Source organism: Chelonoidis abingdonii, chromosome 11 (genome assembly GCF_003597395.2).
Source record: "Chelonoidis abingdonii isolate Lonesome George chromosome 11, CheloAbing_2.0, whole genome shotgun sequence".
Lineage (NCBI taxonomy): Eukaryota > Metazoa > Chordata > Testudines > Testudinidae > Chelonoidis > Chelonoidis abingdonii.
In genome coordinates, this window is record NC_133779.1 from 15,902,742 (window position 1) to 15,965,249 (window position 62,508).

General features: G+C 61.2%; 5 protein-coding genes across 11 annotated transcripts in view; 2 read left to right on the top strand and 3 right to left on the bottom strand.

Annotated features, from left to right (window-relative positions):
- The first annotated feature begins 2,051 nt into the window (after window positions 1-2,051).
- Window positions 2,052-16,901, top strand: LOC116834911 (BAR/IMD domain-containing adapter protein 2-like). Of its 3 annotated transcripts, none has more exons than XM_032797331.2 (14): window positions 2,052-2,160; window positions 5,290-5,365; window positions 5,835-5,921; window positions 7,016-7,077; window positions 7,355-7,426; window positions 7,937-8,074; window positions 9,645-9,797; window positions 10,687-10,899; window positions 11,267-11,504; window positions 14,312-14,495; window positions 15,229-15,300; window positions 15,592-15,766; window positions 16,362-16,405; window positions 16,617-16,901. In XM_032797331.2, the coding sequence occupies exons 1-14, from the start codon at window positions 2,113-2,115 to the stop codon at window positions 16,687-16,689; spliced, it is 1,635 nt and encodes a 544-aa protein (XP_032653222.1). In that variant the 5' UTR covers window positions 2,052-2,112; the 3' UTR covers window positions 16,690-16,901. The 3 variants fall into 3 exon arrangements, with proteins under 3 accessions (XP_032653222.1, XP_032653224.1, XP_032653223.1); XM_032797332.2 differs by lacking the exon at window positions 2,052-2,160 and adding an exon at window positions 4,611-4,852; XM_032797333.2 differs by lacking the exon at window positions 10,687-10,899.
- A 5,747-nt stretch (window positions 16,902-22,648) lies between these two features.
- LMTK3 (lemur tyrosine kinase 3) lies at window positions 22,649-41,315 on the bottom strand. The gene is made up of 15 exons (XM_075071267.1): window positions 40,613-41,315; window positions 38,453-38,586; window positions 38,078-38,228; window positions 34,983-35,059; window positions 34,642-34,760; window positions 33,646-33,733; window positions 32,798-32,946; window positions 32,314-32,398; window positions 31,870-31,991; window positions 31,307-31,456; window positions 27,391-29,807; window positions 24,427-24,512; window positions 23,879-23,993; window positions 23,277-23,510; window positions 22,649-22,802 (listed from the first exon to the last, which is right to left on the bottom strand). Exons 1-15 carry the CDS (start codon window positions 40,698-40,700, stop codon window positions 22,786-22,788), a joined length of 4,032 nt encoding a protein of 1,343 aa, XP_074927368.1. The 5' UTR covers window positions 40,701-41,315; the 3' UTR covers window positions 22,649-22,785.
- A 7,334-nt stretch (window positions 41,316-48,649) lies between these two features.
- Window positions 48,650-50,972, top strand: RPS9 (ribosomal protein S9). Of its 2 annotated transcripts, XM_032797340.2 has the most exons (4): window positions 48,650-48,796; window positions 49,309-49,431; window positions 49,594-49,780; window positions 50,724-50,972. In XM_032797340.2, the coding sequence occupies exons 1-4, from the start codon at window positions 48,700-48,702 to the stop codon at window positions 50,899-50,901; spliced, it is 585 nt and encodes a 194-aa protein (XP_032653231.1). In that variant the 5' UTR covers window positions 48,650-48,699; the 3' UTR covers window positions 50,902-50,972. The 2 variants fall into 2 exon arrangements, with proteins under 2 accessions (XP_032653231.1, XP_074926824.1); XM_075070723.1 differs by lacking the exon at window positions 49,309-49,431.
- Window positions 50,973-52,748: 1,776 nt separating this feature from the next.
- On the bottom strand, window positions 52,749-57,772 carry LOC116834914 (suppressor of cytokine signaling 3-like). 4 transcript variants are annotated; one of them, XM_032797337.2, is made up of 3 exons: window positions 57,418-57,772; window positions 55,967-56,004; window positions 52,749-54,256 (listed from the first exon to the last, which is right to left on the bottom strand). In XM_032797337.2, exon 3 carries the CDS (start codon window positions 54,174-54,176, stop codon window positions 53,550-53,552), a length of 627 nt encoding a protein of 208 aa, XP_032653228.1. In that variant the 5' UTR covers window positions 54,177-54,256; window positions 55,967-56,004; window positions 57,418-57,772; the 3' UTR covers window positions 52,749-53,549. The 4 variants fall into 4 exon arrangements, with proteins under 4 accessions (XP_032653228.1, XP_074926826.1, XP_032653226.1 ...); XM_075070725.1 differs by having other exon boundaries at window positions 55,899-56,004; XM_032797335.2 differs by having other exon boundaries at window positions 57,355-57,772.
- A 4,011-nt stretch (window positions 57,773-61,783) lies between these two features.
- The window catches only part of LOC116834899 (alpha-1B-glycoprotein-like), a 110,440-nt gene continuing 109,715 nt past the window's right edge, over window positions 61,784-62,508 (bottom strand). Inside the window, exon 12 of the mRNA XM_075071268.1 lies at window positions 61,784-61,791. Within this exon, the coding sequence (XP_074927369.1) occupies window positions 61,784-61,791 (8 nt within the window). The remainder of the gene's footprint in view (window positions 61,792-62,508) is intronic.

A 62,508-nucleotide genomic window follows, 5' to 3' on the forward strand; every position in this document is an offset into this window, starting at 1 on the left:
TGAGCCCCCCCCACGCCGCCCCCTGCAGCCTTGCGCCCCTCGTTGAGCCCCCAGCCTGCCCCCTGCAGCACAGCGCCCCCCAGCGAGCCCCCTCCATGCCTCCTGCAGCCCTGTGCCCCCTGCAGCTCAGCGCCTCCCCTGAGCCTCTGCCCTGCTCCCCACAGCCCAGCGCCCCCCGTTGAGCCCCCATCCTGCCCCTGCCGAGCCCAGCACCCCTGCTGAGCCCCCAGTCTGCCCCCTGCAGCACAGCGCCCCTGCTGAGCCTCCGCTCCGCTCCTCGCAGCCCAGTGCCCCTCAGAGTCCCGCACCCCACCCCCTGCACTCAGCCCCCCGCCGAGCCCCTGCTCCCTGCAGCTTTGTGCCCCCGCTGAACCCCTCACTCTACTCCCTGCAGCCTAGCGCCCCCCACTGAGCTCCCTGCAGCCCAGCGCCCCCCACTGAGCCCCTCACTCTGTCCCCTGCAGCCCAGCGCCCCCCAGAATCCCGCACCCTACCCCCTGCAGCTCAGCCCCCGCCGAGCCCCTGCTCCCTGCAGCTTTGTGCCCCCACTGAGCCCCTCACTCTACCCCCTGCAGCCCACAGCGCCCCTGCTGAGCCTCCGCTCCGCTCCTCGCAGCCCAGTGCCCCTCAGAATCCCGCACCCCACCCCCTGCAGCTCAGCCCCCGCCGAGCCCCTGCTCCCTGCAGCTTTGTGCCCCCATTGAGTCCCTCACTCTACCCCCTGCAGCCGCGCCCCCCACTGAGCCCCCAATTCTGCTGCCTGCAGTCCAGCGCCCCATAGCGACATGATGGGGCATTAGGGCAGCCCTGACCGCTGGGGAGCTGCAGTGGCAGGGGGCGGGCAGCAGGGAGCAGTCTGACCCCGGGCTCGGGGCTGAGCCAGGGACGAGCCAAATCCGGCTGCGACATTGCTGGGGCGGGGCCGATGCTGGCCGCGGTCCCATGGGAACAGGGAGCCCGGAGCACCATGGACGTGCCTGGGAGCCCAGCCAGTCCGGGGGGGGTGGGGGGGGGGGGGGCGTGGCGGCCCCATCTCACATTCCCAGCCAGCGAATAGCTCACGGGTGCAAAGTCCAGGGCAGGTGGAGTGGGAACTTGCCCCGTCCCCACTGCCCATGGGTCTGCCCAGCGCTGCAGAGGGGCGTTCTCACAGCGAGCAGGGCCTGGAGGTGCCGTTAGATGGGACAGAGTGAGTGGAGAGGGCACTGCCCAGGGCCTTGTCCTGTCTAATCTCACGTCCCCCAAGGGCCGGGTCTCCACAGCCCAGATCTCACTGGGGCGGGGAAGCTGATCTTGCTGGTTAGCCCATTTCTCCTTCCTCTTTCCACCCCCTCCCTCCCCCTGGCTACACCCCTGGAGCCCCTCAGCGGTCCTCCTCCATCCTTGCTCCTTTCAAACACACGGATGCTCCTCTGTCCTCTGCCGTCGCTTGGCCAAGAGAGACTCACTCAGCAGTTCCACCCGCCCTCGCAGGCCCCCAGTTCTCAGCTCCAGCCATTGCAGGACGGAGGGGCCTGGCCCGGAGTCAGGGCAGCTGTGATGCCTTCCTGTCTGCTCCGCGTCACACTCGGCTCAGCCTGCCCCAAACCACAGCCACGTGGCCGCCAGTTAACCAGGACACAAGGACTCCCTCTGCCCTGGCCAGGGGATGGGGCAGGCTGGAATCAGTAACCTACAAGTGACAGGGCACTGACCCCAGTCCCCTTGCCTCCCACCCCTACAGCCCAACATTGGCAAGAGGGGCCCGAGCCCCCCGGCCTGCGAAGGGCTGAGGCAGGAGGTGACTGAGCAGAAGCAGACGAGAGCTGACGCTCTGGGTTCTGTAGAAAGGGCTCTGGACACAGCCTGAGAAAGCCCAGGTGCCTCACGCCAGGTGGGATGAGAACCTGGCCAGACCAGAACAGAATGAACTTTCGGACACCAGAAGCGGAGAAGAGCGGGTGGATTTTATTGTACTTCCCTTCCAGGAACTCCATTTCCCAGGGTCGTGACGGATTCTCCNCTCTGCTGGTGCTGCCCACCCCGCCCTCCGCCCCTTCCCGCTCCCCCCCCCTCAGGTCCCTGCCTCGGGGCTTGCTGCCTTCCAGCTCCCGGCCGGTCCCCGGCGGCAGCATGTCCCGCTCCGACGAGGTCAACCGGCTCACGGAGAGTGTCTATAGGGTGAGCCCCTTCGGCTCCCCCTCCCCGCCGGTCCCTTCCCTGCTGCCCCCGCCAGCCTCCCCACACCCGCCGGTCCCTCCCGTCCCTTCCCCGCTCCCCTTCCCTGCTCTCCTTCGCCAGCCCCCGCCCCCCTCCGCCGGCTCCTCTCACTTGATCCCCCGCCTGATTCTCTGCGCCCCCCTTACCTGCACAATTATTCTGCTACCTGACCCCGGCTGCGCTTCCTCACCGGACTCCTTCCATCTCTCTCGCCAGGAGCTTTTCTAGATCCCCCCTCCCAACCCCCCCGGAGCCCCGAGCCCCTTTGTTAGTCTGGCAGGGAAGCGTTTGGGGAATTGTTTTGGGGAGGGAGGGAGGGGTGATGGTGGAGGGTGCATGTGTGGAGGTAGATGGAGGGGGGTGGGTCTAGATTCCGTTGTCCCCCGTTTGCTCTGTCCCACCTGTGGGTGGGGGTTGGGGTGCTGGAGGCCCTGCTGCTCACTGGGTCCTGGGGATGGGTCAGTTGCAGGGTCTGGTCCCCTCGGCTTCTGGCCCTTTCTGGGGCTATAGGCCTTAACCCCAGCCCACGGGGCAGCCTTGAGGGTGTGGGGTCAATCTGGAGTCACCCCTGATTGCAACGGGGCCAGGTTCTGATCCCAGCTCCCCCTTAGTGTCAATCTGGAGTCACCCTTGTTTGCAGCGGGGCTGGGCTCTGATCTCAGCACCCGCTGGGTTCAATCCAGAGTCACCCCTGATTGCAGCGGCAGGTTCTGACCTCAGCACCCCAGCTCCACCCAGAGGCTGTTCACCGTGGAGATCAGGATTCCCCCTGAGGTTTGGACCCATTCCTGCTTGGCAGGGAATGAAGGGGGAAAAATGAACCCCCAAATGCTGGGGCGAGGGAGGGGGTCGGGGGGATGGTCTCCTGCCCATGTCACTGGTGGGTTCATTTGGTGTCCACGGGGAGCATCAGGTGCTGGGGTCTCAGCTCACTTCTATCCATCCATCCATCCTCCCACACATCCCTCCATCCCTGTCTGCACCTCTCCATCCCCAATCTAATCGCTCTATCCTCCCCCCAGTTATGCCAGGGACCCCTCCTTCCATCCCCCTCCATGCAGCCCCCACTCTGGGATCCCACCCAAGATGGGATGGGATCCCCCCCAAAGGGCTGTGGTGCCGAGCACTAGGGGGGCCTGCACCTTGTGTGGATTCTCCCCCCCCCCCCCGAGTCCTGCCAGCCCCTATCCCAGCTGACCAGGAGCCTGGGGGATTAGATTTGGGGCGGGTGGGCAGGGCACTGCAATTTCTCTCTGGAATCAGATTCTTTTAAAAGGCTAATTCGTTCCCGGGGAAACAGCCTGTGGGAGCCCAGAGAAATTGGGCTGGGCTCCAGACTCCTCTCGGATCCGCCCCCCCAGGGCCTGGGGGCCAGAGAACAGCCCCTGCTCAGCCCCCCCCGGCTACACCCCTCTGGTTCCACTGTTTCCGTGAGGCGGATCAGTCCATCTGTCTGTCCTCACCCCTGCATCTACATGTCTAGCGATAGCTACATGTCCCAGCTTGTTATTGTAGGGCCTACGCAGGCTGCTTTGCCATTGTAGGGTTGCTTGGGAACCCAGGAGTCCTGGCTCCCGGCTCCCAGCCCCCACCCCAAATCACTATACTCCCTTCCCCTCCCAGAGCCAGGGAGAGAACCCAGGAGTCCTGGCTCCCAGCCCCCCTGCTCTAACCCACCAGCCTCCACTGCCTTCCCAGAGCCAGGGAGAGAACCCAGGAGTCCTGGCTCCCCTCCCCCACGGGGACAATGTCTTTGCACCCGACCCGCTGTCCCTAAAGCCATCGGGCTGAGCCGACTGATCCGGGCTGAGCCGTCGCTGGACTCCCGAGTGCCGGGCAGGGAAGGGCTGGCAGCCGGCCGCAGCCCAGCGCCCAGGGGCCTTCGCTCCAGCCAGTCGCCCTCCTGCTGGGGCAGCCGGGCCGGGCCTGGCGCTGATACGCCCTCAGCCGGCCCCATCTGTCACCTGCCGGGGATTAGGGGCGCCAGAGTCCCGGGGCTCAGTATGGTGTCTGTCCCTCCCTCCTCCGTCTGTCCTCCCCCTCCCCATCATCTGTCCATCCATCTTCACACCCACCCCTCTATCCATCTGTCTCCCCATCCATCCTTCCATCCACCCCTCTATCCATCCGTTCGTTCACCCCCCACCCCTCTATCCATCTGTCCATCACCCCTCTATCCATCGGTCTGTCCACCCCCCCACCCCTGTCATCTGTCCATCCATCTTCACACCCACCCCTCTATCCTTCCGTTCACCCCTCTATCCATCCGTACGTCCACTCCCCGACTCCGGCCTCCATCCGTCTGTCCACCCCAACCCCTCTAGCCATCCCTCGCCCCACACCTCCTCATTTGTCTCTGTCCGTCTATCCACCCTTCTGTCCATCCCCGTACATGCTCTTCCGTCTGTCCGTCCATCCATCCCCATTCCCATCCACCCCTCGCCACACACTCCCTGAATCCGTCCCTCACCCCCTCTCCTAGCACCCCAGATGCCCCTTCAAGTGTCGCTTTGCTTAGAAATAAAATATCTTGGTATCCTTCAACGTAAATCTTCCAACACAAGGAGCCTGGTGGCACTTTAAAGACTAAGAGATTTATTTGGGCATAAGCTTTCGTGTGTGAAAAACCCACTTCTTCCGCTGCAAATGTAATGTAAATCCTGCCACCCCCCCACCCAGGATACTCAGCCTCCGCGCCCCAACCCAGAGGGGCTGCATCCCAGCACTGGCCAATGAGTTCCTGTATAGCCAGCCACCTGCGCCCCACCCCAGAGGGGCCATGTCCCAGTGCTGGGTCAGGGATCCCCTTATACCCAGCCCCACCCTAGAGGGGCTGCATTCCAGTGCTGGGCAAGGGGTCCCCATATACCCAGCCCCTGCACCCCACCCCAGAGGGGCCGTGTCCCAGAGCCGGGCGAGGGGCCTCATATACCCAGCCCCCGTGCCCCAATCCAGAGGGGCTGTGTCCCAGTGCTGGGCGAGAGGCCTCATATACCCAGCCCCTGCACCCCACCCCAGAGGGGCCGTGTCCCAGCGCCGGGTGACAGCACAAGCACTGTGGAGCTGTGATCACCCCCCTGTTTGGTGCAGGTGATTCTGGACCAGTTCAACCCCGGCCTGAAGAGTTTTGTCACGATGGGGAAGAGTTACCAACGAGCGCTCTCAGGTAAACTGCAATTTCCCCATGGACCCCCAGCCCATCCCTGGCCCTGGGGCTGGATGGGAGCCAGCACCCCCTAAAGGGGAAAGACCCCGCTCCGCATTCCCCACCCCCTGAGCCAGCCAGTCCCTGCCCCGAGGCCAGATGGGAGCCAGCGCCCCTAGAGGGGAAAGACCCCGCGCCCCATTCCCCCCGCCCCCGAGCCAGCCAGTCCCTGCCCCGAGGCTGGATGGGAGCCAGTGCCCCCCCAGAGGGGACAGGCCCCGTGCCCCATTCCCCGCCCCCTTGAGCCAACCAGTCCCTGCCCTGAGGCCGGATGGGAGCTGGCGCCCCCCAGAGGGGACAGGCCCCAGGCCCCATTCCCCGCCCCCCTGAGCCAGCCAGTCCCTGCCCCGAGGCTGGATGGAAGCTGGCGCTCCCCAGAGGGGATAGACCCCGTGTCAATCTCTCCATCAGCTGCTCTCTCTCCCGGCAGGGGTGACCGTAGCGGCCAAGGGTTATTTCGACGCCCTGGTGAAGCTGGGAGAATTGGCTAGCGACAGCCAAGGGTCCAAGGAGCTGGGTAGGTGATGCCTGGGACAGAGGCTGGGTGGGGGGAGGGGGCTGGGCCATCTGCTCCAGGTCAGATCCACAGGCCCATCTACTCCGGTATCCTGCCTCCTACCTACCCGCCTGGATCAGCACTATGGGCCCAGTGCCCCTGGCGTCCCACCCCACCCCCTAGGTCTGCATGCTGGGGCTTCCTGCTGCAGGAAAATGCTGTTTTCCTGCTGGAAACCAAGATTTCCTCCGGTCTCCACTCCCCCGTCCGGGGCTGGGCCGGCCTTGCAGACTGTGTGGAGGTGGGGGAGTGTGTCTGTGTCCTGAGAATTCCCCCCCCACCCCCCCTGCCACTACCATAGCTCAAGGTCCAGCCATCACCCTTCGCCCCTACCCCCAGGTTCCAGTTTTAACCCTTTATGGCCTGGGGGGCCAGCTCTCCCACACACTCTGCTGCCAGGGCCCAAATTTCCCCTCCCCCAGGGTGTGACCTGCCTAGGGGGAGGGAAGGAGGAGTTGAGAGGCTGGAGGGGGGGCTCAAAGAGGTGGTGGAGGTGGAGTGAGGGGGGCTGAAGGGGGGATTGTGTCTCTCTGCCTCTGGGGGATGTGGCCATGGTGCACACTGGGGTGTGTGTCGTGCATGGGGGGGGGGTGCATGCAGGGGTACGTGGGGCTGGTGATCAGTGTGTGAACGGGGGTGGGGGGGTGTAGCAGGTGGCGAGCATCTGGGAATTTGGAGAGGGGATTGTGCGAGAGCAAATTGTGGCAGGTGTGCGCAGGTTGAGGGAGGAGTGTGTGTGGGTGTGTGCAGATGGTGGGAGCCGGGAGGCGGGTGTGTGCAGATGGGCAGAGTGCGAGTTGTAGGGCAGTGTGGGGGTGACCGGCTGTGGAGCGGGGGAGCCGGCCCTGCTCGCCAAGGCTAATGTGATAGTGCCGGGCGTTTGCGGGGGATGTGTATTAACGGGTGGGGGGCCCTGCTCACACGCGTGTGGGAAAGGTGAGCCAGGCCCTGGGTGAGGGGGGCAGATGGGACCAGGCCCTTTTGCCCCACAGGAGATTATGGGATGGATTAACACCCCCCCCCACACACACACCTGTCATTTCCCCATCCCCCAGGGGACGCCCTGTTCCAGATGGCTGAGGTGCATCGCCAGATCCAGGTGCAGCTGGAGGAAACGGTGAGTATCCCCCCTCCCCCATATCACGTTATCCCTCCCCCCACCTCCCCAAAGCCCTGGGGTGCCTCCCACCCGCCCTCGCTGCCTTCTCAGCCACCCCCACGAGACTCCCCCCTGCACCCAGAACTACTCATTCACGGAGAACAGTTGGAGGGGAGGGGGGATACCGGGGATTGGGGTGACATGAAGGGGGGATATCATGGGGAAGATGTAAGGGGGGGAGGGGATCCCTTGTTCGCTGTCCCCCTCTCACCCCTCCACTCTGTCCCCCCCGCAGCTGAAGCTTTTCCACTCGGAGCTGCTGGCCCAGCTGGAGCAGAAACTGGAGCTGGATGTCAAGTACCTGATGGTGAGAGCCCCCCATGTGGTTCCCCCCGGTCCGGTGCCTGCTGCCCCTGCACCCAGCCCAGCGCCCCTGACTCCCCACAGCTTGGTGCCTGCCCCCCTGTGCCCCCATCCACCCAGCCCCCCGATGTACCCCCCCATTTCCCCCTTTCCAATTTCCCACCCCTACCAAAGGCTTTGGCCCATTGTGGCTGTGAAAGGCCTTTGCCATCTCCCTGCCTCAATTTCTCCAGTTGCACCATTCATAAGTTTCAGATTAGGGTCCCTGTCACACTGGGTGTTGCGTGCGCACACACACACACATACACACACACCGCAACTGAGATGTGTGGGGGGGGTGTCCCCATCACACTGCATAGAACCCCCTCTGACTGAGATCTGGGGGGGTCCCTGTCATACTGGACGCTGCACAGACCAAGCTGGCCCTGCTTAGGGTCCTGGGGAGTCATATTCGCTCTCCCCCCAGCCCCAGCCCCGGGGCAAGCTGACCCCCCTGCTCTCCGGCGCCCCTCAGGCCACCCTGAAGAAGTACCAGAGTGAGCACCGGGCCAAGGCAGAGGCCATTGAGAAGTGCCAGGCCGAGCTAAAGAAACTGCGCAAGAAATGCCAGAGCAGCAAGAACCCCCAGAAATACGGGGATCGCGAGGTGCAGGTGAGCTGGGGATTGGGACTGGGGGGGGACCATGAGGTGCCGGGGGGTGGGGACTAAGAGGTGCTGGGAAGGGTAAATCCGGTGGAGAGCCCTTAATCTGGGAGCAAGGTCTGGAATAGGGGTCTGCCCCACAGGGCCGAGATCCTCCCCTTCCCCCCACATGTTGACATTCCTGCCCAGTCCCACGCTCGCACACACGGCGCGCTCGGCACAGGCTAGACCGCAGTGGAGCTGCCCTGAACACGCCTGCACATGAGCCCGATGTGCTAAAACATGGGGAAACGCTAACACGCATGGCACACACGGTGTCCCAGGGCTGGAACGGGGTAGACGTGTAATGTACACGCCAATGCGCAGTAATACGTGACAGACACCCACACCCACAGGCAGGCACATGCGTGGGCACACAGGCACAGGGAAAAGCCTCTGTATCTCCAGGGCTGTCCGACCGGGGGGGGTGGGGGGTGGCAGAAAGGACCCCAGGCCACAACCCCCCCCAGCCCCCCAAGGGGCCCCTGGCAGCGAGGGGCAGAGCTTGGGAAAACAATGGGATCGGCCAGGCTCCCGCAGGAGACACAGAGCTGTCACGTCCGGCCGGAAGCCGCAGCAGGATGTCAGTGCCAGAGGCTGGGGGAGGCCGGGGCAGGTTGGGAGCTCCCCCACCCCGCTCCCTGCAGCGCCCCCGGCGGCCAGAGGTGGGCGCTGCTGTCTTGGGAACGGTGGCTCGGGTCGCAGGCGGGATCGGGGCCCTGTGGGGCTCGCAGCTCCGAAGGGTTTTAACATTCTTTGGCCAGCTGGTGCCTGGGACCCTAATCTCCATAAGGGGCTTTGAATGGATGTACTGGGAGGGGGGCATACACTGGGGGGGCACCCACGCTGGGTGCAGGGGGAGACAAAATTGTGGGATGCAGAGTGGAATAGTTTCTGGCAGGTGTCTCATGCCACCCCCGCCAGGTAGTTCTCTGCCCCCTTGCCTCTGCTCAATGGGTCTCCCCCCTGCATTCACTCCCCTCCCCCCTCATTAGCATGTCAGGCACCTGCTCCTTCCCCCCCCCCCACTCCCTGCCTTGGCTCTGGAAGGCCCCCCTTTGTCGGCACCCATTGCCTGGGGAACCATTACTTAGGGGTCACGGCCCCCATTCTACAGACTGCCAGAGGGAGTGGGGGGAAGTGGGGCGGGCAAGGGGGGGATGGTGGTAACCCTTCTCCCCACCAGGGCCTGCTATGGGGAGGGGGGCAGGGGACTGTGGGGGGGGTGTTAACCCTTCCCCCACCAAATCCAATGTGGAGTGTCAGGGTCTGATATGGGGATGTTATTTGGGGTCCAGTGTGGAGTGTCAGGGTCTGATATGGGGGTGTTATTTGGGGTCCAGTGTGGGACATCACGGTCTGATGTGGGGGGCTATTTGGGGTTTAATATGAGGTGTCAGACCAATATGGGGAGGATTATCTGATGCAGGGTTGATATCTAGGCCCAGTTCTGAAGTGGTGAGGTCTGATATTGGGGTGATTCGTGCCCCCCATGCTCTGATGCCCCCTTGGACTCTTTTCTGCGCCCCCCTCCCCCCAGTACGTAGAGGTGATGAGTGCCAAGCAGAGCGAGCTGGACCGCTTTGTGGCGGAGGGATACAAGGCTGCTCTGACCGAGGAGCGCCGCCGGTACTCGTTCCTGGTGGATCGCCAGTGCGCTGTGTCCAAGCACTTCAGTGCCTACCATGCCAAGGTGAGCTGCCCGCCCCGTATCCCTCCGCCCCCGTGGGATCCCTCCATCCCCTGGGGGGGCATGCACACCCCGTATCCCTCCGCTGCCGAGGGGCCACGTAGACCTTGTATCCTTCCACGTGCTGGGGAGGGGGGGGGGGCACACCCCGTATCCTTCCACTCCATATCCCTCCGCTCCCGAGGGGCCACGTACACCCCGTATCCCTCCACCCCGTATCCTTCCACCTGCTGGTGAGGAGGCATGCACACCCCGTATCCCTCCGCCCCGTATTCCTCCACCTGCTGGGGAGGGGTTGCACACCCCGTATCCTTCCACCCCATATCCCTCTGCCCCCATGGGATCCCTCCATCCCCTGGGGAGGGGCCATGTACACGCCGTATCCCTCCGCCCCGTATCCTTCCACTGGTGGGGAGGGGGCCGCACGCCCCATATTCTTCCACCCTGTATCCTTCCACTTCATATCCCTCTGCCCTGTATCCTTCCACTGCTGGGGAGGGGGCCGCATGCCCCATATCCTTCCGCCCCATAGCCTTCCACCTCGTATCCTTCCACTGCTGGGTAGAAGTCACGCACTCCCCGTATCCTTCCATCCTGTATCCCGCCACCCCCGCAAAGAATCCCCTAGGGGGACGTCACCTGCACCCTTCCACCTTGTGCGCCCTACCACCACTGGGGGGGGCAGTGCGGACGAGCCCCCAGAGGGCAGCACAGGCCCCATGTTAGGGGATGTGGGGGAGTGGTGTAGTTCCTATGGGGCCCTGGTTGGGGGTCACGCTGTGGACTGGGTGTGGGGGAAGTGGGAGCCCCGTGGAGGGTGGGGGCTCCCCTGGCTGGGCATGTGGGGCAGCGTAGGGCCTCCCCTCACCCATCTCTGCCCCCCGGCCCGCAGGTGAAGGAGCTGCTGGGGGCCAAGCTGCCCGGCTGGCAGCAGTCCTGCGTCCAGCCCACCCGCCTGCCCGACCGCGCTCTGGCCCTGGTGAAGCAGACGGCCAACAGCCCTGCCGCGTCCGCCATCTCTGACCCGCTGCCTGCCCCCCAGCCCCTGGAGGTGCCCCCCGAGCTGGCCCCCCTGCTGGGGGGCGGGGGGCTGGCCCTCAACCATGTACGTCTTTCCCCTGGGGGATGGGGAGGGGCGCCATTGCCTGGCGGGGAGAGACCTGGACTCCTGGGTCCCCTTCCCAACAGAGATGGTGACTTGGGCACTACGGGAGAGGGGTAGGGTCCCCCTGGCAGTGACCTGGCTTCCTGGGTCCTCATCCCCAGCTAGGATGGTGACCTGGACTCCTGGGTCCATTTTCCAAGGGCAGAGCCCCTGGGACGGCGACTTGGACACCTGGGTCCATTTTCCAAGGGCAGAGCCCCTGGGAGGGTGACTCGGACTTCTGGGTCCTCAAACCCAGCTGGGAGGGCGACCCTGATCCCCAGTGAGCAGAGCCCCGCCCCTCTGCCCCCCATCTCTCCCTCCGCAGCGCGTCTCATTGCAGGAAGCGACTCCGCTCCCCAACGGCGACTCTCACCGCACCCGGGGCTCCCGTGACCTGGGGCACCCACCCGCCAGCGAGCCCCTCACCGTCCCGCTAGGCCTGCCGGCCCCACAGCCTGCACCAGCCACCCAGACCCTGCCGCCACCCAGGGCCAGCGACGGCTACTCCTGTACCCTGCCCATCCCCCGCAAAGCCTCCGCGGAGACCCGCCTTGCCACACTCAGTAAGTGGCCACCGGTGCCCCTCACTCCCGACCCACAGCCCCCTGCCAGCCCAGCCCCCTCAGTCCTGCCAGCGCCCCTCACTCCCGACCCGCAGCCCCCTGTTAGCCCAGCCCTGGGCTCCCCCCTGCCCTGCCGGTGCCCCTCACTCCTGACCCACAGCCCCCTGCCAGCCCAGCCCCCTCAGTCCTGCCAGCGCCTCTCACTCCCAACCCGCAGCCCCTGTCAGCCGAGCCCTGGGCTCCCCCCTGCCCTGCCGGTGCTCCTCACTCCTGACCCACAGCCCCTGCCAGCCCAGCCCAGCCCCCTCAGCTCTGCCAGTGTCCCTCACTCCCAACTCGCAGCCCCTGCCAGCCCAGCCCAGCCCCCTCAGCTCTGCCGGTGCCCCTCACTCCCGACCCGCAGCCCCCTGCTAGCCCAGCCCTGGGCTCCCCCCAGTTCTGCCAGTGCCCCTCACTCCCGACCCGCAGCCCCTGGCCAGTCCAGCCCTGCTCCCCACCAGCAGCCCTGCCGGTGCCCCTCACTCCCGACCTGCAGCCCCCTGTACCCCAGCGCCCCTCCCCCCCTGTGCCAGTGCCCCTCACTCCCGACCCGCAGCCCCCTGAGCTAGCCTGGCCCTGGGCTCCCCCCAGCTCTGCCAGTGCCCCTCACTCCCGACCCGCAGCCCCTGCTAGCCCAGCCCTGGCTCCCCCTCAGCTCCTGCCTCAGTGCCCCTCACTCCGGACCCACAGCCCCCTGCTAGCCCAGCCCTGGGCTCCCCCCAGCTCTGCCAGTGCCCCTCACTCCGACCCGCAGCCCCTGCTAGCTCCCCTGGGCTCCCCCCAGCTTCTGCCAGTGCCCCTCACTCCCGACCCGCAGCCCCTGCCAGTCCCAGCCCTGCTCCCCCAGCCCTGCCAGTGCCCCTCACTCCCGACCGCAGCCCCTGCTAGCCCAGCCCTGCTCCCCACCAGCCCTGCCAGTGCCCCTCACTTCCCGACCCGCAGCCCCCTGTTACCCCAGCCCTGGCCTCCCAGCCTGCCCGTGCCCCTCACTCCCGACCCGCAGCCCCCTGCTAGCTCTGGCCCTAGGCTCCCCCAGCTCTGCCAGTGCCCCTCACTCCCGACTCGCAGCCCCCTGCTAGCCCAGCCTGGGCCTGCCCCTCACTCCTGGAAACCGCAGCCCCTCACTCCCCCTGCTCCGCAGTGCCCTGCACTCCCAGCCCAGCCCCTGCGGCTCCCCCCACCCCAGCCTCTGCCAGTGCCCCTCACTCCGGACCCGCAGCCCCCTGCTCGCCCGGCCACTCGTCCCCCACCTGCCCTGCCCCTCACTCCTGACTCGCAGCCCTGCTAGCCCTGGCCCTGGCTCCCCCTGCCCTGCCCCTCAACGCTTCGGATCTCGCAGCCCCCTGCTTAGCCTGGCCCTGGGATCCCCCCTGCCCTGCCCCACACTCCCTGGACTCGCAGCCCCCTGCTATGCCTGGCCCTGGGCTTCTCCCCTGCCCGGCCCCTTCACTCCCGACTCGCAGCCCACTGCTAGCCTGGCCATGGGCTCCCCCTGCCCTGCCCCTCCCTCCCAGACTACGCAGACCCCTGCATAAGCCCGGCCCTGGGCTCCCCCATGCCCTGCCCCTCACTCGCCGAACTCGCCAGCCCCCTGCTAGCGCCGGCCCTGGCTCCCCCCTGCCCTGCGCCCTCACTCCCGATCTCGCAGCTCCCCTGCTAGCCCGGTCCTGCGGCTCCGCCCCTGCCTGTGCGCGCTTCACTCTCGACTCGCAGCCCCTGCTGAGCCTGGCCCTGGATCCCCCCTGCCCTGCCCCTCGATACTTCCCACGACTCTTCAGCCTCCCTGCTACTCTGGCCGCTGGGCTCTCCCCCTGCCCTGCCCTCACTCCCGACTCGCCACCCCCCTGCTAGCCTGGCCCTGGTCTCCCCCCTCCCTGCCCCTCACTCCCCGACTCGCAGCCCTCGCTGCCTAGCCCGGCCTCGGGCTCGCCCCTGCCTGCCGCTCTCAACTCCCGACTTGCAGCCCCGCTGCTAGCCCGCCCTGGCTCCCCCCAGCCCTGCCCCCTCAACTCAGCCGACTCGCAAGCCCCCTGCTAGCGCGCGCCTCTGGCTCTCTCGCGCTGCCTCTCCCCTGCCCTGCCCCTCACTCCCGACTCGCAGCCCCCTGCTAGCCTGGCCCTGGGCTCCCCCCTGCCCTGCCCCTCACTCCCGACTCGCAGCCCCCTGCTAGCCTGGCCCTGGGCTCTCCCCTGCCCTGCCCCTCACTCCCGACTCGCAGCCCCCTGCTAGCTCCCACACGTTTGCTGCTGCAGCTGAGCCTGACTGGCTTGTCCCACGTGTGACCCCAGATGGGGGCGTCCCAGCCACCACTAGTTTCCAGCCTCCCTGGCACATGATGCAGGCTCTTTGGGAGAGTTGTTGGGGGGGAGGGTGACCCCATTCTGGGGGGAAGCTGCCCCCCCACCCCCCGCCAGGTCTGGGCGATTTGCCTGGCCTAAGCCAATTAAGAGTCCAGCGCTGAGCAGCTTGTTCTGATTCCGTATCCTGGACTGACCCGGCCGGGGCTGGGGCAGGACTGGGGGTGGGGGTGGGGCTCTGCGGGTTCCTGGCCAGTCACTCAGATCTCTCTCCCCACCATCCAGTTTTTATCTCTACCCGTTTCCCCTCCTCTGAGCTCCCCCGGGTCCCCTCGTGTGTTCCCCTGGGACACCCCGAAGCCCCCCCGCTGCCCTCCTCCTCTAAGACCCCCCTACATATCCTCTGTGTGCCCAGCGCCAGGAAGCGGGGGGAAATCCCCAGCCTGACCCCCCCTACTCTCCCCCCCCCAGCAGAGAACAGGACCCTGCCGCGGGTCGGGGCGCTGGCCGAGCGGCGCCGGGTGCAGGCTGTGTTCTCCCACACGGCCGGCGAGAGCAGCACCCTGCTCAACTTCCAGGAGGGTGACGTCATCGCGCTGCTGGTGGCCGAGGCGCGGGACGGCTGGCACTACGGGGAGAACGAGGCCACGCACATGTGAGCACCCCCGCCCGCCCGCGCTAACCACTAGCCCCCGCACAGCCGGGAGAGAACCCAGGAGTCCTGCCTCCCGCCCCCACCCCCTCCTCTCCTCTCCTCTCCACCCCTCCCACAGCCCAGGAGAGAACCCAGGAGTCCTGGCTCACCCCCTTCCCTCCCATCCCACAGCCCGGGAGAGAACCCAGGAGTCCTGGCTCCCCTCCCCTCCCATCCCACAGCCCGGGAGAGAACCTAGGAGTCCTGGCTCACCCCCTTCCCTCCCATCCCACAGCTGGGGAGAGAATCCAGGAGTCCTGGCTCACCCCCTTCCCTCCCATCCCACAGCCGGGGAGAGAATCCAGGAGTCCTGGCTTCCCCCATAGCTCCCACTCCACAGCCAGGGAGAGAACTGAGGAGTCCTGCCTCCCACCCCACTTCCTCTCCTCTTCACCCCTTCCACAGCCCGGGAGAGAACTCAGGAGTCCTGACTTTCCCCCTCCCCTCCCTTCCCACAGCTGGGGAGAGAACCCAGGAGTCCTGGCTCCCAGCCCCACCTCCCTCACTAGACTCCCCTCCCCTCTCAGAGCCAGGGATGATGGATCCGGGCTTCTGAGTTCCAAGTCCCTGGTCCGGATCTGGGTCCCGGTGGGGCCCTCGCTGGGCTCTGCGGGGCTGTGACCTCAGCCACTCTCTGGGGGGAGGGTCCAGGTGTGTCTCCATCCTGCCTGAGCTCTGCTCCCCCCACCCCCAGGAAAGGCTGGTTTCCCTTCTCGTACACCCGACCTGTCCCCCCTGCCGAGACCCCCGAGAAACCCCACGGCAGGTGAGCTGGGGGCTGGGCGTGCCATGAGGTGGGCAGGGAGAGGGGGAATAGGGGGTGACAGCTGGAGGAGTGGGGGCTGGGGGCTTGGAGAGGATGGGGGGCCAGGCAAGTGGTATTTGAGTGGGGGAAGCGGGTGGGGGATGGGAGAAGGTAAGGGAGGGGGCAGAGCGGGATAGAGGAGGTGGTGCTGAGCTGGTGGCAGGATGCGGGGCACAGAGAGGGGGAGATTGGGGCTGGAGTGGGGAGAGTATGGGGGAGGCTTGTTTTAACCCTGTCTCTCCCCCACCCCAGTTTTCCCCTGAGCAAACTGAACAGCAGCAGCACGGGGACCCTGGACAAAGCGGGGTGCGTGGCTCCCAGCCCGGAAGGGGGCCGCGGGGGGGCCACCTTGCGCTACGCCCCCTCCCCCCGCTCCAGCACCTTCCGCCAGCGCCCCTATAGCATGATGAACCCTGACCTGTCCCAGGTGAGTTGGGGGAGGAGCTTGCAGGCGAGCGCCACCCGCTGGCCACTGGCTGGATCCTGGGGTCCCTCGGCTCCTCTTGGGGCGCAGCTCCTCCCCTGCTCTTTCCTCCTGAGGCCTGGAGCCTGCTGCCCAGCCCTGAGTGTGCCCCAACCCTCAAGACTCCCCAGCCACCCCCCGGCCCCCAGCCACGCCTCCAGGGTGCCAGCCCAGCTGGGGGGTGCAGGGGCAGTAGCTCCCCGTAGCCTTGGAAGCTGTTCCATTGCAATGACCAGGCACTTCACGTTGATGACCCTCCGTTGGTGGCGCTTTGCCTGCCCGCCCCCGGAGTGCCAGGCTGGCCAGGGGCACAGGGGGCCGGCAGCATGGCACGGAGACCAGGAGCGAATTGGTCAGTTGTCTAGTACCCCCAAACTACCACCAAGAGGGCCCCACTAAAGAACCCCACACCCCGTCCTCCTGCAATCCGTGCCACCTGGGGCCAAGTGTGGGCATTGCAGGGCCAGCCTGCTGAACACCACGTGCCCCACCCCCTGTGCCCCCCCACTCTCCCCGTCTCACTCTCCGGCTAATGCGATTCTCTCCTTCCTCTTCCCAGTTAGCGAACGAATTTGGGAGCCCCCAGAACTCCTCCCCGTCCAGGTGAGAACAGCGAGGTCCGCGCCCCCCACCCCGGGGCTCCAACCCTAGGATTCTCCCTCCTCCCCCTCGATGGCCCAAGTGCCAGGATTCACCCCCTCCAGCCCCCCACCCATCAGGATAACCTCCTACCCGGGCACTGGCACCCAGATTTATGTCCCCCCCCAGCTCCCACTGAGGCCCCATGACCCATGCCCTCTCTCCCCCCCGCCAGGTCTAACCCCTTCGCTCACGTCAGGCTGAAGCGGACGGTGACCAACGACCGCTCGGCCCCGCTGATCCAGTGAGACCCCGAGGGCGCCCGCCGATCGCCCCCGGGGGGAGAGATGCCAGGAGCCCCCTGCTCGGAAAGGACTGGGGAGCTGGCGTGGGCCTCCCCCCCATGCAGCCCGCGGCTCCCTCTAGTGGCGGCTTTGCAGAAGAGCATCCCAACAGCGGGTCTTGGGCTGTATCGGGCAGCGGGAGGGATTGGGGTTCGAATCCCACCGGCAATGTCTGGAAGCGGTGGGGGGAGCAGGAATGGAAGTGGGCCCTAGGGAGCCAGAGTGTGGGGGGATGGGGGAAGGGAGGGAGAGGGAGAGACTGCCTCCCGAGATAGAAGTGCCTCCCGAGGGCTCTGCCCACCCTAAAGCAACCCCTTCTTTGGGTTATGTGTGTATCTGTCCGTCCCCCCTTGCACCGCTCTGTCATCCCCCTACACACATCCATCTCCTCTGCACTCCTCTGTCTGCCCCCCATGCCCCCCCATCCATCTGTCCTCCTGTGCACACATCCGTCCCCTGCCCAACCCTCTATCCATCGGTCCCAGCTCCCCCGGGGGGCTGCTGCGCCCGAGCTTTTCACCAGTCCTTCGGCGGAGCCCGTCAGTGCCAGGCCCTGCATCCTTTCCCCCTGGGCTCCAGCTCCCCTGCTTCCCCCCGGGAACTCTGCCCAGCCGACCAGCCAAAGCCAGCCACCTGGGGGAGCCCCTCATCCCCTGCAGGGCCCCCGGCAGCGCTGCCCGGATGTGGGGAGCCCCGAGGTTCACCACCCACCGCCACCTCGGCCCATTGTCCCTGCTGGGTTCCTGGCTGGAGCGTCCCCTCCTTAGGGGGGTTAATTGCCCCGCGACAGGTGGCAGGTGGCTAACGGGAGGCCGAGGTTTTAAGCCCGGCTTCAGTGCCGGGCCAAGGGGGTGAAACTCGAGGGCAGAGCAGAAGGCGCCCAGAGGTGGGTGGGGAAGGGAAATCCTGTCTCGCCCACCGACGTGTGGCCACGGGGGTGTGTGGGTCTAGCATCCTTGAACAAGGCTCTGAAGCAAAGCAGGCTGGGCCCAGAGCGAAGCGGGTGGTTAAAAGACAGGCATTTTTCAGTCCGGAGAGCGATAGATGGGGGGTGCCCCAGGGCCTGGGCTGTGCAGTGGACTCAGAAAAGCAGACGGGGCGAACACTGAGGAAACACTTGCAGACGAGACAAACTGACTCTGGATCGTTAAGTCCAAAGTGCCCGGCGAAGAGCCCCCCAAAAGATCTCCCAGAACAGGGCGACTGGGCCGTGAAACACGGGGTTGAGAAACGTGATGCTGAAAACCGTCCTCCCAGCTGTACCTACGCCAGGAGGGGATCGAGATTAGCCCCCGAGACAGAGATGGCAGAGTCAGGATCATTCGCTGCAAACGTCAGGGAAAGGGAGGTGAGGAAACGGGGAGAGAATCGGACAGACGCCCTAGTGCCGCCCTATAAACTCAGGGCGCAGCCACCCCTTGAATACGGCGGGCGGTTTGGGTCGCCCCAGCTCCAAACTGATCTGTTCGCGTCGGGAAAAGTGTGGAGAAGGTCAGAGAAACGATGCGGAGGTGGAACAGCTTCCGGCTGAGGAGAGAGGAAAAGGCCGGGCACCGTTCAGAGAGGGCGAAGGGGGATGTGAGAGGGCTGTGAAATCGGGACGGGGATGGAGACGGGGAAGTGCTATTTACCCCTTCACATGAGGTGAGAACCAGGGTTTAGCTGATGAAATGAACAAGCAGCAGGTTGAAAACAAAGCGACGGCAGCACTGTCAACCTGGGGAACTCCCTGCCAGGGGATGCCAGGAAGGGCGAAAGTCAGACGGGGTTCGAGAGTGGGTCCAGCGCTGGTGGTCATGGGGGCAACCCAGGCTCTGGGTGTCCCTAAACCTCTACCTGCCCAAAGCCAGAAGCAGCCGGTGGGGTGTTCACGCAACAGTCGCCCTGTTCGGTTCATTCTCCGTGATGCAATGGGCGCCAGCCACTGGAGGCAACAAGCCACTGGGCCGGCGACTGTTCTTCCCGGGTCCTCGGGGGCTCGTTGGCTGTGTGGTTCCTCTGTCAATTGGGATCATTTCCAACTGCCCCTTTAACTTCCCATTCATCCCCCCCCCACGGTCCATGGTCTCACCCCCATGGCACCAGCTCTGTCCCGAGAGCGGCTTTGTAACCATTCGGCCCCCATGGGAGAGCTGCACAAAACAGAGGGAAACTGAGGCAAACACGGGCCTCAAAAATATTACAGCAAATTTCAAGCTCCTCATGCCATCCGTCAATAGAATTCTAGGTATGTGTCCATCCGTCCCCCCCACACCCTCTCTGTCTATCTATCCATCCCCCAAGCCCTGTATCTATCCACCCATCTCCCCCCAACCACCTTTTATCTACCCATCCATCCATCCATCCCCCAAGCCCTGTATCTATCCATCAAACTTCCCCCACCTCTATCCATCCATCCCTCCATCTCCCAAGCCCTGTATCTATCCCTCCATCTTCCCCCCACCTCTATCCATCCATCCCCCCAAGCCCTGTATCTATTCAACTTCCCCCCATCCCCTCTATCCATCCATCTTCCCCCCCAAACCCTGTATCTATCCAACTTCCTCCCACCGTCTCCATCTACCCATCCATCCCTCCCCCAAGCCCTGTATCTATCCCTCCATCTTCCCCCCAAGCCCTGTATCTGTCCAATTTCCCCCCACCTCTACCCATCCATCCATCCCCCAAACCCTGTATATATCCATCAAACTTCCCCCACCTCTATCCATCCATCTATCCATCCATCCCCCAAACCCTGTATCTATCCAACTTCCCCCCACCCCCTCTATCCATCCATCCATCCATCTTCCCCCCCAAACCCTGTATCTATCCAACTTCCTCCCACCATCTCTATCTACCCATCCATCTGTCCCCCAAGCCCTGTATCTATCCCTCCATCTTCCCCCCAAGGCCTGTATGTATCCATCCAACTTTCCCCCACCGTCTATCTAGCCATCCATCCCCCAAGCCCTGTATCTATCCACCCATCTCCCCCCAACTGCCTCGTATCTACCCATCCATCCATCCATCCATCCCCCAAGCCCTGTATCTATCCATCAAACTTCCCACACCTCCTCTATCCATCCATCCATCCCCCAAACCCTGTATCTATCCCTCCATCTTCTCCCGCACTTCTATCCATCTCCCCCCCCACTGCCTCCATCCATCCATCCCCCAAGCCCTGTATCTATCCAACTTTCTCCCACCGCCTCTATCCCTCCATCTTCCCCCCAAGCTGTGTATCTATCCATCTGTCCATCCCCTGCCTCTTGTCTATCCATGTCCCCTCCACACCGCCTCTATCCATCCATCTCTCCACACCGCCTCTATCTATCCATCCATCCCCCCACCCCTGTATCCATCCATCCATCCATCCCTTCTTCCACACCCCTCTCTCCATGCCTCCCAGCACACCCCAAATAGCTCTCGGTCTGTCCCCCACCCATGGCTCTGTCCATTTTCTGTGTCCACCTCCCCCCACCCCCCGCCTTTTTGCTCTATGTCCAGCCCTCTCCTGCTGACACAAGTTGCCTGCTGTGGGAACAACCCAGGACACCCTGAAAAGTGCCTTGTCTGTTTCCAGACCCACAGCTGGGCTACCGGAGGGGGGGGGGAGGTGCTGAGCCCTATAACCCCTCTCCCCCCACCAAACTATGGCTGGAGGATGCTGTATTTAGAACTGCATCAAACAGAACCATGGATGCCTGCCCCCCGAGGGGAGCGCAGTGCCCCCTGCTGGGCATATGGGGGGAAGCAGCACCAGGGGGGGCGTGTGGGCTCTGTTACAGTCTTGATGTGACTATGGGAATTACACCTAGACTGATACTAAACCATGTGTGTCCAGCTGTCTGTGGCGCCCCCTGCTGGAGGGGACAGGGCCTGTGCTGTGTGTGTCCCTGGCGCCCCCTGCTGGAAGGGCCGGGCCCTGCGCTGTGTGTGTGTGTCCCTGGCGCCCCTTGCTGGAGGGGAGAGGCCCTGCGCTGTGTGTGTCCCTGGTGCTCCCTGCTGGAGGGGCCTGGCCTTGTGCTCTGTGTGTGTGTGTGTGTCCGTCCGTCCCTGGTGCCCCCTGCTGGAGGGGCTGGGCCCTGTGCTCTGTGTGTGTGTCCGTCCCTGGCGGCCCCTGCTGGAGGGGCCGGTGTGTGTGTGTGTCTCTCTCTCTCCCTGGTGCCCCCTGCTGGAGGGGCTGGGCCCTGCGCTGTGTGTCCCCCTGGTGCCCCCTGCTGGAGGGGACAGGCCCACGCTGTGGGTGGGTGCAGAGGGCACTGGGAAAAGCCCTTCTGTAGCTTGGACAATGCAGCCTCTGACCCCATTATTAATAAAGTTTAATTTAAATCCCTCTCTGAGGCCTCACTGAACTGGGGGGGGGGCAGCCCTGCACTCCCCCCCCGCTGGCTGGGAGCAGAACTGCCCCACATGGGGGGCCCAGCTCATTCCTTTTACCTGCTCTGTTTGTCCAGCCATCTTCCTCCACATGCATCCCTCCAGCCATCCCCCAATGTACCCCAAACCTCCCCCTACGTACCCACTCCATCCCGCTATCCCATACAGTGCAGCACTTCACCCCTCCATCTATCAGCCCACATCCTTCTCCCCCACCACACCTCGCTCCCCCAAACCCCACTGCCATCCATGTGTCCAGCCTCCCCGACGCCTCGCGGGCAGCAGACACTTGGGGGTTAATAGTCACTCTTTTTTAATCTTTGTTCATTTTGGCAAATCAGGAGCAGGCCAAAGGCGGCACCAGGCGAGACACCAGGCGTCTCCTCGTGCCCACGTATTTACAGACCTGGCCTTGTTTGGCAGCTGCCTGGTGTGTTGGTTCTTGGGAGGCAGGTAGATCCCCCCTTAATGACAAACTGAGCTGGGAGGGTGCCAGTGAAATCCAGGCCCACTTCTGACACAGGCTAGATAGGACTGGGTGAGGGGGCCGGACACCAGGGTAGAGGGACCCATGGGTCTGATCCAGGAGAAAAGGGGCAGGATACTGGGTAGCTGGTGCCCCCTAGTAGGGAAAGGCCCCATGTCCCATTCCCTGCCCCCCTGAGCCAGCCAGTCCCTCAACCTGGGGCAGATGGGAGCTGGTGGCCCCTAGAGCGGAAAGACCCCAGGCCCCCTTCCCTAAGCCTAACCCCATGCACCCCCATGGGCCAAAGGCAGGGGGTAGGCCCCCAGGACTAGAAAATACACCCAGCGACCCTCCCCTGCAACAGGCTCTGTAACCCCCACTGACTCCATCAGGCTCCCAGTAGAAACCAGTGGTGCGCGCCCCCCCCCCCTCCCCAAATACCGGTAATAACCCAGCAGCCACCTGCGCCAGCCCAGGGTCTCCACTCGGCCCCCAGTACCAACCAGCGAGCCTCAGGCCTCTTGGCCAACCCCTCCCCTCATTCCCCCTCCCCGCTGAATCCCAGGGCCCCAGCTGATCTCCAGCTGCAAGGGGTGGGGGCTCCATCCTCAGTGCACATCCTGGGGCGGGGGGGGCACAAAGGTGTCTGTATAACAATGCCCCCCCTTGTCCATCTGTCCATCCATCAGGCGGCATCTGGTGCCAAGAGGGGGAAGTGGGCAGCAGGCTTACATTCCACAATGGGGGGGGACGGGGCTGGTTGGGGGGAGCCCCCCATTGCTGACGAGTTGTGGGGCATTTCCCCCCTTTACTTGAGACACAGAGTTAAACTGGTAGGGGGACCAATCCTGGGGGAGGGCAGTGTGAGCCCCCCCACCCCGATATGTAGCTCGCTGCCCCTCAAGGTTGGATTTGGCATAAGACAGTTTTGACAGCAAACTCCCATGTGCGGGGAAAGGGGCAGCGAGGGGCACTGGGGGCAGGTACATTCAGCAGCCTGGCTGCCCCCCAGCGGCTGAGTCACTGTAAAAAAATTGTCCAGAGAAGCAAGTCCTTGTGGGGGGAGGGGGATCCCAAAATGCTGGCCTTGCCCCCCCCCCCCCCCAAGTCTCTGTGTCCCCCAGAACATGCCTGGCGCATGCGTCTCCCAGCCAGGCTAGGGGGTGAGGGCGCGGGGGAGCGATGGCCCAGCACCATCCCGAGGAGTCCCTGATTGCTGGGGGCAGGTCCCCGCCTCAGTTCTCAATGGGGTCTGGAAGAGAAGGAGAGAGGAGCAGGACAGAGTAAAAAGACCTGGATCAGCCCCACGGACCCATCACCCCAGTACCCTGCCCCCAGATCAGCCCCATGGGCCCATCTACCCTGGTATCCTGCCTCGTCCCTGACCCAGATCAGTCCCACAGGCTCATCTACCCTGGTACCCTGCCCACCAGATCAGCCCCATGGGCCCATCTACCCCAGTGTCCGGCCCCCTCTCTGTCCCCAGATCCGTCCCACGGACCCATCACCCCAGTGTCCTGCCTCCTCCCTGCCCCCAGATCAGCCCCACAGGCCCATCTACCCTGATATCCTGCCTCCTCCCTGCCTGCCCTGGATCAGCCCCAGTGGCCCATTTACACTGGTATCCTGCCTCCTCCCTGCCCCCATATCAGCCCCAGGGGCCCAACTACCCCGGTATCTTGCCCCTGGATCAGCTCCACAGCCCCATCACCCCGGTCTCACTCACTGGCTGTGGGCGCCAGCTCGGCCTCGCGGGGGGCCAGGTGGGGCTCGAGGGCGGGGGAGACGGTGAAGCGGGAGAAGCGCAGGGCGTCCATCAGGCTGGGCTCTGCCCCCTTGGCTGGGAGTAGTGCGGGGGGCGGCGTTGGGGGGGCCCCCGAGCTGGGGTCCGTCACCATGGAGACAAAGGATGGGTTCTGGGCCATCAATGGGAAGTCGTCATCCCATTCGAAGCTGCCACCTGGGGGCAGGGGCAAGATGAGAGGGGGCAGGGCCAGCCCCACCCCACTGCCAATGGCCCCTCCCCAGGGAGGGATCCCCACTGGGGCCAACGCCCCTTCCCCCATTGGTCGGCACAGCCAACACCCCCTTCCCCATGGGGATATCTGGCCTGTGTCTCCAAATCTCCTCCTGAGTCCCCACCTCCCTGCTCCCTGCACCTTGGGGCACCATGGCAAGGGGGCATCAACCAGCTGCTGCTGTTTATGGCTGTATGCAAACAAGCATTTTAAAATATGCAAACAAGCCCATGAAATAATCGGTGATGGCTTGGCCCTGCCTCCCCCCCCACCCCCGGAGCCACTCCCACCCCCGTGGCGCAGGGCTCACTGAATCCGTCGGCGGGCGGGAAGGCCTCAAGGGCAGGCTGTCCTGCAGGGCCCTGGGTGGTGCCACCCTCGCCCTCTGGGCCGCTCTGCGAGCTCAGCTCGTTGGTGGGCGTCTCCTAGGAGCAGATGGGGGAGAATGAGTGTGTTGGCCCTGCCCACCCCAGCCTGGCCCCGCCCCTTCCCATCACTCCCACACCCTGGGCTCCTCCCTATTCTTTGTCCCCGCCTTCCTACACCAGACTCCACCCCTGCTCTCCTGGCCCCGCCCTCCACCCCCAGGCCCCACCCTCACCTGTTCAAAGAGGTCGACGGTGACACCATCAAGCAGGACACCACTGGCGGTCTGGCCAGACTGTCCGCACCCCATCCCACAGGCCCCTGCCCCATCCCCAGTCCCATACCGCACAGTGCCCACCTCTCACCGGATGGTCAATAGGTAGATTGGATGACATTGTTATGATAGGAACACCATGCTTTCCTTAGCCATTCCCGCATATTCCATGGCCTTGCCAAGCCGATCATCGCCGCGGACCCCAACCACCCACTCACCACAGGTCCCGCCCCCAACACCTGGTTCAGAAAGAGAGTAGAACGGGTGACGTCGTCGAAGGAAAACACCATCTTGCATTCCGGTCCTGGCCCGCAGGCCCACCATCACAATCTCCAGGCCGCCCCATCACCTGGTCGATAGAGGTAGTAATGGTGACATCGCTATAGTATAGGATCATCTTCATTCGCTGTTTCCGGTCCAGCTCGGCAAGCCTCCACTCCGGCCGAGGCGGTGGGAGGGGATTTGGAAGCACGAGCCCCGCAGTAGGTTGCCCCCGTCATCCGAGTCGCTGAACCCACGATTGGGAACGCCCCCGAACACCTTGTCCGCGCCTTCCATCATGCTTTCCTACTCCTCGCCTGGCCCCAGCTGCTCCCGCTCCAGCTCCCCTTCCTCCTCCGGTGGCCAAGCACCCAACCGCAGCCCCTTTAACCTGCCCCCGGCCGGTGTACGAGGGCTGGCAGGCTCAGCAAGGGCGGCCCAGCGCCAGCGACAAGGGCGCGAGAACCTGGCTGCACCGAGGGGACGAAGGGGGGGTGGGCAAGGTCAGTGGTGGTAGACGGACCAAATGCAGAAGGGTGAGGTGAAAGTTCAAGAGTCAGAGGGGTAGTGAAGCACCCCTGTCCTCCATCCCTGCCCTCCCACGCCACCTCTGTCCTGTCCATCGTCGCCCCCATAAGCGCCTACGTGGCCTCCATCCATGCCCTCCCGCATCATTACCTAGAACCCTGCCACTTCTCCACCACGCCGCATGCCCATCGGCATAACCTCTCTGTCCACCATCCCCCCACACTATCCGGCGCCTCTATCCACACCTCCACAGCCGTCCAGTCCCTGCCCGACTCTTACCGCTGCGCGATGGTTCCCAAACCACTCTCTGTCCATACCCATCACCCTCGACGCGCTACGCGGCCCTCCATCGCGATCCCACGCCGCATCCAATCCCCTGCAATCTCCTGCTGCCTCCCCCATACCTCTGTCCAGCCATTTGAATCCGCCCCGCACAGCCACTACCCGGCCTCGTCATCCATAACTCTTCGGCGCCTCCATCCGCTGCCACTCTCCGCGCGCGTGGCCTCCCACCGATCCCTCTGTCCATCCCTACACCACACCGGTGTCAGGACCTTCCTCCAATACATTTTTCTACTGGTTGGCCATTACCGTCTCTCACATGTTTTATATAGGAGTCCGGAGTAGGGCGGGGTTGGAATTTACAAAGTTATATGGCTTCGGGGATCGGTAGGCTTTCTGTCCCTCCCTTTTGTGTCATATAGCCTCATCTCTCGCCCTGTCAGTCCAATAAGCTGAACATCCCATCACATCCCTAAGTTTGTGGTGCCCTCAAGACCAATTCCCATTAAAAACAATCTTGGCACAGCGACAAGAAAAAAAGTATCCGCATTACAGTTAAAACTAAGCCCTTACCCAATTTCTTCCCCGTACAAATAAGGTTCATCCCTACTAAACCATAAGGAAATGTCCCAACACTTTAGAGTCACTTTGCATTCTATCCTATCATCTCCTGGACTCCAGGTCAAAACACACAAACTTGATAGTACATTCCGTGTTCTGTCCATGATTACGGGGCTACTTACACATTCCCATTTCCTAGTCCATACGGTTTCCCATTTTGGGGTGACACCCCCTACTCCAAGTGTACTCTGATTCCGATGGCAATCCGGAATTTAAAAATCCTTAAATTTTCATGGATTTCTCTCACAACTTACTTATTCTGAAACTATTTTTCAAAATGTGTTTTGTAAATTGGTAATAAGGGGACTGCTACCCCAAAAGGAGTTGTGGGATGTGGGTCCATCTCTGGAGTTCCTTATTGGATCTACTACGGAGGGATCATGTGTTACAGCTAACCTACTCATCTGGCCCCTTGTGCGCCTTCGCTAGGGCAGCGGTGCCTGCCCACTCACGCCAGGGCCGCCTGGGCAGTGTCTGGCTGGGAGGCTCAAAAGTCCTCTGCGATAGGCCATCCAGCCTGCACGGCTTGGCAGGACAAGGCTGCCTCCAGCTCAGCCCAAAGCAGCCCCCACTCTTCTCTGGCTCGCGGCCTATACGGCCCCTGAGGCGCAGCCAAGCCACAGAGGGGGTAGGATGGGGCACGGATATGGGTATTGGCAGCCCTTATATTTCGTTGTGCGCATGCGGGCCGCACTCCACTTCGGCTCCAGTGCGGTTGGGGTCCAGGTCTCCTAGTCCCTCCCTTGCCAAAGCTGGGGGGACGCCCAGCATCCAGCCATGACCTCCCCTCGCTGCCCTCCATTCAGCCCCTCCACCCCCAGTTCTCCATCCATCCCTGCCACCTCCTGGCCTCCATCCATCCCTGTGTCCATCCCCCCACATCCCCAGTCCTCCATCCATCCCTCCACTGCCCCCCCTCCGGTCTCCATTCATCCCTCCATCCATCTCCCCCACCCCAGTCCTCCATTCATCCCTTCATCTGTCCCTTCCACTGTCCCTGCTGCCCCCGCATCCTCTGTCCGTCCCCACCCCAGTCCTCCATCCATCCCCCGACACCTCCACTCCTCCATTCATGCCTCCATCCATCCCCCCGTCCATCTCCCCTACCCCCACTCCTCCATTCATCCCTCCTTCCATCCCCCGTCCATCTCCCCTACCCCCACTCCTCCATTCATCCCTCCTTCCATCCCCCAACACCCCCACTCCTCCATTCATGCCTCCATCCATCCCCCCTACCCCCAGTCCTCCATCCATCCCCCCCACTCCCCGGCCTTCGTCCATCCTCCCCACACCTCCCTTCCTCTGTCCTGCAGAGGGTAACCCTCCCTCTGGATGATCCTGCTCTGTCCTTCTTACAACTCCCCCTCCAGATGGTCCCCAATCCTTCCCCCAGACAGCTCCCCCTCCCGTCAGATGGCCCCCATCCCTCCCCCCAGATGGTCCCTGCCCCCTCCCTCCGATGGAACCCCCGACCCCTGGCATCTCCCTACCTTTGATGTCCTCGCTGCCTGGGCTCCCTGCTATGCTGAAGTCCAGGTGGGGCTGGGGCTGCAGCTGCTCAGATGCCAGGTCAGATCCCTCGGGGCTGGGGACAGGGGCCTCCCCGCTCAGCTCCGGCACCTCCTGGCCATCCAGCTGCCCTTCCTTGCTCTCTGCCCCCTCCTCCTTTTCCTGGGGCGGCCCACCTGCCGTCTCCCCGCCGCCCCCTTCCTGCTTGTCTCCAGCACCCCAGGCCCCCTCGGGCTCCAGGGCCCAGAGTCGGATCACGGCCTCCTCCTTGACAGCTGGGGCCCCGGACACCGAGGTCCCCGGGTCCCGGTGGCTGCAAAGCAGGTTCCGGGTGATGTTCTCCCGCAGCGACACCAGCAGCTGCTCCTTGCACACCTGCACTACGAAGCCGGCCTCCACCTTGGTCGGCGCCTGCTGCCCCCCATCCTGCCCCGCCTCCTCCTCTTCCCCCCGGCCCTCCTCCCCCTCGCCGTCGGAAAAATAGGCCGAATCTCGGTGGGTCGTGGCCAGCCCCCGCCCCGAGCCCGCTTCCTCCTCGGTCCCCGGCGTCTCCTCCGACAGCGTCAGGTCGCTGGTGGACTCCGAGATGGGCGTGGGGGGCAGCTGGGCAGCATCCCCTTCGCCGGGCGACTCCCCGTCCTCCTCCTCCTCGGGCTCCCGGACGAGGAGCTCCGGGGAAAAAGTGTTCTCCGTCTCGTAGCCACTGTCGGGGAACTTCTGGCCTGGCGAAGAGAAACGGGAGGCTGGGCTGCAGCCCTCGGAGGAGCTGGTTTTGGACGGGAAGTCCAGTGAGTCCCCGGAGTCCAGAGGGCCCCTCCACCGGCCCACTGGGGCCGGGCCGATCTCAGGCCTGGCCACGAAGCCGTCTGTGGCCTCGGGCACGATGGCGATGGTCTCCTCGTCGGCGCTCTCCGCCAGCGTGGCCAGGGGTGGGATCTCCACCGGCACAATTACGCTGCAGCAGGTGGCGGTCAGCCCGGGGAAGGGCGAGCCCGGTGGCCGCCCAGCCACCCCCCGCTTGGGGTAGTCCTGAAGTTCGTAGCTCACCACGGCCGTGCCCATCAGTGGGTCATAGAACGCCGAGGGAGGGGGCAGCGCCCCGGCCAAAGGGGGTGGGCCGGGTGGCCCAGCTCCGCCCTCTCCAGCCTCGGGGGGGCCCTCTCCTAGCAGGATGGGGCAGTCGGCCAGGGAGCCCCGCTCCACCTTGAGGGAGGAATCATCCTCGGTGCCGTAGCTGTCGCGGTGGGGCCGGGGGATGGGGGCGTGGTTGCTCCAGCCGCTCACGACCTCCCCCCGGCCCGGGGCACAGCGGCAGCGCCCGCCCCGGCTGCAGAGCGGGCAGAGCAGGGGGTTGCGGCGCCCGCCCCCACCGCTGCTGGCGTCTTCCCCGTCCGTGCTGCCGGCCGAGCTCTGCTCCTCCATCAGGGAGGGCTCCCGGTCCCAGGGGGGTGAGGGGTGGAACTCCGAGGGGTCCCCCGCCAGCGTCTCCCCGGCTCCCCGCTCCTCCAGCCCCTCGCAGTCCCAGCCACGCTGCTGCTCCTCCAGCTCCTGGTACACATGGAGCAGGGACTCCCCCAGGAAGATGCCCCCCGGCGCTGGATCTGTCAGCGAGGTCTCCTGGATCTCGGTCCGGAAGGGGTTGGCGCTGCGCCGGGCCGGCTCCTGGGACACTGAGATAAAAGGGTTGGTGGCACTGGGGGCCCAGCTGGCTGGCCCCTCCGGCAGGAGGTGGGGGACGTGGTGCCGGGCTGGGGGCGGGGGGCTGCCCCGGCCCGCTTCAATAGGATCCCAGTCAGAAGGGAAGAGGGGCTCCGGCGGGGAGCCGGTCACCCCGTACTGGCGCTCGTAAACGGGGCTGGGGGTGCAGACGGTGCCCTCGGGCCCTTCCCCCTCGCCGTGCTCCTCCAGCCGGATGTAGTACTCGCTGCAGACCGAAGGGCTGCGGGCGCTAATCACCGGGACCACACTGGGCGTCTCCAGGCTCTGCCGCACCGGCGCCTCATAGAAGGGGTTGGCGCCGGGCACAGCCAGGCTGCCGTTGCTGGCTGGGGTGGCCCCGGGGGCCGGGCTGGCCTTCCAGCGCCCCAGCCGGGCCTTCTCCCACATGTACTCGAAGTTGAGCCCCCGGCTGCTCTCGGTGATCGTGAGGACGTCGTCTAGGTCGGCCCCCTGGAAGCCATCCAGCAGCGGGTAGGCCGAGATCTCCTCCGAGCGGTGCCGGCGAGGGGGGGAGGCGGCCGGCGAGCGCTTGGGCTTCAGGGCATTCCAGCGCCACTCAAAACTCTCCTCCGCCTGCGCGTGGCAGCGCTCCGTCAGCAGGTAGGTCAGCTGCAGGTGCAGCTCCTCCAGCGTGGGGCGCTGTGGCGCTGGCAGCCAGCACGACTGCATCACCTCGTACCTGCAACGGGAGGGAGACGGGGCGGTCAGGGCAGGGAGGGACAGAACAGTCAGAGAACAACAGTCGGAAAAAGAACAGCTGGAGAGATGGAAGAACCACCAGAGAGATAGAGACAAGGGTCAAGAATAAGCCAGCTGTAGAGACTGAAGAACAGCCAGAGAGACACAGAAGGACCGGCAGAAAACAATAGCCAGAGAGACAGAGAAACAGCTGGAGAGAGGTGAAAGAACAGTCTCAAAACAACTGCCAGAAAGACACAGAACAATCGGAAAACAGACAGAGCAGTCAGAAAGTAACAGCCAAAGAAACAGAAGGACTGTCAGAAAGAGGCAGAAGAACATCCAGAAAAAAAACTGGAGAGACAGACAGAAGAAAGAACAGTCAGGGGGAAAAAACAGCCTGTCAGAGAGACACAGAAGAACTGAGAGGGGACATGATAGCAGTTTTCAGGTATCTAAAAGGGTGTCATCAGGAAGAGGGAGAAAACTTGTTCACCTTAGCCTCTAATGATAGAACAAGAAGCAATGGGCTTAAACTGCAGCAAGGGAGATTTAGGTTGGACATTAGATTTAGGTTGGACATAGGAAAAATTCCTAACTGTCAGCGGATAGTGAAACATCTGGAATAACATTGCCGAGGGAGGTTGTGGAATCTCCATTCTAGAGATATTTAGAGGATAGAGATATTTAAGAGTAGGTTAGATAAATGTCTATCAGGGATGGTCTAGACAGTATTTGGTCCTGCCATGAGGGCAGGGGACTGGACTCGATGACCTCTTGAGGTCCCTTCCAGTCCTAGAGTCTATGAATCTATGATGGAGAGAGAAAACAAACAGCCAGAGAGGAGAACAGTGGGACAGAGAGGCAGAAGAACAGTAAGAAAATAACAGCTGTAGAGTCAGAAGACCAGTTGGTGACAGAAGACAGAAAAAATCAAAAGAGTGACAGAAAAAACAGTCAGAAAACAGCCAAAGAGAGAACAGTCCAAAAATAACAGCCAAAGAGACAGAGAAGAACAGTCAGAAGCATCAGCTGGAGAAACAGAAGTCAGAAAGAGCAAGAGGGGAAAAAACAGCCAGAGACAGAGAAACAGCCACAAAAACCAACAGAAAAGTAGAAAGTAACATCTGTGGAGACAGAAAAACAGCGAGAAATGGAAGAACAGTCAGAAAAACACAGCCAGAGAGAGGGAGGCAGAGGACCAGTTGGAAAACAACAGTCAGAGAGAAAAAAGAACAGTGAGAAAACAACAGCCGCAGACACAGAGCAAAGCAGGACAAGACGAATGGGAGAAATGGAGCAGTCACAGGCCCCAGTGACAGCCCAGCCAGGAACCACCTGCAGCTGTCAGCGATGGAAGAACCCGTCAAGCACACACCGAATCCGGTAGATCTCAGCCCTTTGGAGCGGCTGTACCAGGCTAGGGTCATGGCCAGCTAGCTCCCCATTGGGACCTGCCAGGGAGCTGAGGCAGCTGTGGGGCAGGGACCTAGTGCTCACCAGTAGTCAGAGTAGGGGAGCTTCAGGCGCGGCTTGGCCAGCTTCATCTGCTGCTCTTTGATGACGAAGGCGAGAACCTCCTCGTCCGACAGGTGCCGGTAGGGCTGGCTGCCGAATTCAAACAGCTCCCACATCGTCACCCCCAGGGACCTGGGCAGAGTAGGGTTACAGGGTAAGTGCAGGGACCTTCGCCCGGCGCTGAGACGCAGCTGCTCTGGGATGGAGCGCAGGGGCTGGGTACACAGGGATCCCTCGCCTGGTGCTGAGATGCAGCCACCTCTGCAGTGGGGCACGGGGGCTGGGTATACGGGGACCCCTCACCAGGCACTGAGATGCAGCCACCTCTGGGGTGAGGCTGTATATACAGGGACCCCTCACCCGATGCTGGGACGCGGCCCATCTGGGGTGGAGTGCAGGGGCTGGTTAACAGCCATGTGGAACAGGTAGCTCTGGGACCGCAATCCCCCTAAAGCTTCCCCCTTACTGACCCTTTGCCCCTGAGGCTGAGGGTGGTCCTGGCTGCCCAGGGGTGCAGAAGGCACTGAGACACAGTCGGGACTCACCAGACGTTGCTCTCCTTGCTCTGATCCACCACCACGAGCGTCCCGTGAACTTCGTCCAGCAGCTCCGGTGCCACCCAGCGCAGCGGGATCCACAGCCGGTCGGGGGTGATGTAATAATCCTCCTACATGGGGGGCCGTGGGGGAATCAACACTGGGCAGGGGTCCTCCCCCCCATCCCCTGAGCCAGCCAGTCCACACCCTGAGGCTGGATGGGAGCTGTCACCCCCTTGAGGGGAAAGGCCCAGTGACCCAGACCCATCCCCCTGAGCCAGCCAGTCCCTGCCCCGAGGCTGGATGGGAGCCGGCTCCCCCTAGAGGGAACAGGCCCTGTGCCCCATTCCCTGCCCCCTTGAGCCAGCCAGTCCCTGCCCTGGGGCTGGATGGGAGCTGGAGCCCCCTAGAGGGGAAAGGCCCCGGGCCCCATCCCCACCCCAGGGCTCTCACCTTGTAGTTGTTGTGTGAGAGGCCATAGTCGCCAACACGGACGGTGAGGTCAGAGGTCAGCAGGCAGTTCCGCAGGGCCAGGTCGCTGTGGGAGAATGTGGGGAGACCCCAGTCAGAGGCAGGCAGCATCCCCATGAGACCCCCTTTCGGTGTCACACCTGCCCTGGGGAGAACTCTGCCTCCCAGATACCCCCTGCTCTAACCCCACCATCCCTTCCCCTGCCAGAGGTGTGCAAGAACCCAGGAGTCCTGGCCCCTAATCTTCCGTGCTCTAACCACTAGATCCCCCTCCCCTCCCAGAGGTGGGATAGAACCCAGGAGTCCTGGCCTCCAGTCTTCCCTGCTCTAACCACTAGATCCCCCCCCCGTCCCAGAGGTGGGATAGAACCCAGGAGTCCTGGCATCCAACCCCATGCCTGGCTCCAACCCTTGAATCCCCTCCACTCCCATGGCAGGGAGAGAACCTCGGCATCTGGAAGCTCACCTGTGGATGTAGTTGTTCTTGTGCAGGTGTAGCAGCCCTAGGATGAGCTCATAGGCCATGCGCTGAAGTGTGCTGAGGTCACGGGTCAGGAGGTCGGGGGTCAGCCCGTCTGCCTGGCACTGGGCTCGCAGGTAGCGCTTCAAGTCGCCCTGGGGCGACAGGGGAGGGATGGGGGGGAGGTCAGGCAGGCCGGAGCACAGACGGGGGCACCAGGGACCCTGCGGGGGCCACTGTACCCCTCCAGCAATCAGGAGCAACCTTGGAGCCCCCAGCTTCACTAGCACCAGCCACAGCAGCTGGTGGAGTGGAGACTCCCCACTCACTTCCGGCATTATGGGGCTATGACACACAGGTCAGCAGTGTGCACTACACCCAGAAGAGGGCTCACTCCCCTTCTTGGGCACACACACAGCAGGGAATTCTGACCCAAGCCATCAGGAGGCAGCAGGGGACACACACACACACATACACACAGCAGTTCTGAGCCCAGCCACTAGGGGGCAGCATAGGATGGACACACACACACACACACACATATATAGCGGGGAGTTCTGATCCCAGGAACCAGGACACACACACAGAGACAGCAGTTCTGAGCCCAGCCAATAGGGGGCAGCAGGATAGACGCACACACGCACACACACCCCGGGGAGTTCTGATCCCAGCCACCAGGACACAGCCACGCACCCACCCATGGCAGTGATAAACCCAGCCACCAGGGAGCAGTGAGACACACCCACCCACCCACCCACATACAGAGCAGTTCTGAGCCCAGCCACTAGGGGGCAGCGCTGCCCACACTCTCACCCCCCACCCCGATCCCCATGGCAGCCCCCGCCTGCGCTCACCAGCTGGCAGAACTCCATGATGAGCAAGAAGGGGATGGTATCCGTGCACAGCCCCAGGCACTGAAGGATGTTGGGGTGCTGAAGGCTTCTTCAAAGGGGGGTGGCAGAGAGAGAGAGAAAGCACTGCCATTCCTCATGGCAACAGCAGCACCCGGACGCCTGGGTTCTATCCTGGCATTCTATCTGGTGGTCAGAGTGGGGAGGGGGCTGGGAGCCAGGACTCCTGGGTTCTCTTGACAACTGTGAAAATGACTTGGTCTGGCAAGCCCCTCCCCTGTGTGCCTCGATTTCCCCTCCACAAAATTTGGGGAGAGGTTCCTGCTCTTTCCAGAGGGGGCAGGAAGTTTTCTGAAGGGCTGAAGGATGCTGTGGGATCCTCAGCAGAGAGAAGCGGGGGACAATCCCAGTGACTAGATCTCCAAATCCCCGTCCGGCCTCAGTCCCTTCCCAGATCCTCCCGTACTGACAGGCTGGGGAAGGAGGGGTCGGGCGGGGGGGCGTGATTTTTAGCTTGACCCTGTGGCTTTAAACACAGGTCTGGCAAACCTCACCCGCAATCTCAGTAAGTCTGGGTGGAAGCAGAACCATCCTGGGCTGCTTTCATGCCACTGCATGATACAGGTTTCCTCCTCTTATCTTTGTGCTCTACGGATGCTGAGATGCAGCTGCTTCTGGGGTGGTGCGCGAGGGCTGGGTATACAGGGACCCCTCACCCAGTGCTGAGATGTAACTGCCTCTGGGGTCGGCTGAGGGGGCTGGGGGAGGGATAGCTCTGTGGCTTGAGTATTGGCCTGCTAACCCAGGGTTGTGAGTTCAATACTTGAGGGGGCTGTTTAGGGAACTGGGGTAAAAATCTGTCTGGGGCTTGGCCCTGCTTTGAGCAGGGGGTTGGACTTAGATGACCGCCTGAGGTCCCCTCCAACCCTGATATTCTATGACCCCCTCACCCAGTGCTCAGATGCAGCCACTTCTGGGGTGCCCCCATCCCCTAATTACCGATAGGGCTGAGCCTCTGACAGGAACTTCCTCTGCTCCAGGGGTCCGGCACTGACTCGAAGCTCCTTCACCACAACCTGGGCTGGGGTGAAGTCTGAGAAGATCTCCCCCAGGATCACCTAGGAGACAGAGCTGATGGTCATACCGCAAGGTCTGCACCCCAATGGGGCCCCTACCCCCCAGAGCCAGTCAGTCCCAGTCCTGGGGTAGGAGCTGGCGCCCCCTACAGGGGAAAGGCCCAGTGCCTGCCATGGGGCCAAATGGGAGTTGGTGCTCCCTGGACGTGACACCTGTAGAGGCCGGGGTGGCAGGTAGCGAAGTGGCAGGAGAAACACACTCACCTTCCCAAACCAGCCGTTCCCGATCTCCTGCAGGTAGCTGAGGTGCTGCCGGCTCAAGCCCAGATGCTTCACTAGGTCTGGAAGGGGACACAGGAGGGTGAGGAGGGGACTGAACCCTGCCAGCCCCTCCAACGGGGAGAAGGGAGCTCCCATTATGGCCTCCTACCCACTTTCATCTGATCCCTCCTCCCAGCAGGAAAGGAGTTGGGACCAGGAGGTCGTGATCCTCCTTCAGGGCCCCCCCAGGAGGCTGGGCCATCGGCTCATCAAAACACAGCTTCCAGAATCACTGGTTAATCTAGAACCGTGTTCCCAGAGTCACTGCATCCCCACTGGGTCATCCAGAATATGGCTTCTAATGGTGCAGATGCCTCAATTGCTGATCTAGAACTTGCTTTCCAGAGTTGCTTCTCTGCACTTGCGTGTCTAGAACCTCACTAGTGTAGAATTGGGTTGCAAGAGTCATTGCACCTCAGATAATTTTTTTCTAACAAAACCCTAGTGTCATAGACTAATCTAGAACACTGTGTCCAGAGCTGCTTTGTCCACACTAGTTAGTCAAGAACATCACTTTTCAATAAATAGATTTCCAGAGTCTCTGCATCCAAGGTAATTAACCTAGAACATTGCTAGTCTAGACCCTCTTTCCTAGTGTCATTACTTCCACATTTGGTCTGTCTAAAGCTTGCTTTATAGTGTCACTGCTGCCTCATTGGTTGGTCTAGAACACGTTTTCTTGATTTGCTGCATCTACACTGGCTACTCTAGAACTCAACCTCCAGTCATTGAATCTTCATTGGCTAGTGTAGAATGCGGTTACCAGAATTTCTGCATCTGCACTGGGTAATCTAGAACATGGTTCTGTGGTCTTTTGCCCTATCTGTTAATCCTCAATGTCATAGAATCATAGAATATCAGGGTTGGAAGGGACCTCAGGACGTCATCTAGTTCAACCCTCTGCTCAGTGCAGGACCAATCCCCAACTAAATCATCCCAGCCAGGGCTTTGTCAAGCCTGACCTTAAAAACCTCCAGGGAAGGAGATTCCACTACTTCCCTAGGGAACCCATTCCAGTGCTTCACCACCCTCCTAGTGAAAAAGTTTTTCCTAATATCAACCTAAAACTCCCCTACTGCAACTTGAGACCATTACTCCTTGTTCTGTCATCTGCTACCACTGAGAACAATTTAACCCATCCTCTTTGGAACCCCCTTTCAGATAGTTAAAGCAGCTATCAAATCCCCTCTCTCTTTTCTCTTCTGCAGACTAAACAATCCCAGTTCCCTCAGCCTCTCCTCATAAGTCATTTGCTCCAGCCCCCTATTCATTTTTGTTGCCCTCTGCTGGACTCTTTCCAATTTTTCCACTTCCTTCTTGTAGTGTGGGGCCCAAAACTGGACATAGTATCCAGATGAGGCCTCACTAATGCCGAATAGAGGGGAATGATCACGTCCCTCGATCTGTTGGCAATGCCCCTACTTCTACGGCCCCAAATGCCATTACCCTTCTTGGCAACAAGGGCACACTGTCGACTGATATCCAGCTTCTCGTCCACTGTAACCCCTAGGTCCTTTTCTGCAGAACTGCTGCCTATCCACTCAGTCCCTAGTCTGTAGCAGTGCATGGGATTCTTCTGTCCTAAGTGCAGGACTCTGCACTTGTCCTTGTTGAACCTCATCAGATTTCTTTTGGCCCAAACCTCTAATTTGCCTAGGTCTCTCTGTATCCTATCCCTACCCTCCAGTGTATCTACCACTCCTCCAAGTTTAGTGTTATCTGCAAACTTGCTGAGGGTGCAATTCACACCATCCTCCAACTCATTAATGAAGATATTGAACAAAACCGGCCCCAGGACCAACCCTTGGGGCACTCCGTTTGATACTGCCTGCCAACTAGACATGGAGCCGTTGATCACTACCTGTGGAGCCCGACAATCCAGCCAGCTTTTTATCCGCCTTATAGTCCATTCATCCAGCCCAAACTTCTTTAACTTGCCGGCATGTGGTATCTAACGTCATTGTGTCTCAGATGCTAGTTCAAGACTGGAGCCATTTCAGCCCCTTTGTCTGGTCTAGTTTTGACCTAATAAATCGTCAGTGTCTGATCTAGATCCTGATTTCTAGAGTAATTTTAGCCACAGTGGTGGGTCTACAAATAATCTCTCAGCTCTCACTGGTTATCTTAGAATAGGGACGGCCAACCTGATCTTGAGAAGGAGCCAAAATTTACCAACGTACATTGCCAAAGACCTCCAGTAATACGCCAGCAGCCCCCCATCAGCTCCATCCACTCCAACCTGCGGTTCCTCCTGCCCCCTGGCAGCCCCACCAAATCAGTGTCTCCCGCTCCCTCTCTACTCCTCCTGCCCACTGTGATCAGCTGTTACCCAGTGCGCAGGAGGCTCTGGTGGGGATGGGGGGGGCAGAGTGAGGGTATGGCAGGCTCAGGGGAGGGGCGAGAAGGGTGGACTAGGGGCAGGGCCTGGGGCAGAGCAAGGGATTGAGCACTGAGCACTCCCTGTCACACTGGAAAGTTCGCATCTATAGCTCCAGCCCCGGAGTCGGTGCCTATCCAAGGAGCCGCATATTAACTTATGAAGAGTTGCATGCGGCTCCGAAGCCACACGTTGGCCACCCCTGGCTTAGAACCTTATTTTCAGAGCCAGTCCATCCCCATTGGGTAGCCTGGAAACGGAGTCAGTCCATCTCCACTGAGCAGAATCACCTCTTCATGTTCATTAGCCTAGAACCAGAGCTTTCTCATCCCCATCAACTACCTAAAACAAAAGTCACCACATCCCAATTGAGCAGTCTAGAACCAGTGCCTTCCCATGGACTAGCTTAGAACCAGTACCACCAATCCCACTGACTAGCCTATAATCAGAGCCTCCCTGCCTCCACAGTCTAGAATCAGAACTTCCCCATGTGCATTGACTAATCAAGAACCAGAGCCACCCAGTTCCCACTGACTAGCCTAGAACCAATCTAACACAGCCCATTCCCACTGGATAACCTAGAATCTGGTTTTCCAATCCACCCTATCCCCACAGTCCAGGAATGTGTCACACCCAGTTGGGAGACAAGCATGTCCCCTACCTGTCTTGGGCATCTGCTTGTTGGGAGCCGGGAGCGAGACCTCAGAAAGTGGCAGGATGTAGACGTCTGGGATGGACTGGGATGATGAGGTCTCCTCAGCAGGTGGCGTGTATTCCCCCGAATACTCTTCCCCATCCGGGTTCTCGAACTCCTGCATGGCGCAGACAGACAGGGATGCATGAGGACCTGGGACATCCATTCTAGAGTCTATGTCTCTCTAGGCACATGGCCTGGGTACCACAAATCCCAGGGGCGGAAGGCAGGTGGTCCTGGGATCAGAACCGGGATGTTCTAGGTGTGTGGTTTTCCCTTAAAAGGACCAGTGCACCCTGTGACACCCAGCCATGCTCCTCCCCAGCCCCAGCCGTCTCTCACCTTGAAGCCGACATCGCCCCGTTTGCAGCACAGGCAGGTGAGGAGGAGGAAGACGAAGGCCAGGAGACCCGAACAGGAGATCAAGACCACGGCATAAGGGGGAGCAAGAGGGAACCGGCCTTGGGACAGACCATCTAGGGACAGAGAAATGAGAGTAAGAACCAGCCCGGCACTGAGATGCAGCCCCTCTGGGGCGGGGCACGGGGGTTGGTTATACAGGGATTCCTTGTGTGGTGCTGACCTGACTGTCTTGACTGAGCTCTGAGAGGAAAACTCCAGCGGAACAGCAACCAGTTCCAGGCATTACAGGGCAAATAACTCCCAGCCCCAACTGAAACGGTAATTCCTGGCAAATGCACGATTTAGGGATGGGGCGAGGGATGGATGGATGGGTATCGAGCGGGGACAGACAGACTCCTCCGAATTCACCCATCAGGAACTGGGCCAACCCCCTCCCCAAATCACCGAGTAGGAATTGGGCCTTGACCCCCAACTGCCCCACTAGTAACCAGGCCGAGACACTGCCTGCAACTCACCCACCAGGCATCAGGCCGGCAGCTCTTGCACCCCAAATTACCTCTCCCGAAACTTGGCCCAGACCTGCCCCCAAACACCTGCTCCGGGGACTGGACCCAGGCCTTCCTCTCAACCAACTTGCTGGGAACCAGGCCCAAGTCTCACAAACTCTTCATGCCAGGGCTCTACAGATCAGTGGCCCAACAGGCCCAGCCACCATAAACATGGACCTCTCCCCAGCGTCCCAACTCCTAACACCCCATCTCCTACCCTCCTGCAGCCATACAAACGCGTAACTAGCCTGGGACTGACTAATCCGCTGTGTGAAGGGGACGGGCTTGACCACCTAAGGAGAGAAACTTACAAATCAGCTGCGGGGGAGGAAAACCCCCATCCTGACCCAGGCCCCCAAATGACACTGGAAGCGATGGGGTCGGTTTCAGCAGAGGGGAAGGGTGCGCCAACAGGAGGTACCCTGTGGAGGGGTGGAAAGCAGGTGGAATAGAGCTAAGGAAGGAGAAATGGGACACGGCAGGGAGGGACCGAAGGAAGGGATGAAGGAGGAAGGGGATGACGGAGGGATGAAGGGGATGGCGGAGGGAGGGAGCAAAGGAAGGGATGAAAGAGGAAGGGGATGGTGGAGGGATGAAGGAGACGGCAGATGAAGGAGGAAGGGGACAGCGGAGGAATGGAGCGCAGGAAGGGGACAGCGGAGGAATGAAGGAGGAAGGGAACAGCAGATGGAGCGCAGGAAGAGGACGACGGAGGGATGGAGCACAGGAAGGGGACGGCGGAGGGAGGGAGCGCAGGAAGGGGACGGCGGAGGGAGGGAGCGCAGGAAGGGATTGAGGAGGAAGGGATGGCGGAGGCATGGAGTGAAGGAAGGGATGAAGGAGGAAGGGGACAGAGGATGGAGGGAGTGAAGGAAGGGATGGAGGAGGAAGGGGATAGCGGAGGGATGGAGTGCAGGAAGGGGACAGCGGAGGGAGGGAGCGCAGGAAGGGATTGAGGAGGAAGGGGATGGCGGAGGCATGGAGCGAAGGAAGGGATGAAGGAGGAAGGGGACAGAGGATGGAAGGAGTGAAGGAAGGGATGGAGGAGGAAGGGGATAGCGGAGGGATGGAGTGCAGGGACAGTGGAGGGAGGGAGCAAAGGGATTGAGGAGGAAGGGGACGGCAGAGGGATGAAGGAGGAAGGGGATAGCAGAGGGATGGAGTGCAGGAAGGGGATGGCGGAGGGAGGGAGCACAGGAAGGGATTGAGAAGGAAGGGGATGGCGGAGGGAGGGAGCAAAGGGAGGGATGGAGGAGGAAGGGGACAGAGGATGGAGGGAGCAAAGGGAGGGATGGAGGAGGAAGGGGACAGAGGATGGAGGGAGCAAAGGGAGGGATGGAGGAGGAAGGGGACGGCGGAGGGATGAAGGAGGAAGGGGTTGCAGATGGAGGGAGCAAAGGAAGAGATGGAGGAATGAAAAGCAGGTTAGAGCAAACGAAGGGATTGAGGAGGAACGGTAAGCCGATTACAGTGACGGAAGGGATGAAGGAAGCGATGGAGGGGTGGAAGGATCGGAGGGGGGGCGATCTGCCACACCTGTCCCCTCCACATGCCCAGACTCCAGGGAGGCTGTCCAGGCCCAGGTGCTCACCGTTCTCCAGCGGCGCAGCTAATGCTCTGTCCGGGTTGAAATACGACATGGAGGCGGCCAGCAGGACGACAGGCCCCTGCCTTAGCATTGTTGGGGCTCGGCGGGCATCGATCGGCGGGGGCCACCGGCGGGGAGACGGCCTAGGTCCGGGGGGGGAACAGGGGAGACCCGAGGGAGGGAAGCCAGCCGCAGGCCACGCCGCCTGAAACGGGGCAGATGTGCGGGACAGGGGGGGCGCGCCCAGTGGCTTTCACGCATCCGAAGGGGTGAGGGGGACCTGGGCTGGAGGGCACCCTGGCTTCGCATCGCCAGGAAGATGGGCTGGCCTGGCCTCAGCTGCTACCTGCTTTTCATCCCGAAGCATCTTCCTTCCTTCCTCCGCCTCAGAGCTCCAAGGGGAAGGAGGGAAGGGGCCAATCCGCCCAGCGGAGGGCTGGCAGGGGCCAAGCAATAGAAAGGATCAGACGTGGGTTATGCCCATGCCAACAATAGACAGGGGGAGGAGGAGAATTGGGGAGGGTGGGATGCAGGGTGGAAAAGAAAACTGGGGGTGGGGGAGGAGATCCGGGCAGACGTCTGGGTTTTCCACCCGCTTTGCCGGGGTGAGGGGGGGCGGGGAAGTGGAAGGGGGGGAAGGGGAGAAGAAAAGGAGGATCAAATCCAATGGGAGGCTGGCTGATTTCGGCATCCGCCTGGCTGGGGAGCTGGGCTGCTGGAATTGATGGAGACAAGACCCACCCCCTCGGACACCCCCCGCCCCCCTGCTGGGCTCGCCGATTGGGCCGGGGAGCTGTCTGTCAGGGCCAGAAGCCCAAAGAAAGGAGAGATGAAGGGACAGGGGGAGGGCAGAGAGATGCAGGAGATGGAGGGGGGGGAGCGTCTCCATGGTAACCTTCTCCCTGGTACCAGCCTCAGCAGCAGTAGGGCACTGTGGGAGAGGGATGGGGAGGGAGGGTGTGTGTGTGTGTGGGGGGGTATTTTGGGGAGAGGGTGGAGTTTGGGGGTGCAGGATGTGGGGGAGCTGCCAGGGGATTCCCCAAGCCAAGGTGGGGGAAAAGAGCTGGGTAGAGGTGTCATGCGTAAACACGCAGTGTCACATGGGCCACACACACACATACACTGACAGTGTCACATACACACATGGTTCGCACACACCCTGACTGTCACACACATGGCTCATATACACCAACAGTGTCAGATACACACACACATGCATGGCTCGCACATACCCTGACAGTGTCAGACACACACACACACACACATGCATGGCTTGCACACACCCTGACAGTGTCAGATACACACACAGCTCATACACACACTGTCACATACCCACATGGTTTGCACACACTCTGACAGTGTCAGATACACACATGGCTCGCACACACACTGTCACACAAACAGCTCATACCCACACTGTCACATACCCACATGGCTCACATTCAACCCTGACAGTGTTAGATACACACATGGCTCACACACATTTTGTCACACACACAGCTCATACCCATACTGTCACATACCCACATGGCTTGCACACACCCTGACAGTGTCACACATACACAGCTGGCGCACACACAGCTCACACACACCCTTTATCTCTCTCTCTCTCACACACACAGCTTGCACACATACTGTCACACATATGTGGCTCACACACTGACAGTGTCACACACACACAAAGCTTGCACATACACTGTCACACATATACATGCAGCTCATACACACAGTGTCACACACACAGCTCATACACTCAGAGTGTTACGCACACTTGGCTCATACACACACAGTGTCACATATGCAGCTCATACACACACTGACACTCTCACACGCAAACATGTCCATGTGATGTCTCCTACACCCACAGAGCATCACACACACACAGAATGTCACAACACCGTGTCTCCTACATACTCACAATGGCTCTCACACAAATCCATGCTGTCACATGTGCCTGTGAGGTCTCACACACAGTGTATATCACATACACACATCTCACACACACGAATACAGTGAGATGTGTGTGTACATCACAAAACCACATATTTACTGTTTTTGTTGCAGTCATGTCCAGCGGCCCCAGGCAGGGACCAGACCCAATCACGCGGGGTGCTGTACAAATTCATAGACTGAAATGCCAGCATGTGCCCTAAGGAGATTACACCCTAAGTACACAATTACACACAATGCCATGTGCACAGACACACACGGTGTCACAGACATCCTCAGTTTCACACACACACAGTTTCATATACAGTATCATGTACCCAGACACACAATATCATGCAAAAAGCCACACACAGTATCGCGTACCTGGACACACACACACATTGTCACACACGGACACAGTCACACACACATACACACTCACACAAAGACACAGTCTCACACATTCAGGCAAATACAGTGTTTCACACAGTCACACACACAGTGTCACATACGGACACACACACAAAAGTACTGTCACACACACAGTCACAGACAATGTCTCCCAAATCCAGACTCTCAGTTTCTCATGCACACACAGTGTCACATGCAGTCACAGAGTTTCACATACCTGGACACACACACTCTCTCTCTCACATACACACACACACACAGTGTCATACATAGACACACACAGGCATTGTCACACATGCCCACAGTCTCTCTCTCTCCTTCACACATACACACAGTGTCACGTGCACACAGTGTCACACAGTCACACTCAGTGTCACACACACAGTTTCACATACCCATAGTCTCTCTCTCTTTCACAAACACACTCAGTCTAACACACACACACAGTGACATATAAACATAATCAGTCACACACACTCACACTGTCAGTGTCACACACATACACAGTTTCACATGCCCAGTCTCTCTCACATACACGCGAAGTTTCACATACCCAGACACACAGTCTCTCGCTTTCTCACACACACCCAGTCTAACACACACAGACGCAGTGTCACACCCAGCGTCATACCCACAAACACACCCACCCCCATCACACAGAGACAGAACCCCCCAACCACAGAGACACACACATCCCCAGAGACACCCCCCCACCACACAGAGACAGAACCCCCCTCAACCACAGAGACACACACATCCCCAACCACACAGAGACACACCCATCCCCAAACACAGAGACACACCCACCCCCATCCACACAGACAGAACCCCCCCAACCACAGAGACACACACATCCCTAGCCACACACAGACACACACATCCCCAAAGACATAACCCCAATTAAACATACACAATCCCAACCCCACAGACACCCCCCAGACACGCAGACACACGCATCCCCAACCACATAACCCCAATTAGACATACACAACCCCAACCACGCAGTCACACCCCCAATCACGCAGACACAAATACACATAACCCCAACCACACAGACACATCCACAAACACACAAAGCCAACCCTAAATACAGACACACACAACCCCAAACACAAACACACAGACACAACCCCACACAGACACATTCACACACACACAGAATCCCAAACACACACACATCAACTCATAACCCCAAATACACAGACACACACATGCACACAACCCCACATATTCACGCACACATGCAAAAACAACCCAAAACACACACAAACACATGTGTATGCACGGACCTACAACCCCAAACACACACCCAGAGACATACCCAAAAACACACAGATGCACCCCTGCAGACCTGAGCGCTCACAGCCACAGAGATGCCCACACACACAGCCACAAACATTCCCACACATGTAGGAGACACACAAACCTGCCCCCCCTCACCCCAGGTGCACAAGAAAACAGCTGCAACACACACACTTCCCCCAACACACAGACACTTTCTCACACTGACAGGACACAGACAAATATCACTTGCTACTGCCTGTCTGCATCTCACTCCACTCCTGGCTCTGGGAGGGGAATGGGAGCTAGTGGTTAGAGCAGGGAGGCTGGGAGCCAGGACTCCTGGGTTCTCTTCCTGGCTCTGGGAGGGGAGTGGGGTCTAGTGGTTAGAGCAGGGGGGACTGGGAGCCAGGACTCCTGGGTTCTCTTCCTGGCTCTGGGAGGGGAACGGGGGCTAGTGCTTAGAGCAGGGGGGCTGGGGGTCAGGATTTCTCGGTTCTCTCCCCGACGACCCTGGGAGGGGAGGAATGTTCCAGTGGTTAGAGCGGGGAGGCTGGGAGTTCAGCACAGTTGGCTTCTCTCACAAACACCAGGTTAGGAGAAAAACACCCAATAAATCAGCAGCTTAATTCTCCGCCATTTGCGGCGGCTGGGCACTTGCCGGCTTCCCCCGTGAAAGTGTCCAATGAAAAGGAAGATTTACTGGCTACTGGCTCAGCCTGGGCTGCCAGCCATGGGCTGTGTCCGGGATGGGGGAGCAGGCCAAGGGGAACTGGCCAGACCTCAAAGGGCCACAGACACAGGGCCCTTCAGACTAATCATCCCTGACTGCACTGGGGGCAGGGCTGGGTTCTGACCTCAGCCCCCTGGGGTCAATCCAAAGTCACCCCTCATTGCAATGGGACCAGGGCCAGGTTCTGATCTCAGCCCCTTGGATCAATCCAGAGTCACCCCTCATTGCAATGGGGGCAGGGCCGGGTTCTGATCTCAGCTAGACCAGTATAAAATCCACGCTATTGGACTCAGACCTGGGGTGGAGGATTCGTTAACATTATTCTCTCCACTCCGGTTCCGTTGTCCATTTCCATTGAGAGGGTCCCTCTCTCTCCACCCTTCTGCTGCCTTTTTCATCCTGCTTTTTTTCTCCTAAACTTCCCCTAAGACAGACACAAACCCTGCAAAAGGTTTGGCGTGAAATGGGGGAGGTGGGAGGGATCCGGTGTTTGCAACCCCTCTCTACCTTTTATCGTACACTCAACAGCTTCCAATGTTTTCTTTGCTAGTTGATCTCAATCCCACCCCAAGGGTGGCCATGCCAGGGTCCCCACCACACGCTGGGCACCTCCCATGTGATGCCAGGCACCCTGGCCAACCACCGGCTGCGGCTCATACTGGATGGAGCAAGTCTATGATCTACAGGGCATGGTCATTTGGCAATTAAAATAAACTAGCCCGGACGTACCCCACCCCTGGTGCTGCTCCATCGACTCCACTTCATTTCCTGCACGGATCAGACTGCCCCACGTGCGCCGACCACCAATTAATTCAACCAAGGTCCCTATGCAATGCCCACCAAAATCAGCAGGGAAACGCCCATTGATGGGTCAGTTCTCCAGCTGGTGACTTCTCTGGAGCTAGGCCGATTTACGTCAGCCGGGGACTTGATCCCACAGATCTGCTCCCACTGAATTCAAGAGCAAAACTCCTGTGGGTTTCATGGGGAGCAGAAATAGCCGCACGGGCCATACAGAGGTTTCGTTATCTAGAGAATAATTTCCCAAACAAGGGGTCCCGACCCACCAGTGTGTCGCAGGGAGAGTCTAGATGGGTTGCCTTAGTGAAAAGTCGGGAAAGCACTGCTCCGCTGGCTAGGGAACTGGTTTCGGATAGGAGTCATGGGACCTATTCCCTGCTCTTGCCTCTGCTTCCCCCAGCACAACACGGCAGGGATCTCAGCTGGACAGGGACTGTCTCTCGCTGTGTCTATGCAGCGCCTGGCACAATTGGCCCCTGATCTCAGCTTGGCAGGGCCTGTCTCCCATTGGAACTGTGTAGTGCCCAGCACGACAGGGCCCTGATCCCAGCTGGGCAGGGACCCTCTCTCGCTGGGTCTGGGCAGCACCCGGCATGACAGACCCCTGATCTCAGCCTGGGCAAGGACTGTCTACACCTGCATCTGTGCAGTGCCTGACGCCGCTATAACACACATAACAGTAACAAGCAGTATTACTGCAATGCCTTTTCTGTTGTATTGACTTGTACGAGATTTGCATTGTTTTCCCCTTCACCCTCAACTACCTGTCTGTCTGTGTGTCCTTTGACTGTGACTTTCCGTCTCTTCTTGTCTGTCCGGAAAAGATGTAGCACCGTGCAGGCTCTGTCTCCGACACACAAATATTAGCAATAAGTTCTATGAAGTCTCAATCGGGTCCAGGGGAGAGACACACTGGAGCCAGCCCCAGTGGAAACGGCACCTGGAGGCTGAAGTAAGGGGGTCAAGCAAACAGCAGAGACACGGAGACTGGAGATATTGACCTATATCAGTGGTTGCTGGGCAGCAAAAGGGGACAGGTGTCAGTGAGGGGGTGAATTATCGCTAGTGTTGATGATCACAGCCCCTGTGCCAATATAATGGTGCCCCCCCACGGGACGGGAAGGGGGTTCACCCCCCCAGCAATGGCTGCCGCCCCCATGGGACGGGAAGGGGGTTCACCCCCCCAGAAATGGCCGCTCCCCCACGGGACGGGAAGGGGGTTCACCCCCCAGCAATGGCCGCCCCCCCACGGGACGGGAAGGGGGTTCACCCCCCAGCAATGGCCGCCCCCCCACGGGACGGGAAGGGGGTTCCCCCCCCAGCAATGGCCGCCCCCCCAGGGGGATGGGAAGGGGGTTCCCCCCCCAGCAATGGCCGCCCCCACCACGGGACGGGAAGGGGGTTCACCCCCCAGCAATGGCCGCCCCCCCACGGGACGGGAAGGGGGTTCCCCCCCCAGCAATGGCCGCCCCCCCACGGGACGGGAAGGGGGTTCACCCCCCAGCAATGGCCGCCGCCCCCAACACTCTCCCACGCGCGTACGACACTCTAGGAATCTCTCTCTATGACCCCCGGGAGCGTTCAGTCATTGGCCAGCGGATGCGCGAAACGCCTCCCTTCCATTGGCCAGCGAGACACGGAGGCTCCCTGCCATTGGCTGGAGCGTCAGAGGGCGGAGCCTTTCCCGTGCGGTATATAAGGCAGCCCCAGCGGGCGTCCCTCTCTTTTTTTTCCTCAACCGCCGTTGTTGTAGCTGTTGGTGTGAGGTGAGGGCCGCGCCGCGCGCGCGCTCGGAGGGGAGCGGGGCCGGGGTGATGGGCGAGCGCGCGGCAGCCGCAGGGCGCGCGGGGTACGCTGGGGGGTACGTGGGGGGGGCGCATGCGCAGAGGCGGCGGCGAGCTAGGGCCTGTGGCGCGTGCGGCCCCTGGGCCTGGCGCGCGCTGTTGCTGCGGTGTGGGGGAGGGGGGCGCAACACGTGGCCCGGGAGATCCCCCCAGCCCCGTGTGTTGGGAGGGGGGCATCGGGGGGGGTTCGTCTCCCCCCCCCGCCTGTTGCAGCGGGGCCGGGCGTTGCGCAAGGGGCTCCCCGTCGTGCCTCAGTTTCCCCACGTGCAAAGCGCCCGAGGGGCTGCGGAGGGGGGACCAGCTGCGGCCCGCGCCAAAGCCCCCCCGCCCCCTCCCTGCACCCGCGACACGCCCTAAACGCCCCAATGTCCATGTCGGGTCGGTCTGCAGCCCCTCCCGCTCCCCCCCGGGGCGGCGAGCTCTGCTGGCAGCCCTGGGGCCACCGTTCTCCTGCTCGATGTCAGCCTGGGGCCTGTAACGCGGGGCCGTGGCACCGTGCGGTGTAACTGCTGCGCTCGGTGCTGTCCAGACCCAGCACAAGGGCGGCCCCTCTGAGTGCGCGTGGGGCCTGGCTTCATAGCTTGTGTTGGCTGGTCCTGTTGCACCCACCGTGGGCTCCTGGCATCCCGCTCCCTGCAATCGCTCACCCTCATGCCCACGACTCTGCTCCCTGCTCCATATCAGTGTCTGCTGTGCCAGGGGCCCCGCACTGGGCTGTGGGCTGAGCACACCCCGTGCCAGGGCTGCTCAGGTCTCTGAAGGCTTTGTGGGTGCTGTTCTGTCAGCATGGCACAGACGCAGGAGTGGGTGGGTGCAGGATGCAGGCACCTTGGCCTGATGGGAGATGATTGGGGGTGATCCTGGGGGCTTAGTCAGGGAAGACAGGGAGCACCTGTCTGACCCCAGTTCACAGCCTAGGGCCCCCCCCAGGATAAGCTGCACCCTGGGTTTGTGGGGTGGCTGCTGGAGGATCAAGGCCCCATGTGCTTTGGTTGGGGGCGGGTGAGGATGGAGCAGAATTGTCCTGTCTCTTCCTAGCTCATTTCCTTCTGCCTCCTCCCCCAGGGCCAGAGCCCACAGCCTCGGCCAGGATGCCCGTTGCCAGGAGCTGGGTGTGCCGGAAGACCTATGTCACCCCTCGGCGCCCCTTCGAGAAATCCCGTCTTGACCAGGAGCTGAAGCTCATTGGTGAGTTTGGGGGCAGGGCGGGGGCTCAGGCTGGTGCCTGCCTGGGGCTCAGCAGGGGGTGGGGCAAGGGTGATCTCCCCTGACAGGGCTGGCCCTAGGGCAGCATTAGGGGGTGCTGGGCTGTGGGGGGGGGGAGGCTCAGCAGTGGGCACTCTCCCTGGCAGTCAGGGTGGCACTAGGAGGCATTGTGCCACCATTTGCAGCTTGCTTTTTTAGACACAGCATTAATGTCCCAAGGCTTATTTTCTGATCTTTAGGCGATTTATCTCCATTAGTCCAGGCAGTGTTAAACCTGCTGCCTCTAGTCAGTGGGATACAGTCCTGACCCATGTCCCTGCGCTGGGCAGGGAGTCTCTGCATAACCAGCCCCTGCATAACCAGCTCCCATGTCCCACCCCAGAGGTACTGCATCTCAGTGCCCAGTGAGGGGTCCCCATATAACCAGCTCCCACACCCCACCCCAGAGGTGGCTGCCTGTTGTCCCTGTTGGTAACAGCCCTGCTCCTCCCCAGGCGAGTACGGGCTGCGGAACAAGCGTGAGGTTTGGCGGGTGAAGTTCACCTTGGCCAAGATCCGCAAGGCGGCCCGTGAGCTGCTCACGCTGGATGAGAAGGACCCCAAACGCCTCTTTGAAGGTAGGGGGGCAGAATGTGTGGGGGGTGGCATGGTGGGGTGGGTGCTGGGAGCTGGTCTCAGTAGCTGTCTGAAGTTGTTGGGAGGGGAAGAGGCAGGGTCCCTGGGTCTAACCCCCTGTCTCACCGACACCCCCCCCCCCCCCCCCCCCCCCCCCCCCCCAGGCAATGCCCTGCTGCGACGGCTGGTGCGCATCGGGGTGCTGGACGAGGGCAAGATGAAGCTGGATTATATCCTGGGCCTCAAGATTGAGGATTTCCTGGAGCGGCGTCTCCAGACCCAGGTCTTCAAGCTGGGCCTGGCCAAGTCCATCCACCATGCCCGGGTGCTGATCCGCCAGAGGCACATCCGGTAGGGCACATGCCGCTGTGGGTGCGGGTGTCAGGACTCCTGGGTTCTCTCCCTGGCTGAGGGAGGGGAGGGTCTAGTGGGTTACACAGGGTGGGACCGGGTGCTGAGTTCGTGGGGAGGGGCCGTGTGGCAGGCAGGTCAGTGGCCTCGTTCTTGGTGACTGCCCTGTGTCTTCGGCAGGGTCAAAGCTGATCCCAAGGATGTGGGGAGTTTGCCCGTTGCTCCTATCCTCCCCGTGCCTAAAGCTTTGCTCTTGCTGTGTTGTGTAGCCCTCCTGGATGAGCCTGTGAGGTGTGTGGAGCCCCCTGCCCAGTGGGGCAGGCTCCGGCCTGGGGAGCCCCCCAGTCGGTCCAACCCTGCGCTCTGGCTAGCGGGCGGTAGGGCTGCCCATGTCGGCAAGGCTCACTGCGGCAGAGCCGTACACCTTGCGAAGGGCCAGGCTGTTCCACCAGCCCCCTGTGCTCAGGGCTGCTGCACAGGTAACAAGCTGCTGGCTGGTCCCTGCAAACAGGGTTTGGATCCCAGGGCAACCTGGTAATGGAGCTTGGTTCAGTGGGACCTGGTTCTGATCTCGGCCCACCTGGCATCAATCTGGAGTCACTCCTCTTTTGCAGTGGAGGCAGGGCTGGGTTTTGATCTCAGCTGTCCTAGCATCAATCCAGAGGTCACCCCTTTTCTTTGGATGACTCTGGATTCACATCTACCACCAGCAGGAGCTGGCTGGGGCTGTGAGGAAGAGATGGGATGGGACTCTGGTATCCAGGAGCAGCTGATGTGCAGTTGGCTCTGGGGAGTGTCTGGGAGGAGCTACAAGATGGCAAAGGGGTGGGGCATCATCTGCCCCAGGGGTTACATGTTAAATTCTGATTGGGGTCCTGTTGCCCCAGAGCACTGTGGGTAGGTGGCTTCCTGTGCCTGCCCTCACCCCTCTCCCCTTCCCCAGGGTGCGGAAGCAGGTCGTGAACATCCCGTCCTTCATCGTGCGCCTGGACTCGCAGAAGCACATTGACTTCTCGCTGCGCTCACCCTATGGGGGTGGCCGGCCTGGCCGTGTCAAGAGGAAGAACGCCAAGAAGGGGCAGGGCGGCGCCGGCGGGGCAGATGAGGAAGAGGAGGATTAAAGGCCTGGCAACTCCCCCTGCTGGGCAGCCTGCACTGCTGTGTCAATAAATCAGTTTGGAGTGGAGCTGAACTGGGTGGATTGGCCTGTTAGCGGGGTCCTGCCATTGGGGTGTCAGGGCTGCTGTACCCCAGCCTGACAGCAAAGGCTCTGAGTCTTGTGTCTCACCAGAGGGGGGTGCTCTGAGCTGTGAGCGGGAGGCAGCTGTGCACCTGGTGTCAGCGTCTGCTGGGTCATGCGCCCTGCAGCAGGTAGTTCCCCAGCTCTCTGTGGCTGGAAATGAGCCCTGTCCTGCCTGCCTTTCCCCCGCTGGCCTGCAGGCAGCGCTGGCCCTTGGAAATAAAACCACTGCAGACCTGCTGCCTGTTTCCATGCTGGGGGTGGAGGGCTGGAGGATTAACCCTGATCAGGGGCAGGCTGATGAGGGGGTGGAGGTGACTCCCAGGGAGGGGTAGGAAGGGAAAGTAGTTGGGAGCTGTCACAGGGGCCATGGGCCCCAGCTCAGGGCTCCCCCCTCCTGCTGGGGCAACTTGAACAGTGGGAGCTCTAGAAAACTGTCCCCCAGCTCAACAGACACATGGCTGCTGGGTGAGGAATTTGGCTTGTTTGCCATGGGCTGGGATTGGGCAAAGGGGGCTGGGTTCTCACCTTGCTGGCTGTGCCTGGGTGGTTCTAGGATGTCTGAGTTCTGGGGTTAGAGGGGGGTCTTTGAGTGGGATACTCCTCTCTGCCCCCCCTCACTGAGTGGTCCCCTGGGTCCTAGCCCCCCTCCTGCTCTGTGCCCTAATGCTGTCTCAGCCAAGCCTGGGATGGGGGGGGGGGGGAGATTTCCTTCACTGCTCCCTCTTGTCAGCTGGGGCGGGGGGGGGGTTGGTTTCAGAGCTCAAGGGGAGGGAAAGGGCCTGCTCTCTAAGTGGCCTGAGGTTGGACCCCCTTCCCTGCTTGCCTTGCCCGGCCTCTTCTGTTTCCTGCCTCATGGCTCTTGGTGGTGCCAGGCTGCCCTGAGCTCCCCTCCCCTCTGTTGGAAGCTGGCTGTGGGCACCAGGGAGGGATTGTGGGGTGATTCCCTCATCTGTTCGTTCCCACTGGGGCATCAGGCAAATGAACCTTTGTTCTAACTAGGTACGGCTGCTCTTAGCTTGTCCCTGAATCCTCCCAGGCTGAGAAGGGGGCTCTGGCCCTGTCTGCTGGAGCAGCAAATGAGGCAGCAAGCAGCTGGCTGGACATGGGGCAGATACCTGCTATGTGCCTGGTGCTGTGACCCCTGGTGCTGGATCAGCTGGGGGAGCCCCACCCACTAGAGGGAGGCAGGTCCAGGGCCGGCCCTGCTGGGAAATGAGGGTGAAAGGCTGGAGCTGAGCTGGGTTCCAGGGGTGGGGGACCAGCCCTGGGCGGTAATGGCAAAGTGCGGCTGGTGCCCCTGAACGTGGCTGCTGGGGGAATTGAAAGCCGGAGTGGCGGAAGCAGCTGGGTTTTTTCTGAACTGCTGAGGCGGTTTTCAGTAACTTTGCTCCCCCGAGTCAGCGTTTGTGGTGCCAAGAGCCTTACGGGAACAGCTGGGCACGGAAGGGGGTGAGGATGGGGTCATGGCTAGATGTAGCAGCTTCTGGGGTGGGGCGAGGGGAGGGGAGTTTTTTGACAGGAGGATCCCTCAACGACTGCCAGCTGGCAGGGAATAGGGAACCAGGCCTTTCCCCTCTGGTCCCAGGCCTGGGCCTTGCCTGGCTCAGGGGAAATGGGGCTTTTCCTCTTTAGGGGGTGCTGGCTCTGATTTGTGGGTGCTTTGAGGGGCTGTCCCTGCAGCCCCCAGGTCCCAGGCAGCCCCTAAAGCAGTGGTGGGAGGCAGGATGCAGCAGACAGGTTTATTCCATCCCGATGCAGCGGTACAAGACCCCCGTGCAGCCCAGCTGGTGGTAACAGGGCCACAAGCGCTCCTGGCAGGCGACGGGTCCATGCGGTTGGTGTGGCGCCCTCCAGGGGATGAGGTGGGAGCCCCAGCATGGGGCTGCGGTCCAATCTGGCAACCCGGGAATAGTTGGGATGTAGACTCAATGCCCTTCCCAGAGCTGTGGAGAGAACCGAGGAGTCCTGGCTCCCAGCCCCCCTGCTCTCATCACTAGACCCCCCCCTCCCGTCCCAGCTCTGGGGAGAGAACCCAGGAGTCCTGGGTCTCAACCCCCTCATTAGATCCCTCAGCCCCCACCAATTCTTGTGTCCCCCTCCCACTTCTTACCCTGGGTCCCAGCCCTGGCCTGAAGAGCCCCCTCTCCTGTCCACTCCAGGCCTCTCTCCCCCTCCAGTCCCATCTCCCCCACACTCTGGAGCTGCCATGGGACTGGTGCTAATCTGCTCCCCTCCCCCATCTCCCTCCGCCCTGCGTTTTCCATAGGGCAAGGGGTACAGACCCCTTCCCCGATCTTCCTCCTACTGTGCTGGAAAACCCTGGGGTGTCCTAGAGGGGGTCCCACTCTGCGGTTTCCTCCTCTCCCCCAGCTGTGCTGAGAAGGCCTGAGTTACGGGGGGGGCTCCCTCTACCCCACTGCCTCCCATGAACATTGGGGGGGATCCTGAGTGCAGGTTGGGGGTCCCCCCTTGCTCCTTTCTCCTCCCTCTGCGCAGACAGTTCTGTAGGGCCTGGGGCAGGGCCCCCTAGCAGCGCAGGGAGTTGCGTAGGGCACGGGGCACGGGCAGCCCCTCCAGATCGGGCCCCCCGGTCCCTGCCCGGATGCTGGCCCGCACGGCCCGCCGGCACAGCTCCTGCAGCGAAGCCACCTTGCAGCGCAGCGGGCGGGCGAGCGCCAGGGGCTCAGGGCGGCTCCCCTGGGCCTCCAGGTAGCAGGGCCCCCCCGGGTGCCCGGCCTGTGCCAGGTAGTGCTCCACCAGCTGCACCACGCAGGCGAAGGCGGGCGGGGAGGGGGCCCCCGGCTGGGTCTCCAGGTGGAAGGCGGCCCCCTGCTGCTGGATGCGCAGGTTGGTGATGCCGGCCCCGGTGCGGAGGCTGAGGGTGAAGAGGTGCCGGTGGTCGGAGGAGTCGCGGACGAGGAAAGCCCCCGGCGGGTGGGGGCTCAGCAGCCGCTTGGCCTCCGCCCCCGACAGGCTGCCCCAGTAGAAGCCGCTGGCGTCCAGCCGCTCCAGCGCCGTCTCCACCCGCTCAAAGTCCCCGCAGAAGCTGCGGTAGTGGTAGGAGAGGGCGGGGGGCTGTGGGGCGGGGGGCCTGCTCATGGCCGCCGGGGGGTACGGGCAGCAGTGCAGGCAGGGCCAGCACAGCGGGACCATCGCGCTGCCCAGGCCGGATTCTCCTCCCCCCGCTCCCTGCTGAGTCCTCCTGGTCACTGGGGTCCCTCCCGCGGGATCATCTGTGGAGAGAAGTGGGGGTCAATGGGGGGAGCCTGGGGCAGCTCAGGGCAGGCGACTGAGTGATTCTGATACTGGGAAGTTCTCACACAGAATCCAGCACGGGCTATTAATGTTCTTCATGACCTAATGACCCTGGGGCTGGGGAGAGAACCCAGGAGTCCTGGCTCCCAACCCCCCCTGCTCTAGCTACTAGACCGCACTCCCATCCCAGAGCTGGGGAGAAAACCCAGGAGTCCTGGCTCTCAGCCCTCCCACCCCCACTCTAACCACTCTAGGATTGGAATCACCTCCCATTGTAGAGGGATGTGTGTACAGACATACATATTGAGTGCTGGAGATACAGCCTCTCACACACACAAATCACTGACACACACACACAGAGTGACACAGGTGCATACAAGCAGGCTCAGACACACACATACACACAGTCACGTACCCTTAGCATCACCTACAACACCTCCCCCCCATGTCACACTGCAGTCAGCCAGCAACACACAGCAAACTGCACCCCATACAGTTATACACACACCCACACACAATTACAAACACACACTCCCAGAAACACCTCTGCACACCAGCGATACACACACTAAGTTATGTAGATACACACACATAATCACACCCCACAGGAGAACATACCTAAAAATCTATCGGGTGTGTATGTGTGTGTCCCTGCCGCCCCATGCTGGCAGGAATGAGCTCTGCGCTGTGTGTGTGTGTGCGTGCGTGTGCACCCGACCCTCCTGCTGGAGGGGATGAGTCCTGCACTGTGTGTGTTTGTATGCACACCATACACTTCAGACACACCCACAAAATATACGCACAAAACCATACCACCCTCACATTCACACACTTATAACACACTCATCAGAAACCTCATTGCAGATCTACAAACACAACATGTTATTCCATATAATTATACACAAACACTGAAAACACACCCATGCAAACACAAGCATTCACAACAACCCATACGCATGCACCCTCTTACACACGTGTAACACACAAATATGGTAAACACAAAGACAAATATATATCTCCAGTGTGTCTGGTTTGTCTCTGTGTACACTACACACAAAGCATAAGAGGCATAAACACACACACAATATACACAGAGAGTGTGTGTGTGGAACACACTCGTGGACAAAACGTATACATGCACACCAACAAAATATGCAAACATATTCATAACATATATATACAAAATGTACACACACCCACTCAATCCTCCCCACACAAAATGTACATGCACAATCCTCCCCTCCCCACACAAGATGTACACATGCACACACACACGATCCTCCTCACACAACATGTACACACCACACACATGCACATGATCCTGCTCACACACAATGTACACACACACACACGCATACACTCCTCCCCACACAAGATGTACACACTACACACACAATCCTCCCCTTGCAAGATGTACACACCACACACACACACAAAACAAACACATCCATATTCCTCCCACACAAGATGTACACACACACACACACACACACACACACACACACTCTTCTGATCTCGGCCTGCCCCTGCCCCAGCCCAGGTGCCCCAGAGAACAGGGAGCGAATCCCGCTTTGTCTCTGTGTGTGTGTCTGTGTGATGAGGGGGCAAAGGGGAACAAACATTTTAAGGCTGCGCCAAATTCACTCCTGCTCCAACTTCCTCCAGGAAACCCCAAGGCTGGAACAAACCTCCAGCTCCAGGGGAACAGGATCTCTTCTGGTTGGGCCTAAAAAAGAAGAAATCCAGCCAAGATATTTTTTGAAACCAAACTCTTACAAAAAACCTGAACCTATTAAAGTAACGAAGGGCCTGATCTGCATCGCGCTATGTGAAATCTGAGCCCAGTTCTGGGAACCCTTGTACTAAGGCTCACACAAACCCTCCCAGTTCAAGGCCCAGAGCCTGGCACCTATTTCTGCACCCACTTGGATTTGTCCCATCGCTTGCAGCGAAACGCACTCGCGTGCATCACTTCTTTGGAAGTGCCAGGGGCCCAGAGCCAGTGTGATGGGCCCCCGCGGCCTGGGCATCCCAGTTTGAACCCAAGTAACCACATTAAAATGTCTGAAAACCCAACCCGTCAACTGACCCCAGCTAGCAAGTGTGGAAAATCGGGATGGGGTGCAAGGTAATAGGTGGGGATATTAGACAAAGCCCTGAATATGGGCACGGTCTTTATAAAATCGAGACATCTGGTCCCCCATAGCTCGAAATAACTAACCTAAAACCAGTGTTAACCCCCCCTAAACCAACCCAGAAGCTGACCCCAAGTAACTAACCTAAAACCAATGCTAACCCCCCCACAACCCAACCTGGAAACTGACCCCAAATAACTAACCTAAAACCAATGTCAAATCGCCCCCAAACCAACCTGGAAACTGACCCCAAATAACTAATCTAAAATCACTATTACCCCCGCCCCCAAATCAACCCAGAAACTGACCCCAAATAACTAACCTAAAATTAATGCTAACCCCCCACAACCAACCCAGAAACTGACCCCAAATAACTAACCTAAAACCGATGTTAAAAAACAATCCCCAAGCTGTAACTGACCCTAAGTCAGTGGGATATTAACATTAAAGGAATGGCCAAATTCAAAATGTGGCAAAGAGAGAAATAAAAAATCATGACAGTCCAAGGGGGGTGGGGTGGAGAGGACAAAAATGACACTTAAAAAAACATCTGGAGAAAAAAAAATCCAAAGAATTCCTTGAAAAGAGTCATTGCAAAGATCTTCCTTAAAATCAACCAGCCCAAGTTCCCCCCCGCCCCGGCCGCAGGGCCCTTACTAATGCTGACTGGTTGTTATCCTCATTAACAGCCCCCCACTCCTGGAGCAGGAGCTGGGTGTTGCTAAAAGTGCTCTAAAGTCCCATTGTCTTGCCAGCTGCTGTGCTTCGTGGGTGACTGGGGGGCGGGGGTCAGCGGGGCAAATTGGGGGGACAGCTGACCAAGGGTGCCTTAGGTCCAGCCCCCCCAATCTATTTGCAAACTCCCCTGGTTGTAGTTTTTGTGGGTGTTTGTCCACGGCGGCTCCCCCAGGCCCATGAAATAATCTCCCGTTTTAACTCACCCCTTTCTGACCCCCAACCAGTCCGGATTGAGGCGATTTTGCTAGCAGCCCGTGTAGACTCACTCTGGCGTGCTGGGAATGCTACTCCTGGAATCCTCGCAGGGCAGAGGGGGGAGGGAAACGGAGCAAATCAACTCCCCTCCCCCAAGTCACAGGAAAGCCTCCCCCTTGGGGGGTACATCCTGGCCAGGCAGCCGGGCCCCCAATCTCCGGGGGGGGGAGCAGGGCCCCTGGAACGGGCTGCTGCCGGGAAGCCGCTGTAGGCACCGCAGAGGGAAGGAGGAAAAACCACTTTCCCTTTTGCACAAGCAGGAGGCTTGGATGCATGGGGAGTTGTAGGGCTGGGGGGGGGGGGGGGCGGCACAGGAAAGGTTCTACCCCCCTCCCCCCAGCCACCCGGCCAGAGTCTCTCCTGGCCGGACTGGGGAGAGGGGTGTATCCGGGGGGAGGGCTTGTTTCATATTTATTTTTGTGAATGGGCCCCATTCCCATCCCATTGGCCGGGGGGGTGCTGGGGGCCGGCTGGCTGGGCTCTGATTGGCAGGCGGGGCTGGGTAAACCCCCCCCCCGCCCCCCCGGCTCAGGGTGATTCCTGGAAGTGTGCAGGGCACTGTTGGTAACAGGGAGGGGATGTGCGCCGTGGTCCCTCCCCCTCGCTGCCTGCACGGGGCTAGGGACACCCGGGGGAGGGCAGGGCTGGCTCTGCTCCCCTCTCCCTCCTGGGGGGAGTCCCGTAACCCGCCTCCCCCGCCAAGAAACACGCAGCCCAGCTGTTAACCCTTCAGCGCCTGCACAGGGACAGTTACAGAGCTTCCCGAAGGCAGGGAGCGGAGCGCACCCCCCTTCGTCTGCGGACCCCCCCAGCTGTCCTCCCCCCCGCTCCCCTCTCCCGCCTCCTTCCCTCTCCTCCTCCAGCTGCCCTTCCCCCCCACTGCCCTCCCCCCGAGCTCCCCTCTCCTACCTCCTTCCCCCTCCTCCCTCTGCTTTTTCCCCCACTGCCCCCCAGCTCCCCTCTCCGCCTCCTTCCCTGTCCTCCTCCGTCTGCCCCTTTCCCCCTGCGTCCTCCCGCCCTGCTCCCCTCTCCCACCTCTTTCCCCCTGCTTCTTCCCCCCTGCCCTGCTCCCCTCCTCCCTCCGCTTCTTCCCCCCACTGCCCTCCCCCCGAGTTCCTCTCTCCCCAGCTCATTCTCCCTCCTCCTCCATCTGTCCCTTCCCCACCACTGTCTCCTCGTGCCCCCTCCTTGCCCTCCTCCATCTGCCCCTTCCCCCCCACTGCCCTCCCCCCGAGCCCCCTTCTCCCAGCTCCTTCACCCTCCTCCTTCATTTGCTCCTTCCCCCCCCACTGCCCTCCCCCTGACTCTCCTACCTCCTTCACCCTCCTCCTCTGCCTGCTCCCCGCACGCGTTCCCCCTGCCCCGCTCCTCTCCCAGCTCATTCTCCTTCCTCCTCCATCTGTCCCTTCCCCCCCAGTGCCCTCCCCTCTGCCCCGCTCTCCTTTCCCACCTCCTTCCCCCTCCTCCTCCATCTGCCCCTTCCCCTCAATCCCTGCTCCCCTCTCCCACCTCCTTCCCCCTCCCCATCCTCCTGCTTCATCTGCGCTTCCCCCTTCCTGTTCTTCCCTCTCCCCCTCCCCCTCCCTCTCTTTCTTTTTCTTTTTCTTTTTTACTTTCTTTCCGCTTTGCACTTTTGTCTCTTTATCTCAGCTCCGAAGCCCCCCACACACACACACGGGGCTCGGGGCAAAAAGGGGCAAGTCTCCGTGGCCCATCCAGGGCTCCGTTAGATCACCTGGAGGAGGAGGGGGCTGTGCACTGTGGGTGCCCAGGAATGGGGCTGAGACCCAACAAACTCATTACAGATGAGCTACCCAAGAGAAAGGACATTTGGTATCTACTGATCTAGGGCTGGATCAGAGCCAGCGTCCCCTTAAGGGGACAGGCCCTGGGCCCCATTCCCCACCCTACCGAGCCAGCGGTTCCTTGCCCTGGGGCTGGATCTGAGCCGGCTGGGAGCTGAACAAGGGATATAACGAAAAACCATTTAAAATCTGGGTGCCTGCTAGTGCCCCCCGCTGGGGGAGGACACCCCTCAAATACCAGTCATTATCCCCCCCACCTCCAATACAGCAGCAGGCACAGTGTCCCCTGCCCCCTAGAGAGAGAGTCTGGGGGAACCTCTGTGGAACCCAGGAGTCCGGGGAGAGAATCCCTGCTATCCCCCCTGCTCAGGTTTCAGTGGTCACCCCTGGGTATTGGGGAGTGGCCATGGGGGCACCGGGCCCTATAGTGGAGTAGGGGGATTGATGGATGATTGACAGGTGTCAGTAGCACCTGGCTGGATGCTCAGTTCTCCCTGCTGCCGGTTCTAAAAGTCAGGTCCCAGGGGTCCTGAACCCTCGCTGGGTCTCCTCCATCACCGGCCCCCGGATGTGGGCTGGATGCCTGAACACAGCCCATGGCCTTTCGCTGGGAATTCACCAGCCTTTGTAACCCTCCCCTGGGGTCAGCTGGGAGCCCTCACCTGATGGGGCAGATGGGGAAACTGAGGCACTGAGAATGGATTTGTCCACACCTGTAGCAGAATTGGGCTGAGAACCCAGGAGTCCTGCCCCCAACCCCGACCACTATACCACACTCAAACCACCAGACCCTGCTCCCCTCCCAGAGCTGGGGAAAGAACCCAGGAGTCCTGGCTCCCAAGCCTCCCCCCCCAACCATTAGACCCCACTACCCTCCCACAGCCAGGGAGAGAACCCAGGAGTCCTGGCTCCCAGCCCCCCTCTCCATCCACTTCTCTTTCCCCCCTTTCTCTCCTAGCCCCCCCTCTTCCCCACACCATGGGCAGGAATCCTGCCCACATCCTAACCATCATGGCAGGTTCCCCTTGGCTGCAGCTGGTTGGCAGTGAGCTCATTTCCCAGCCTCAGTGACACACTCAGGTCCGCTGAGGACAGCAAGTGAGAGGGGACGGCCCATCTAGCCCTGGGCGGGGACTGGCTGGCTCAGGTGGGTGGGGAATGGGGCCTGGGGCCTGTCCCCTCTAGGGGACGCCGGCTCCCATCCGGCCCCAGGGCAGGGACTGGCTGGCTCAGGAGGGCAGGGAATGGGGCAGCGGCCTGTCCCCTGTAGGGGGCGCCGGCTCCCACCTGGTCCTGGGTGGGGACTGGCTGGCTCAGGGGGCCAGGGAATGGGGCATGGGGCCTGTCCCCTGTAGGGGGCGCCAGCTCCCACCTGGTCCTGGGAGGGGACTGGCAGGCTCAGGGGGGCAGGGAATGGGGCATGGGGCATTTCTCCTCTAGGGGGCGCTGGCTCCCATCCAGCAGTGTTGTTCCCAGTGACGCTCCCAGGCATCTCCCTCCGCCCTCCCCCAGCATGACACCCCCTGGTGCCACCTGTCTCCCCTTCTACCGCAAGAAAGAGGCCTAGCCCCAGAGGCCCCTTGCTGGGGTGCATTGGTGGAGAGTGGGGCTGTGTATGTTGCCATGTGTACATGCTGGGGGGACTCTCCAGGCCCACTTACCCCCTCAGCACACACAGAGTTGTGGGGGGGGGGGCTCCCCCGGGGTTTCTGGCCAGCCTGGTGTTTACGAGCGGCTGGTTCCTGGCAGAGCCGAGATGCCGGTAAGGCCACTGGCTTCCTAGCAGCCGTTAGCAGAGGCGCACGGCAGAATGCTAAACAGCAATCACAACAAAGGCCGTGTGCCAGAAGGGGAGAGTGTCAGGGGGCTGCTGGTTGCTCCCCAGAGCCCCTCCCTAATTGCCATCACCGCCCCTCCCCGCTGCCCACTAGGGATCCCCCCCCCCCCCCGTTTGGCCCTGGGAGTCGGTGCCACCTGGCAACCCAAACCTGAGGCCTGTGAGCTCAGTGCATGAGTGGGGATGGGAATGGGTTTGCTAGAGCAGCTCCCCTGCCCCTGCAAGGTCCAAAGTGTGGGGAGGGGCTGCCAGGTGGGATGTTAGCATGGGGTGTGTGTGTGTGCGTGTGTGTCCTGGCCACCCCCTGCTGGAGGGAACCAGGACTTCCCCACTCTGTGTCATAGCCCCTACACTGCTCCCAGCAAGCGGGGATTCCCCGGTCAGCCCAGCAGCAGGGCCTGGGGCCCCAGTGGGGAAGCGCCACGCGAGCTGGGAGACTGGAGCACCAGGTTACATTGCTTCTGGGGCGGCCGTTCTCTTCTCTCCTGCCAGTGTCACTCGGCCAGCTCTATCCCCCGGCCTGCCCAGCTCGTGGCCATCAACTCTCTGGGTGAAACAGCTGCTGCACCCCTCCCTGAGGGGTTGCATCCCAGTGCTGGGTGAGGGTTCCCAGATACCAGCCCCCACACCCAGCCCAGAGCGATCTCATCTCTCCCAGGGGTAACACACACTCCCGGCGCGGGTACAGGGGGGCTGTGGGGTGCCTGGGGGGGCTGGTTTGCGATTCTGTGTTTGTTACAAATCTGGAGATTAACAAGATGCAAAATAACACAAACAGCTGCCTCAGCACATCCCCCCCCCTCCTGGTGCTGAGACCCCCCTGGCCCCCTACCCGTGGGGCTGGGTGGGGCAGCATCAGCTGGAGGGAGGGTTATGGGGGGGGCTATAAGCCAAGCCTGCTCTCTGGGGGGGGAAATCACTCTGTCACTCCCTGGTGGCCGATGCTCCCTGCCCCGTCACTGCAATAACACCCCCTGGGTTCATGCTATGCGGGTGGGTGGGGGGCACCCTGCACCCCAGGGGCTCTGCCCGTGGGGCTTCTAGTTTATATCGATGGAGGCGTACAGGACGGGCTTGGGAGCAGGGGCCGGGCCCCCCCTCTTGCCCTGCAGCACCTGGCCGTCCAGCTCGGCATAGGTGTGTCCCTCGGCACCAGGGTCTGGCTTCTGGGGCTGGGAGGGGAGAGAGACACCGGTGTGTGTGTGTGTGTGTGTGTGTGTACACCAACACACACACACACACACACACACGACGGTTCTGATCCCAGCCACCAGGCGGCAGTGATGTCCCCCCACAATCCCCCCTCCCCACATGCACAGTTGCTCTGACACACTCTGTCCTGTCCAGCAGGGGGCTCCCGAGAGCTGCTCTCCCCCCACCCCCAGGGAATCCAGCAACACCCCCCTCCCCCCCACTCCAGCCCACAGAGCCCCATGGGGCAGAGATCAGGGAAATTCCCC

Bases quoted from the DNA above. Each gene is read 5' to 3' on its own strand.
- LOC116834911 (XM_032797331.2), top strand. From the start codon at position 2,113: ATGTCCCGCTCCGACGAGGTCAACCGGCTCACGGAGAGTGTCTATAGG. The intron at 9,798-10,686 runs GTGAGCTGCCCG...CCCGGCCCGCAG, and splicing joins TCAGTGCCTACCATGCCAAG to GTGAAGGAGCTGCTGGGGGC. The intron at 16,406-16,616 runs GTGAGAACAGCG...CCCCCCCGCCAG, and splicing joins CAGAACTCCTCCCCGTCCAG to GTCTAACCCCTTCGCTCACG.
- LMTK3 (XM_075071267.1), bottom strand. From the start codon at position 40,700: ATGCTAAGGCAGGGGCCTGTCGTCCTGCTGGCCGCCTCCATGTCGTAT. The intron at 33,734-34,641 runs GTAATTAGGGGA...CCCCCTTTGAAG, and splicing joins TCAGAGGCTCAGCCCTATCG to AAGCCTTCAGCACCCCAACA. The intron at 31,992-32,313 runs GTGAGAGCCCTG...CCCCCCATGTAG, and splicing joins TCTCACACAACAACTACAAG to GAGGATTATTACATCACCCC.
- RPS9 (XM_032797340.2), top strand. From the start codon at position 48,700: ATGCCCGTTGCCAGGAGCTGGGTGTGCCGGAAGACCTATGTCACCCCT. The intron at 48,797-49,308 runs GTGAGTTTGGGG...GCTCCTCCCCAG, and splicing joins CCAGGAGCTGAAGCTCATTG to GCGAGTACGGGCTGCGGAAC. The intron at 49,432-49,593 runs GTAGGGGGGCAG...CCCCCCCCCCAG, and splicing joins CCCCAAACGCCTCTTTGAAG to GCAATGCCCTGCTGCGACGG.
- LOC116834914 (XM_032797337.2), bottom strand. From the start codon at position 54,176: ATGGTCCCGCTGTGCTGGCCCTGCCTGCACTGCTGCCCGTACCCCCCG.